Genomic DNA, 72,089 nt, shown 5'->3' on the forward strand with positions numbered 1-72,089 from the left:
GTTGATAGGCGTATTCACTCACTCATACTAGTGCCAGTGCTGGTCTGGCCCCAGGGGCCTCAGCCTGGCCAACAGCTTCCTAGCCCATATTCTTTGCCCTTCCAGCAGCCTGGCCCTCTAGAGCTGGCTAACTCCAGGCTACAGTTCTCACACCTCATCTGGCCTAGCCTCCGTCGGAGCCCTACCCAGAGTTCACCTGGGCACGGTAGAATGGCATGTCTGGGGACAGGGCATGAGTGACAGCTTCAGGACCCCTGGGCTCTTGCTTTGGTGCAGGGAGGTGCCCCTCTTCTTCTGTCCTGCCTGATGCACTTAGCACATCTGGTCCCAAAGATTTAAAGATTAGGGGCCCTAGAACCTTCCATCCTTGTTCCTGTGGTGAGAGCAGGCTTGTGGAAAAGAGAAAAGCCAGGCTTGACTTGGGCTCCAGGGAGACAAACAGCTGAACCCCACGAACAGAGTGCATGGCTGCCTCACCCCATGAAGGTTCCGTCTGTCCTCACCCCCCGGCGGTGGGGGTTTGGGCTAGAAAGAAGCAAAGTATCACTAACAATACTTGATATTTTTATGAAAAAAAAAAGGGGGCAAAAACTTTTTTGGAACCAAAATTCTCTTGTAATTGTGAGGTCTGAGTCTGTTTGACTTTGAGGCCTGCAATTTTAGTAACACTTCTCCTCATCTTAAGATCTCAGTCACCATTTTACTGGGAAGCTACATTTCAGAATGAAGACTGAACAATGAAGAAGAACTAGCTACAGCAATGGACAGATGATTCAGACGAAAACCGAAAAGCAGAGGACAGAAGTACACAGAAATACCCTGGGCTCCCCATCTCTATCCCGTTCATGTTGCTGACTGCATGCGAAGCTGGCTATATTTCTACCTTTGGATTCTATGAATCAAGTGTTATTCTAGATACCCGTAGCAGTGCTGGGCACAGAGTAGGTGCTCAATAAGTATTTACTGAATGATTAAAAGGTGTCCCTTTTCTCTTAAGCTAGCGGCTCTTGGTGTCCTCTACTCTACATTCCAAAGAATTCTAGGATTTTGTCAAAATCTCAGTCATTAACAGCTAGGGAAAGCTGGCTCGACTTTACTTCAGATCCCCAGCGTTCACCCGATGGCAACCCCAAGTAGTCAGTGTGAGAAGAACTGTCTTCTCTGGGTCCTAAACATCAGAGCTATCTCAGTTAACAACAAAACATCGCAGGTAGTAAAAAGACTTTCTGGCTTTTGTGTATGTATATGTGGATTTTTTTTTTAATTTATAGAAGAATTTTAGAAAGGCAGTGGGGAAGAGAAAAATGACACCGTTCTAATTTAAATGGATGCATCAGAGAAGAATTTTGTACCACAAATGATGGCTCAATTAGAATTGGCCTCTACTTAGGGCTCCTGGGTGGCTCAGTTGGTTGAGCGTCCAACTTCGGCTCAGGTCATGATCTCACAGCTGTGAGTTTGAGCCCTGCGACTGGCTCTGTGCTGACAGCTCGGACCCTGGAGCCTGCTTCAGATTCTGTGTTTCCCTCTCTCTGCCCCTCCCCCGCTCACGCTCTCTCTAAAATATATAAACATTACACTAAAAGAAAAAGAAAAAGAATGGCTTCTACCTATTTGGAGTACACCAGGGCAATACGGTATTTATTTGTTTCTTGACCACTGTGAAGAGTTCCATCTTCAGAGATCTCTGGAAAACCTTCTTAATGGCATGGTATGACTTAGCTGTGCAGGGCCTCTGTCGTGAAGGTCATAAAAACATCACCTAAGAAATGTGCTCAAGTAAGTGGAAAGCTAAGTTAGAGAATGGGAGTGATACATTCTCTGATACTGCAAGAGCTTCAAGCAATTGTGGAATGAGATTGCAGGAAAGTGGAGTTCAACCTGTAAAACATTAGAAGGGGGACCGATCGAACATTCCAATATTTGCTGCAAATAAAAAACACAAACGCATTTGCTGTGGCCTTTTAAAATGTTGCAAATGTATTTTGTCTTGGAGATCGGCTTACATTAATTCTTGAATCTTTGCTTCCAATTTTTGAGCATCAGCTCCACAAAATTCAAAAATCTGTTCACAAATACACAAAGGTGAGATATTTATTGGTCCAAATATCACAAAGATGTTAAAGCTTGGAGGGGTTTTTGTTTTTGTTTGTTAAGTTATCCTCATTTCCATTGTCTGAAAAATACTTAAAATATAAACACACAACAAACCCATTACATTCATGATGTTTCAATTATTTGGCACCTTTTCAAAATTGTTTATGCTAATATTTTGCCAGGTTTATATAATTCTCCATAATATTCTTCTAAACTGATATCTCAAACATAGAATATGTTAGAAATGAGAAAACTCAATCATTGAAACCTCTCAGAGCCTTTTTGCATTGGTCTTGAGAACTTGTTAATTCATAAACATGATTTTCTGAAATCAAATGACATGTGATTTCCCATTCCCTGAACTTTGCCGCAGGTAATAGTATTATAATTAATTGGCACTAAGAAGCACATTTTCTTTTCAAATTGTCACATCTCTGACTCAGGGTGTATTTCATAGTGGATGGTATATTTTGTTTGGAACACTTTTTAGTAGTATCTAATGGGGCATCTGTCAATGGGCATCTTATATTTGGTGAAATACAGAAGTTTAAGACTCTTACCATGCATTATCACTTTAGTACCAATTACATGAAGTAGTTGTAGAGAAGGCAGAGTGTGGGTAAACTGAGGCTGGGATTGGCTGAAGATTTGAGTTTCCAGTAAGGGAGGTTTCAGCAGCCAGAAATGGTGTTAGGCCTTTGGGGCAGGGGTTGGAAAATTCTAGAACAATTTCAATGCTCAGTGTATTGCAGAGAAGAAACTATATCTGCTTCTAATGATTCTGCTTCTCCAGGCAGCATCACTCTATCTGGGTGCTGCCTGGGGGTATCATGGTTTATTCTATTTCTTGAAAGTAAACCCCAGACTTGTGACTCCATCTTAATCCCATTTCACTTACCGGCTTGCTCATGAATCCATTTCCATAACAGCAAATTGCTCTTTTGAGTCTTGAGAATAGAGTCACCTAAGTGTGGGTGCAGAATTTCACGATTTATCTGGGTTGCCTGGTTTGTACCCATTTCCTCTATAAATAGTTCTCTTGGCATTGGCTGCCAGGGGAGGAAGGCGTCAGAAAGGATCTGCGAAAGTGTCTCTTTTCTAAGAGTCAGACAGCAGCTGGATGGTGGCTATAGACATGAAGGGAGTTTCAAAATCCTCTGAGACCAGAGCAGGTATCAACACAACAACTCCTGGCAAGAACACAGGCAGAGCTTGGCCACTTCAATGACCAGACTTGGCCAACAGTTTTCCAGTATATTTATTTCCAATAAAATATAAATTTTATCAATTTATATTCCACCAGCAGAGGATGAATGTTCTGGGTGTTCCATATGCTTGACCACACTTGGTGTTTATTGCCAGTTCCTTTCCATGTTAGCCATTCTGGTGGCTTTAGGGGATATTAAATTTGCCACCGAATTTCATGGATTTTACTTCATCAACTTTCCCTTGGACTTTAATAAGAGCTTATAACTTGTCTGTCTCCAGTCTTGTGCCCCTTAGTTCCCTCCTCCCCCTTGAAGCCCGAAAACACAAACCAGTCATGCTCTCCTTCTTTGTAAAATTCTTCAGTGTTTCTCCACCACCATAAAATCCAAGGTCCTTACAGGGGTTCCTTGATTTTGTCTTGTCTACCTCACTGTTATTCTCCACCTTAAGCTCTGACCTTTAGCAACACTTCACAGTTGGATTCATTTATTTATTTAATTTAACAAATATAATAAGCATCTACTATGAGCCAAACATTGTGAACATACCAGACAAAAATCACCCCCTGGAGCTCATATTCTAGTGATAATTTTATACTATTGTATTAGTATCAAAAAAATCCTGACATATTCCCATGCTATTCTGTAATTCTTGCTTCTTCCCATTTCTCACCCGTTAGTCTTAACCATTCTTCAAGATTTAACTCCACAAGTCTTTGTGATCTCACAGAACCTATGAATTCCACTGCTCAGGAGTTGATGTTATGTCTACTGCCATTGACCAAGGATGGGGCCTCTGCCTTATTTTTTTCCTCTATATTTTTAGTATTTAGCTAGGAACCTTATACAGAGTAGGTCTTCTGTTAATGGTTTTAGGCCTGAAGAGAGTTGAACTAAGCTGATTTGTGATCACTGAAGGACAGACCCAAGACTCTAGGGAGTGTTAAATTTCAGAGACTAGGTGTTATCTGTTTTATTCTTTGTCCAGTTTGCCAAAGGCAAATACTATGTGTCTGTCTAGCATGGGGCTTTGCATATAGGAGCTTCATAAATGTAGTTAATGAATGAGGAGTGGCTTAGTGATAGAGCTTATTATATAATAGCTTTCTTTTGAAGAGCTCTATATGCAAGGACACTAGCATACAATTTTTGCCCAGAATGTTTTCTCATTTTCAACTGAATGTTTGCTTCAAAGGCCTGAAGCATTAGGAAGCAACGTTTCATTCTCTCTTCTCAATGTCTTCAGTTTACATGCACCGTTGCCATCTGTAATGACCACTAATGGAAATGATGAGCTCCAGTTGGCAGAGCCCAAAGGGATATGGGGTGGCTATCCCTGCATTACACAACCACCTATGTCCACTAGTCCCTTAAAAACATCTTTCATTTTGAAATTTTTAAATAAAGATTTTATTTTTAAGTAATAATGACACCCAATGTGGGGCTAGAGCTCATAACCCCAAGGTCAAAAGTCGCAGTTCCACCAACTGAGCCAGCCAGGCACCCCTCATTTTCAAACACACACAAAAAGAGAACAATAAAGTGATTCCCCATCCCCGCATTTACCCATCACCCAGGTCTAAACAGAGGCAGGGTTTTTTGCTGTGTTTTTTTTAATGCCAAAGACATTCAATCACTTACAAAAAGTATATTACTGTTAGTGAGAAAATACAAAGTGTCCAGAGACAGGGATCCCTTCCTAACAAATGGACTTCTGAGAGTATCCATTAAGGAGTCTAATGATGCATACATAGACTAATTACAATGAAACACTCTGGCCAGTTGATAGGCAATTAAGAATACTGAAGTTAGCTTTGGAGCAGCTGAATGAAAGCTCAGCAATTTTCCAGACATCTTTACTGAGTTAAAAACAACAACAAAACCCTCAAAGCAACAGCAACAATAACAACACAAACAAAAAAGCCCAAACAACCAACCTACACAAGACACTTTTTGGCAGATGGCTCTAGAGATGTTTGTACAATCCAATTTTATAAGCTGTGTGATGTTCCTTTTCTTAACAAAGGGTTTGCTAAGGCATTATATCTTATTAATGAGATAGGAAGAATATATCTAACAAGAGAACGTTTAACAGTGAGTGCCTCCACCTACTGAGAGCTAGACAGTCTTAATTACTTTTTGATCCCATCTTGGTCTGGCTCTCTGATTCAACCAGACCCATTCCTTCCCCCAGAACCATCTGCATCACAATGCAGGTGTTTGCACACTTCCCCCTCCCGGGACTTTCACAACAGGTTGCGGGGCATGCCTTGCAAATGCAAGTAGCTCAACTGTGGTTTTTGGAGTGTGGCAAAATCAAACTAAGAAGGCAGGGCCTCTTGTAAATAGACTGTTTTGAACAGCTTGAATTTATATGCATTTGGATTCAAGAAAAAAGCGTATGAAAGTAATCTATTATCTAATTTTTTCAAATGTACACTCGCCTTCTTCTCAACTTGTTCCACTAGTGAGATTTCGGTAAAGTACGAACTTACTTTCATTTTCTTATAGCTGATTTAGAAACTCTGGCTACATATCTGTTTCTTAAAGCACTAGTGGCATAAATAATGACTAAAGTGCTTTTCTTCTTCTGTGTTAGGGGGTTGACAAATGTTTTTGTAAAGGGCCCAATAATACCTATTTTAGGCTTGGCAGGCCAGATGGTGTGTGTTGAAACTACTCAAATCTGCTATAGTAGTGTGATAGCAGCTAAAGACAGTAAGTATTTAAACAAATGGACATGTCTGTGTACCAGTAAAACTTTATCTATGAAAACTCATGGAGGGTCAGACTTGACCCTGGGGCCATACTTTGCCATCAATTGAAGGTGTTGGACGGACACATGAAGCTGTTTGAGAGTTCATTACTGAGTACAATGTGGTTTTCTGTTGAAGTGGGGAAGGAGCATGAGTCTAATGTTGTGGGAATTTATCGTAAAGCCACACTGAGAATAAGGAAAAGTGATTTTGGTCTGGCCAGAGGAGATGCCATTCGGCCCATTACTCAAAGTATAGAATGAAAATTTCTTCATGAGGATAATAATGGTTTTGGAGCCATTGCCTTCAATGACCTAATGACCTATACTTGGCATGTTTCCATTGGAAAATCTACTCAACTGTCCAATATTGGGAAATTCCTTCACTGACTTTTCCCCAAGTTGAGGTGAGCTTATCAGTTGAGCCTAGACAAAGGAATGAGTTCATGATTATCCCCTCCCTTTTTGGGGGTGTTCTGCCCAAGGGACAGGTCTGTTTTCCTTGCACTGTTCTTCTTTTTCTGGAAAGCACATCTGAAGCAGGCCTAAAGTAGGTCTGGAAGGCTACCACCCTGTGTTCTCACTTTTGGAGCTTGAGAGTTGTGAAAAGCAGCAGTATCTCCTTCACTTAGGTGGGTGAGTTTCTCCTCTGCAGCCCAAGATTCTCCCCTAGGCAGTCATCTCAAAATCTAGGCTTCAAGGAAATAGTAGGAAGTTTGTTGATATGAGTCAACACCATGTTGTGTATTTAGCACAATTTAGCGCCACTGCTACTTACAATAAAGGTAATATCTTGATTTTCCACGTGACTGTGAGAAGCGTTAACACAACAGATCTGGTTCCTTATTTCTTGCTTGTCTCCAAGGCAACCATGATTGATTCTTCACCAACCCCTCAGGGAATGTGTCCCTTCCCCCACCAAACTGTTCTTTGTATTAGTGATTGATGATTTTGTTATATATACCTGGAGTGATGGACCAAGCCCACTGGCTTGCATTGCATAAACATCAATATTGATGTTGTGCACCTGGTTTTACTATTGGGGTCCTAGTCTCCATTGTCATAGCTGGTTGTGTAGCAATGACTGCCTAGCAAGAAATGTCCGTGTGACCAGTCCCCACATAAAGTCCTCAGACCCTGAGACTCAAAAGAGCATACCTAGATGGAGACAAACCACATGTGTCCTTGAAGTTCATTGCTAGAAAGAGAGAGAGACAGAGACAGAGACAGAGCACACCTATGTGTTCCTAGCCAAGGAAGAACATCAGAAGCCTGTGCTGGACCCTTTTGGACTCTACCAATGCTTCTGCTTTGTATTTTTTGTTGTAATAAATCTCAGCTATAAGTAGAACCTATTACTGGGTCTTGCGAGTCCTTGTGGCCAATCACTGAATGAAATATTCCTATATTTCAAGGATTTAAAATTTAGAGGACAGGGCTAGGACAATGTTGTAAAATTTAAGGGGCTCTGAGAACTCAGTAATCAAGATAATTAATATTTTAATGGTTTTTTTTAAATTTATTTTTGAGACAGAGAGAGACAGAGCATGAGCAGGGGAGGGACAGAGAAAGAGGGAGACACAGAATCTGAATCAGGCTCCAGGCTCTGAGCTGTCAGCACAGAGCCCGACGCGGGGCTCGAACTCACGGACTGTGAGATCATGACCTGAGCTGAAGTCAGACACTTAACCGACTGAGCCACCCAGGCGCCCAAGATAATTAATATTTTAATAAATATTTTAAAAATCCATAATGAACAAAATATCAAAAATTCAAATAAAGACAGGATTCCACCCTATACTTGCAATTTCCTGCCTCACTTGCCTCACCCTAATCCCTGCCCTGGAGAAAAGAGGTATATAAGTAATTACTGTCTTTCAGTTGCTAACACCTAGAGCACTATCCTTAGCATTAGTGTTAAATGGTGATAAATGTTTGCTGCCCATCTCTCTCTCTCTCCCCCTCCATCTCATTTAGTTCTTGCCCCTTCCAGTCTATTAATCTGTGCCTATGTATCAGCTGCTTTATGGGGCTGAGTAACTTCTTTTTTGGATCTGTACCCTTCAGAGCCCTGAACACCATGTGAGAGTTTTGTTTTTGTTTTTTTTTTTTTAAATTTCCCCTGAGGTGGAACCCCTCTGTGTCTACCTAACACAGTCCTTAACAGGTTGAATATCCCTGGGTAGGTAACTCTCCAATGTTAAGATGACTTAGCTTAACTGGTCACTGTAGTTATTCAAAGAGTTTTAGAGGTCTCTCCTAACCAGTGTTTCCAAATTTCTATTTCGTCGTAAATTTTCAGGAAGATTGGTGCACAGATTATGGGGCTCTAGCAATAGCCGTATTTTATAGCATGTACCAAGTCCAGCGCTAAAGTGCTTTATATATCATCACAAATTTTCATGACGACAGTTCAAAGACACATGATATAGTCCCTATTTCACAGAGAAGGAAACTGAGCTCAAGGTGGTGAAGGCACATAACCAAGGTCATCCACGAATTAGAAGCAGACCTGGGATTCAACCCACAGCTGTCTGATTCCAGAGATGACAAAAACTATTCACAGACACTCTTTTGGGCTTGGTTCAAGTATTGTTTTTTATGAATTTGAACAGTGAGCATTTGGGAGGGTGATTCTCCAAGGACCACCATCCTCCTTACTTCCTATTTTCTCATGTATTGTCCTTGCCTGGCCCTTGAAGATTCCAATCCTGTCCTCCTTCAAGCATACCACGGTGCTGCCCATTGGAGATTCTTTTCATGTCTGTACCTACCTCAAGGAGGGTGTCTGTTGGAAATGACTTCTATAACCTCAGCAGGAGCCCTGCTGTTCACAAGCAAAGGAGCAGGAGTTCCTCCCACTAGATGTGAGCCTATGAGCTGAATTATTCATTTGTAAATAACTCACTTATTAGCATCCATGCATCCGTATCCCATTGTTCTTGGATTAAAGTGTTTTGAGAAGCCATTTACTCTCATATCAAAGAATGAAAGATGGAACCAATTTCGATGTTGGATAAATTTAAGCTGTTGGCCAAGAGTTGCTAAATCTTTGTTACTCTTCTTTTCTTTTGTTCCATTGACATATGTCAACTTTGGTCTGGAAGCAATGTTATAAACCTGGGGGATCTACTGATGGGCTTCAGAGGCTCAATGAATAACTAATATCATATTCACATTGCAGCTTATGTGTATATGTGTACTTTTTTTTTTTACTTAGAACAGAATACAGTGTAATATTCTGGTTAAAAAAATCAGCCAAAGTTTTGGATGTCCCATCTGAGAGCCACCACAGATTCTTTTTTTCTTAACCACAGTTAATCTTACTGGAACAGGATGTGATGTCCCAGGTGAAAACACTAAGGATTACAGCAGGAAGGAACAATCCCACTTTATTTATTACCTGGAATTTGCTTTTGCTGTCCTTTACCCTAATACTGTAAAATAATTACAGCTGCTGTTTATGGTACAACCCTGCTAGATGACCATCCAAATCTGCATAAAAACTTCCAGCATCACAGAATGCCCATTGACTGCAACCCTGGGTCATAGTTACATAGCTTTATCTGTATTAGTTTTTTAAAGTTTTATTTGTTTATAGTCTATGTATTTTGAAAATATTTGAAATGAGATAGAATCAAGGGCAAGATAAAATAACAAAACCATTAAAGCACGATTCAGTATGGAGATGGCAATTAGGGAATTCCAGGCAACTACAGATAAGGGAGGCTATTGTATTTGAGTCAAGGAAGTAATCCTGAGATTATTGGCAGCAATAGAAAAAGAGAAACCCAAGGGATTCCTTAAGCCTTCTGATCTAATGCAAGGGAGTAGATCAAGGGAGGCAAATATTCTCCAAACTCTGTCTATGAGGAAATAATCACAAGGCTTTTTACACAATGTACATTTTAAAAGGCATAATGGACAGTGGTTCTTTGCCAGGTGTTTTACCAGAAATGTGAGTACATTTCTTATAACATCCCTTAATAGAAACTGGACTCAAAGTTGTTGTTGTTTTTTTAATACTAGATAAATAGTACTTAACTGCTTCCATAAGTTAATTTTCAGGTGTGCTGTCCCAGATGAAAGAGAGATGGAAGGAAGTGGTCTCAAAGAAGTGAATTTAGTTTTTTTTTTCTACCCCCAGGAGAACAATGAATGTCATTCCTAGTCAATTCTACTGAGGAGGGAAATTCACATAGATGGGTCCTATCACATGGCCATGCCCAATTTTCTCTGGTTCCATTGATTTTTCCTGTGCAGACCATTGCAAGGTAGAACCTGGGGGTGATTTCAGAGGTCTCAGGTTTTGACTGCAGCTCTGGATACAATAGTAGAAGTGGGGACCCTGCAGAAGCCCTAGATGTATGCTCAGATGCCAAATGCTGGGGACTGAGGGAAAGAGGTAAAAAGATTTGCAATACTGTCTCTTTAGGATCTCCTGCCCCCATTTTTTTGCTGTTGTCTTTTGCACAGAAGATTGATATTCTTTGTTAAATGGAAGCCAGCATTGTAAGTATTTTCTGCAGGTTTACAAATGATTTTTAAATTTATTCAAGTATGAATCTTTCTGGAGATACATGCAAAGCTCAGAAGTAGACTTACTTGTATATTATGACATAAATGATCTCAAGGTTTTGTTTTTGTTTTTTGAAATAACTTCATAACCAGGATGCTAAGTCAGTAATATTCAATGAGACACTCAATTCTCAAGAAAATATTTTGGGACAGGGGTATTCATTTTATAATCAGAGGCTGGCTACCTGACTTTGGAGTTAGAAAATAGGGAGGTGGATCAGCTTAATGCATTGTGTCATTGATTCAGTTAATTTTATTCTCCATTAACTAAGTGGCATAAAATTTAAAATCAAGATCCTTCACGATGCCTAAAATACAGGCATTTTGTTCCATCAATTCAAAAGGGATCCATACCCTGTAGAAACCAGTTAAGAAATAATTGAATATAAGAGGTCACCCTACCCCCAACTGTGAGTTCTTCCACCTACATACAGAACTGAGACTAAGCAAGGCCAAGCCTTTTCTCAAAAGCATAGCTATGGATTTGCTCAAGAGCCTAGACACAAAGTCAATTGAGACCCCAAAGTTTTATTTCATAAAACATAGAACAAACTGTTGAATGGCAGCAGATCTTAAGCGCTATCATCAGCAGGAGAGATGAAACCAGACAGCTGTTCTGAGCTGGAGAGAAACTCTCCCTGAGTCAGACTGACATGAGGACAGAATCAGAAGGGGAGGCAGAGCAGACAGGGATGTAGGGCAAAGACATCAGCCTTCATTTATTCATTCACTTGCTTACTCACTCATGAATCAAACACAAAATGAATATTTTCCACCTAGGGTGGATTCTTCTAGACACTGACATGAACTCTTCTAGGTACTGGAGATAGTAGGACACAAATACATGACATTAAGGTCTGGGTCAAACATAAATGGGCTTGGAAAGGTAGACTGGGCCAAAATTATGGAGAAATTTAAATGGAAGACTTGATTAGGAGGGTTTAGTCTTGATTCTGCAGACAACAGAGGGGAAGGGGTATCTAAATTTAAATAAGGGAATGACATACATAGAACTATGCCAAGCTCTATTTGGAAAAGAGAACAGAGCTATGGTGTGAACTTGGAGGTGAGAGGGGCTATTGTACTTGTTCATGTCAAAGGTCATTACAGCTGGAACTATAGGTAAGGATGAAATTACTAAAGGAGAAGAGGTAGAATGGGAAAAAGAACCTTAGGAAACACTTATATTTTGGGACAGCAGGAGCCAAAGGAGCCAAAGGAGAGCTTGGGGAAACATCAGGGATGGAAGCCAAAAGACAAGGAAATTTCCAGAATTAGAAGCTGATTAGTTATGGTGCTTTTGTATAACCAAGGAATACAAGGATTGAGAAATGGCTATTTGAATTAGGTGCTGAAAGAGCCTTGGAGACATTTAAAACAGCAGATGAAGGAATAAGTGGAAACTTCGAATTGAAAGCAGGAAGTATATTCTACTTCTTCAAGAATTAGATCATGAAACAAAGGAGAGAAGTCTGAAAGAACATTAATTTTGTCCTTAGAAGTTTTTGGTTGCAAGTAACAGAAAAAACAACCCCAGGTCTACGTAACTCATGGAATCTATGGGAGTAGTTCAGGCTTCAGGCATGGATAGACTCAGGGTTCAATCAGTGCCATTGGTATTTCCTGGTTTGACTCTGCTTTTCATTGTATGGTGGCTTCATTTTCAGGTTCTCTCTGTAGAACCTTCAGCTTCATACAGCTAGCTGTAGTACCTTCAGCTTCATATCTTCCCAAGTTCAAACAAATCCAATGAAATCGAAAGAGAAGGCTTTTACCTAGCTGCTTAAGCCACATCCTAGGATTAGCTCTGGTTGGGTTTAGATTGGCTTGACTGGAGTCAAGGGCCCATTCCTGATGGGGACGAAGTTCACTCACAGGTCTAGCCATGGAGATGGAGCCCTAAGGAAGCACATGGACCAAGGATGGGCAAGGGAATGGTTCCCTGGAAGAAAATCAAAGAACTGCTGATAGAGACTGAAGAATGGCTGACGGTGGCAAAAGGGACTGTCCCAACACCAGGTTTGAAAAGAGAAAACTGATGGATAGAGGCCTGGGGCACAAGGGAGGGAATTCGATCAAGGTACAATGGATGAAATCCATTTCAAAAGGAGGATGCTTTCTCATTTCCGAGATGGAAGAGAAGGAGAGGATAACAAAAAATGACACAAAAACAATTTGATGTGCGGTGGTGGGGAGGGGAGCTGAGGTGCATGTGCTCAGTAGCTTCACTTTCAAGTAAACACTCAAGAGGAGTGGTAGGTAGTGTTAATTCTTTTTGAAAAATTATTTAAATCTATCGCGCCAATTCTATTATGGTAAATACGCACAAATAGAAGCTGAGAATCAAATCCTACACTTAGCGTATCAGCTACTTTCATTCTTTATATAGTAGACACAATCTTCACAAGGTTTAAGCATGAATGTTTTTGCTTTACATATGTTCTTCCTAATGCTTTAAATTGCATACTATTTCAAGTAGATGTATCACAAATCAAATCACTGAGCAGTTCCACGAGAAAAGACATGTAGTTTACTTTCGTATTTTATTAGAAGTAATGCTACCATTACTATGTACTTAGCTGCTTATTTCTCCTGCTGGTATTTCTGTAGCAAAAGTTCCCCCAAATGGGATGATTATGTGAACGGGAATATACAGTTTGTTCCTCTTAAGCGTGTTGCAAAGTCACCTTTCATAAGGTACGTACACTTGTCAGTGTTCCCAGCCATATGTGGAATTACTAGTTTAATCACCCACGAAGCATTTTAGACATTTTACTTCATTAACATCTTTGTGATAACAACTACCCTAACGTGCGAGCACTGACGCACATCAGGATGGGTCTACGAACTTGAGTCACGTAAATTCATTTCTTTTCACAACACCCTGTGAGAGGAAAAACTTAGGATCTTTGTTTTTACAGATAAGGAACCTAAGATCCAAAGAGGTTCTTAAGGAAAACGCTAGGTAGTGATAGAATGGATATCTGAACCACAGAAACCTGCAACGAGAGCCTGCACGCTCAACCACTAGCTACACGGACTCAGGATTGTTTTTGATTAACATTTTCCCAAGTGTTGCTAACAATCCGTATACATTTGTGTGAGAATTTCATCGTGTCCTTTTCTGTAAGATTCTTTTTTGATGGGTCTGCCCCATCAAAAGGGATATTACAGGGATAGTAGTGGATATTTCTTACGGATTTGGAAACCTCAGATGGTCTGAATGGGGAGATTTTTTTATAATTCATGCATTTTTTTGTATGCCTTGCCAATATGAAAAGTTCAGAAACGAAGCATCACGTTGCTAAATATTAAAAATAAATGCAGTTGTTTCATCCACCCAGGATACCCCAGGCCTTTTAAAAAGATTCTGATGATTCTATAATTCAACTCTGCCAGTTACCATGGAAACATACCTTCTGGGTTTGCTTGAACATCTGAAATGTGGGTACTGATCTGATGTGATAAGTTTGGGCCAACTCCTGGGAAAGGAAAGAAATGGCATGAGGTCACAATTTTGGTATCCTCTCTCTATACAGAGCCCAGAACTTGGTGACTTCTCAGGAGGCACGTCTGAAAACCCAGGGACAGTTAACACTTTATTGATTCTCCTGCCAAGCCTTTTTCTAACATGTCTTCAAAGCCTCCAGGAATGTTACAATAGAAAATGGCTGCTCCTCACATTCCTGAGGCTTCTCATCCCAGAGCCCTAGGAGAGGGCTGGGAGATGGATGCCAAAATAGAACAGATGCTGAAGGATGAAACGAGCTCTATTTAAAAGAAATTGTGAGGGGTGCCTGGGTGGCTCAGTCGGTTAAGTGTCTGACTTTGGCTCAAGTCATGATCTCAGGGTTTGTGGGTTCAAGTCCCACGTCCGGCTCTGTGCTGACAGCTCAGAGCCTGGAGCCTGCTTTGGCTTATGTGTTTCCCCTCTCCTTCTGCCCCTTCCCCCCTCGTGCTCTGTCTCTCATTCTCTCTCTCAAAAATAAGTAAACATTAAAAAAAATTAAAAAAAAATAAAAGAAATTGTGAAAGATTACAGAGGAACCTCAGTAGAACCCAATATGGAGACAGCATATTGCAAAAATAAGGAAGAGTAAAGGTATCCTTATAATGCACACTTGAGACATGGGGTGATATACTGGTCTTACATTTTAAGTAAGGTTTACAGGTCTCTTTCTTGTAAGCCCTACTCCCCACTTCACTGCCCATCTTTGTGAAAGATGAACAAAAAAAAAGCAAATATATCAGAATTCCAATTATTTTAATCCATTACAATCTGCTCTTAAATACCCGTTTTTATCTTGTTTAGAGTCCAAGGAAAATTAGCCACCCACAGGATCAACAGAATTGGACTTTTCTCTCTAATATACCTATCATTTTATGGGGTGAATCTCTCCCCTGCTGCCTGTAACACACACACACACACACACACACACACACACACTAAATTATAATTTTCATGATCACAGCAATGATAATAAATAAATTACTGTTAAAAAAATTGTGTATTTTGTTTCTCCTTAAAAGGGAAAGAGTTATCATCAAAAAGGCAGACAATAACATGTTTTTGTGAGGATGTGGGGAAATCAGAGGCCTCATGACACATTGCTGGTGGAAATGTATGGTGCAACTGCTTTAGGAAACTCAACAATTTCATCCCTAGATACATACCAAGAGAAATGAAAATACATACATAAATGCTTATACCAGTATTACTCCTAAAAGTCAAAAGGTGGAAACAACCCAAATGTCCATCAACAGTTGAATGGCTAAATAAATAAAAGGTGGTATATCCATACAATGGAATATTATTCAGCAATGAGAAGGAATGAAGTATTGATACATGGAGGAACCTTGGAAACTTATGCTAAATGAAAGAAGTTAGTCACAAATGACCACCTATTTGATGATTCAATTTGCATGAAATGCTCAGAATAAGCAACTCTATAGACAGAACGTAGAATTACGGTTGCCCAGAGTTGGGACAGAAGGAACTGGGGGTAACCAGGAGAACTCCAAAAGTGTTTGCTTTTTTTTTTTTTGAAGTGGTGAAAATGTTCTAAAATTAATTGTAGTGATGGTTGCACAACTCTGTTAATATAAAAAAAGGACAAAGAGATAATGATCCTAGATGTGTTCTGAATGCATAGTATATGATTCAGTTTAAAGGGCACTTAAAATCTGTTGCACTTTGATAAAGCTTGAAAGAAATGGGCAAAATGGAACTTCTAGTATGTTCTGGATGCTATGTCATATATTTTATGTATTTTATCTCATTTTATATTCCGTGAAGTATTATTTGCCCTGTTTTACAGTGAAAAAAACTGAAGTTTGTAGAGTTAACTGATAAGAGGTCACAAAACTATTAAAGAAAAGAGTGGGTAAATAACAGATTTTTTTTGTTATTCTAAAGCTCAAATTCAATCCAATATGTGCAAAGATCACTTGTTACTGTTTTTTCCTAGTTGTAAATGAGCAAATGTTAGGAAGAATAATTTTTGGGGTACCTTGTATATATTAATGAGGCACATTTAAAAAAATATATTTTTTAAATGAGAGAGAGAATGAGTGGGGGAGGGGCCAACAGAGAGGGAGAGAGAATCCCAAGCAGGCCCCGTGCTTGGCATGGAGCCCAACCTGGGGTTTAATCCCATGTCTGTGAGATCATGACCTGAGCCAACTTTAAGAACTGGATGCTTCACCGACTGAGCCACCCAGACACCCCATTAATGAAGCACATTTTGACTAAGGGCATGAGGTTGATTATTTTGGGGGAAGGAGAGGAAAGGAGGCTCTAGGGAGGGACAGGAGGGAAGGATTTCTTGGAATTCCTTGTGATGTTTTAAAAAACCCACAAAAACCATAACCATAGCAAGAGGAAAGCAAGATATAAATGCATTGAGCTGGGTTTCAGACTTTGATTAATAATCTACTACAAGGGTGAAAAACACTTTTCACCTTGAGCCCAACACCACCCAACTGGTATTGTCTGTGTAGAGCCAATTCTGCTGAGCAGGGTAAATGGAGAAAAATGTTGGGATTGAGGAGTGGAGTCTGCCATAGTAAGGGAGGGGAGGGAGCAGTGGGAGAGTCACATACTTGCTGGGTTTTGTTTTTAAAATTGATACAAAACACAAGAACATTACGAGGAAGTTTACTACCATTTATCATGAAAACATCATGAAATTGTCCTCAACTTAAAATTGATTATATAATCACTGAGGTGCTATCAACGATGCAGCATTTGGATTTTATGTATCCCCACAGAAGGACTTAAGATTCTTACCTTAGAATCATCCACATCCACATTAGCAAACATTACATTTTGGTATTGCAGAGACATTGCCTTCAAATTAAAAGAATAAAAATTCCCTATTAGCTTAGCGTTAATACTAAATTACATACTAGGATTACACAGTTGTCTTTTGGCAAAAAACAAACAATGAGCAAAAAGGTTGTTCGTGAGAGCTAAGCATCACTCTGGCATTTCACTACAGGCTAGAACTGGAAGCACCAAAGTCAAATATGGGATGATACAGGTCAAGCAAAGATCAGAGGCAGAACCAGAGTCTGAAGAACCAAACTGAAGATCAGAGTTTCAAAGTTAGGAAAGGGCACAAAGTGAAGAAATGATGACATGTATGTGGTGTGTCCAGATGTACCCTGCAGGGTGAAGGGACGGATAGTAGCTTTTTCCTGGGGTGGCAAGAGGTGGAAGGCTGCTTTCAGTGGTCTTCAAAATACAGGTCCCTGAGGGGCGCCTTGGCGCCTCAGTCAGTTAAGCATCTGACTCTTGATTTCAGCTCAGGGCATGATCTCCCAGTTGGTGGATTGGAGCCCCACATCAGGCTCTACAGTGACAGTGCAGAGCCTGCTTGGAATTCTCTCTCTCTCTCTCTCTCTCTCTCTGCCCCTCCCCTACTCATGCTCTTTCTCTCTCTCAAAAAAAGAAATTAAAAATTACAAAAAAAAAAAAATTACAGATCCCTGAACCAGATACCCAAACTCTGCTTTGACCTTCACCTCTTGCCAGGCTTTTTGGGAGGCTCTTATGACTGAGATGATACAAAAAGATGTGTGTCGACCCTTGGCCTAATTGCTTTGTGCTTTTATTGACATCTTCCATGCTCTACTATGTACTGAAACTGTACTTCCCAGGATCCTTTGCCAGCAGTCTTCTATGTAGGTTTTGCCAATGGGATGCATCTGGAGGAAAACAGAAGGTGTGAAGAGGGAAGAAACAACTCTCTTCTGCTTCTGTTTTGTTCTGAAAGCATCTCTGGCAGCAGTGGTGACAAAGGTGTTGGTAATGGGTCTGGGGGTAGTAGATGCAGCAGCAGCAGCCTGTAAATATCAGCTCTTGGGTTGTTTTTTTTTTTTTTTTTTCTTTCAGACAACTGTGTTCATACTTTAAGGGCACTTAATAGCATCTTGGTTTGTTTGCTTTAACACCGTATCTCAAGCATTTCCAGTGACCTATTTCTGATGGGACCTCTCTCTGACGGGACCTCTCTCTGATCATATGGGGTGTCCAGAGACAGTGGAGACAGGAAGAAATGCAGCTGTCACTGGGAGCTGCTCCCACTGAGAAGCAGGAAGCAGCATGACATGGATTAGGTGGATATGTGCTGAGGTCTACTGCAGGCAGATTCTCTCCAGTTGTTTGTTCATGGATTGTGACTGAAGTGGGAGCTCTTTCTTCAGTGGCCCATCAAGATTGTGAAAACGGAGAAAAACTCTTAGATAACAGACACAAAAGCCTTGGGGATTTCAGAGTATTTTTTTAGATAAAAAAGCTGATTTTGGTCAGCAGTGGCTCAATGCCTGGCAGGAAAATGGTGTCACCCACAAACTCTAGGGCAATTGTCTTGCACTTTTCGAGTTTGAAGATATATGGATGCTCCCCAACAGGGGTCATGGGAATAGGTTTGAACTATGTGGACATCTAATTCTACTTATGAAGGTTTCAGAGCCTTGCAAGTCTATCAGGAAATAGGGAATATGGCAGCTGTCATTTTGCATCAAGTAGCACCCAGAAGTCATGGCATAGATATGGGTCTTTGCTAGGTCGGGGTTCCCCTATGGACATTGTCTTTCCTTATTATCTCACTCCATCCACCTAGGACCTCTTCTCTGCCCTCAACAACTCTTCCTTCTGCTCTGTTCTTTCTCGTATGTAGTCTTCTACCATTTGGTCACCTGTTCTATTGGTCTCAACTCTAAAGTATCTCCTAAATTGGATCTTTTCTTCTTTCTCCAAAACCACTGCCTGTCACTGAGATTGTCATCACTTTGGGTTACCCGCTTTCGGTCTTTCTAAACCATTCTTATACAGCACTGCTAAAAATATTCTCTAAAATCGCTATTTGACCATGGCAAAACCCTTTTAAGAACTTCTGTTTTGACTATCTACAACAACTCATTAAGTTATAACACAAGATCTTTCTTGATTTGGCCTCAACTTTCTTTTCAAAGCTCCTTTGTCTCCACTTCTGCTACATACACTGTAAGTTAGCCCCACAGACCACTTGCCTTCTCATGATCACATCATGTAATTTCTAAAGAAATTTATAACCTCTCCTTTCCCAGAAATGCTCTTATCAGGGTTCTAGGTCTGGTGATCCTCTTAACTGCATGTGGTAGAAGAAATCCAGGTCTCCACATGGCCTTGTAAATTTTATTGGAATACAGTTTGCCTGTTCATTTGTGCCTTGCCATTGGATGCTTCTACACTACAACAGCAAAGCTGAGTGGTTATTACAGAGACCATATGGCCTGCAAACCTGAAAAGATTGACTGTCTTTCCTTTACAGAAGTTTAGCTGGCTAACTTCCATTCCACCTTCCCGCAGAGCCTGGAAAGGAAAAGAGGTAGAGATTCCTCGGACTCCCTTGAAGCTGGAGTTCTGGATGCAAATTGCTCTTATCAACAAGATAAATGTAGGAGAGACTCGGAAGTCAGAAGTGAGAAAGCAGCTACTTTCTCCTTGTTTTCTTTGTCTTCTTGTCTTTGGAAAGCAAGACTGTGGGTATTGGGAGTGGTTGTGCTGGAAGCAGCAGCAGAAGCCAAACTCAGGATCTGGTGCCCGGACATCAGCTTTCTGGACGTCCAGAGGCACCTGTGGCCACAGTAGCCTCCTGATCCTGGTTCTGATTCCCAACTGCTGCTCTGTTGCCAGTTTGTTTTTTCCTCCAGCGGTGGCCTCCCATCTATACTCACTTCTGATTGTGGCGAACTTAGGATCCCCAAAAGTGGGTCTATGGTGTTCTGAGTCATTCCTATTCATCGAATCTTTCAATAATTTTATAAGCAATTTATTCCTTGTATTAACATTCTTTTCTGTTTAGGGACTCCTGGGTGGCTCAGTCGGTTAAGTGTCTGACTCTTGATCTTGGCTCAGGTCATGATCTCATGGTTCACGGGTTTGAGCCCCATGTTGGGCTCTGTGCTGACAGCACAGAGCCCGCTTGGGATTCTCTCTCTGCCCTCTCACCGCCGCCCCCATGCTCTCTCTCTCAAAAATAAATAAACATCAAAAAAAATTCTTTTCTGTTTAATTTGGTTTCTGTTGCCTGCTTTGATCTTTGACTAATAAAGTGACCTAGAAGAAGGGAAGTCTTTTCTCCATGCCTATTATACGCACCAGTTTGAAAAAATTACACACATGGTAAATGACTACATTATCATGCAAAAGTTCAAACATCATAAGAAAAATAAAGCAATCCAAATTTAACACCCTTTCACTGAAAAAAAAAAAACCGTTCTCTGATATGCATCCTTCTGTTCCCCTTTTCTCTACATATATGTGGGTTTATATATATGCACATACATATATGTGTCTATTTGACATACATGAGACCATACTATATAAATTTTTCCACACTGCACTCTTTTTACTTAATGCTATGTTGTCTTGGAGATGATGCCACCATTCCATATGGGTCTACTTGATTCTTTTTAACATCTGGATAGTATTTCAGTATGGACATGCCAAAATTTATTTTAAAACTATATTTGCATTAGTCTGGATTCCAACAGGAAACAGATGGCACATCATTTGGGGAGGTTTATCTCCAAAGGGATAGCTATAACTATGAAGGTAGAAATGATGTAGGAAGAGCTGCAGGAGCCTGGACAGAACAGTGGCACAGCTGTTAATGCCCTTATGGCAAAGGTATGACAGGGAAGTTACAAAGCCTTAGATTTCATTGCACTTTCCGAAAATGCCCCATGTTGGCTGTCGGAATTTGATCAGCTTTGACTTTGTGGCATGTGAGTATATTTATACTCTGGAAGCTGAACATTGAAGGCTTTCTTTAAGTTTTGAGTATCAGGATAAAGGGGACTGTGAAATAATAAAATGCTTCTTCTGGATATTCCAAGAATTTTAGGTAGAAAATGGATGTTGAGGTATCATGTAATCAATTTCTCTATTTGAATATAGGTTTATTTTATTTTATTTTTTAAAGTTTATTTATTTATTTATTTTTAAGAGAGAGAGAGAGAGAGAGAGAGAGAGAGAGAGAGAGTGGGGAAGGGGCAGAGAGAGAAAATGTCAAGCAGACTCTGCACGTCAGTGCAGAGCCCAATGTGGGGCTTGAACTCATGAACCATGAGATCATGCGCTGAGCCGAAACCAAGAGTCGATGCTTAACTGACTGAGCCACCCAGGTGCCCCTGAATATAGGTTTATTTTTAATTAAATGTCAAAAGACTGTGATTAGAATGAATTCAGGTGGATTTAAGAGTTCAAGCTGAAATGGTAGAAACTTTGCTGAAAATAAACCAGAGTGTTTTCAGTTGTGTAGAGAAATCAAAACTTCTTTAAATTTGAAGAAATAGTTTTCCCAAAACTGACCATAAGTGAAACTTCTGCATGATGAGGAGAAATGAAAATGCCAAGTTCTTTCTGTGGCATGTGAAACCAAAAGTAAATAAAAGTTAAAACTTTTAAATGGGGCAACAAGGAAATTAACTAGATGAAACATTGTATAGACATTAAAATGTTAATTTACAGACCCTACAAAAAACATGAATGAATGTGTACATGGAAAATAGACCTGAATATAAATATATGATTACAACTAAGAATATTTTACTAAAACATTTTATAAAGTAGATCAGACATGAAAGGAACATATAAGACATAAGTTTTGATAATAGGGTTGAAGGATGGGGGAAGTTTATCCTTTCATATTATAGTTAAAAATAAGTATCATGTTTTTCTATAATCTATTCCAATATTTGGAAGTTATGAACCCTGGAACTTTGGTAAAATGCCATTATTACGAATAATCCATTCATTTGTACAACTGTACTCTTTTGTACATCTAGATTTTCCTTGCAGAATTATCCATAGACAAGTTGTATTAATCTTCTGGTGTGTGTACTATGATCTAAATAGAGATTGGTATATTAGCTTCAGGATAATCAGGATGCTTCGAGAAGTGATTCCATATGGGTCATAAATGTAAACTTTTAAGATTTACTGAAAAAATTATTAGGGGATTTAAAATTCCTTCTAAAATTGTGAAATATACATAGATGATACTTACATGAACAAGAGGATAAATCCTTTTGCAAGGACCACACCATTTTGCTGAAAATTCAACCACCACAAGTTTGCATCCAGCAGCTTTCAAAAATCTGCTAAATTCATCCTGAGACCAGAACATAAAAGAAAAAATATGCATAATCACTAAATCTCAAAAAGCCTTGCAGAGAATAAATGTTCCTCATTTATTGAAATGAAGAACTTCAGTTCCTGAAAACCTTAGCGAGGTACCCCACCCTATCGTTCTCAAGGGGACACACCTTTCCTAAATGTCCCTGAGGTCACATATATTGATCTTTGCAAGTATACATAGGTGGGAGTAAATCTGCAAAAAGTGATTAGGAGTGTATTTACCAAATGGTGGTTGGTAATGGTTGGCTGCCTCTGGGAGAAAGTGATATTGGCCAATGAGAGATAAAGCGTGGAGGATAGTGGTGGATGGTTGTTCAAGCTGGACATCTAGATTTGATTTTTTTAAATAAGGGCCTAAACATGCAGTAGTGGTAAAATTTAAAAGGAGAGGAAGTAATCTAACACCTTGAATCATTTCTTGTTTTGCTTTTGTTTTGAAGGGAAATCATTACCAAAGCTGTTGTCAAAAACCGTATATTTAAGGATTTGACATGCTTCTTGTTGAATGTCTTAAGCGAATTTCCCATCAGCTGTCCAGATCACCTAAGTAAATGTTTCCTTTCCTGGAACCTCAGATCATTTTATCTGAACTTCCTTGCTTTACGAACACTGACTGTCCACACGTTATTTCATGCATGGCTTCTCTCCCCCAACAAATCCCTACAGAATTCAATCCTGATTCACTCCTGAACCTCCATGGCCTCTGACTGGGCACATTACAGTATGTGCTCATGGGGTGTTTAGTTGATGAATGACTTGCTAATATATAGTGTTCTGCTCAAGATTTATTTTTCCTTTTCTCATTGGAATTACAATGATAGTAACTAATTTACTCTGTGCCTGGTGTTCTCTCCCTTAATCTTTACAACCACCCTATTGAGTGGGTATTATCTCCATTTTACAGATGAAAAAACGAAAGTTTATTACTTTCTCTCAGTCAACCAGTTGGCAAATGGTGTAGTTGGGATTGCTAACCTAGGCAGCCTAATTCCAGAGTCCATTTCCCTCACCACTACACAAACCTACACAAAATCATCTCCTGAGTTCTTTCTAGTTGTGGGGCTCCCTTGCCCTCTCACTGGCCCTAATTCCATCATGGGCTCATCCCCTCGACCAATCATTAAGATGGGATCACTAATTAGATCAAGTCAAGCAGTGCCTATCACTGGAATTAGGGATGGGGTTAATTGCATACAGATGGCACACCATTCTGCAGTAAGAGAATCTTAACAATTACGTTGCCATTTGATTTAGTTTCAAGCAGGTGAAACGGATGACTTAAGGAAGATACACTTTCTTCCTTTACCCATATTCCTCTAGGGGAGGGGGTACTTAACTCCTCAGAGAGCCATGCCAAGCCGCAATTTCTCACTTGCTTCTGAAATCATGCAGTAGATGCCATCCTCACAAGCCCTCAACACCCTCACGTCTGAGTAGTTGCTAGGATGTAAACTGGCCTCGCCAGATCTATGAATTTGACTTGGCTAAGTTCTCTGAAGGGAATACCCCCATAGGGTACATATCGACTTGACATGTACCTATCGAGACCCATGCTGTGCCAAGTAATGGATACACTGCTAGTATACAGCTGTGGACAAAAAACCAGACAAACTTTTCCCTGCCTTCGTGGAGCTTATGTTTAGAGGGGGAAGCCGTGGTAAAATCAAGAAGTAAAATATGTAGTGTGTTAGTGATCGTTGCTGATAAAAGAGGAGAAAGATAAAGCAGGAAAGAAGGAAATGAGCTGGATTAGGGTTGTAGTTTGGGTGGCCATGGTCCGCCTGGAATAGAAGGTGACATTTAAATACAGACATGAAGGAGACAACAGGCCCTCAGGAGAGGTCTCCAAGGAGGAGATGGGAGAGGGCTTCTCAGGGGGCTAGTGAGACCCTGGGTTATTCTGTGAGATTCCCAGAAAATCAAAAAAAGAAGTACCAAAGGCATCGGCCAATGTGTGCTATTTTACAACATTTTCTCATAGCAAACTACACAGCGATGCCTTCTTTCAATCTGGCCAGCCTCATTTTCGTGACCTTATATATAGCTGCATTTGGGGAAAATGTCAAAAGTCTAAGTCTGAGGGTGTTGACGGATGGCAAGCCCAGGCCCTATGCCTTCCCTCTTCCCTCCAGGTTCAGGTCCTCGCGTAACAGGGCCTGACGTCAGAATGTCTGGGTTCTAACGCCCACTTCACTCCTAAACGGAGTAGGACCATCACCACTCTTAAAGGCAATTTTCTTCTTTGTAAATAAACAACTCTCCCTGGCCTATATATGCATTTAGGTTCTTGTGGCAGTAACATTGGACAATGGATAGAAAGTGATCTTATAAAACACCACCTAAAGGATTGCTGATACTATTGGCTGTCATTTTCCTACCCTAATCCCTAGGCAGGTCTGAGGTTTCTGCTCTCTCTTAGAATAAGAGAAATATGTGGACTTTTACTTTCATAGAATGTTCCAGGTACAACAAAGGTGGAATCAGTGGGATCAGGCACAGGATGGGATGTGTTAGGAGTTGGTCTGGATCCAGCTAGAGTCAGAGCAGGAAGTGAGAATCAGAGAGGGACAAAACCCTTCTGATCAATTTATCCCTTGGCTACACTCCAGATAGTGCCATCCCTCGAGCACAGAAAGGAGAGACATAAAAAAATCTCCCCTTGCTACGGAGCAGTGAAAGAATACGATTAGGGGAAATCATTCTTAGAGTTTATCAAGTCTGTTCTCAAGGTGGTTTCTTTTGAAATATCAATGAAGCCAAAATAAATACTTGCCATGTCTTTGATAATCTGAACCATGATTTACTGGGAATTGCTTACGAAACCTTCCTTTTGGTTCAGCTGGCTCACCGCAGCAGTCTCTTATTAATTAAAGGATCCTAGCTGGAATAGAAGGGTAACTTCTCTATGACATCATTAAACGTGACTGTCTCAGAACCTAGAACTTGGGCAGACTTGAAGCTAATTTGACTTTTAGGTCAACATATGGTCAGCCAAGAGCCAGCCAACTGGTTGTATGCAGACTCAATAATGCGTCTACTTTTGATCTTCTACAATCTATTTCCATGACCCCTCTCTTCCTTCTCCATTCCTTGCAACCACCAAATGAGAAAGAAGCAAGCTAGTATTAAGTAGATGAAGGTTATTTCATTTAGGATTTTGAAGGGATTATCTTGCAGTAGAAAAAAAAGACTAAAGCCTTCATCCTATAAGTTTTCTACATATTAGGTGTTATGAGTCATGGATTCCTTAAACTTTGTTGTTTTGCTCTAATTTTAGGAGGTAATGAAATGTCACTTTTATGGACTGGATCACAGGTTGGCAAACTTTTTTCTGTGAAGAACCAGATAATTTGGGCCTTATGGACCACATGCATGTGGTCTTTGTTGCATACTCTTTGTTATTATTATTATTATTATTATTATTATTATTATTTTAAGTAGGCTCCATGCCCAATGTGGATCTCAACACGGGGCTTGAACTCATGACTCTCAGATCAAGACTTGAGCTGAGATCAAGTGTTGGACACTTAACTGACTGAACCACACAGGTACCCCTATAATCTTTTAAAAATGTAAAAACCATTCTTAGCTGGTGGACCTTATAAAAACAGCATTTTGCTAAACCCACACATGGTGACTTGTTAATTTTTCAGAATTTAACATCAGAGAAAAACCCCAAAATGGCCATGACCAATGTTCCCCAAATCTTCTGTAGAGGAATAGCAACAAAAATGAAAGAAGTTGCAGAATTCTATAATAACACAAAATCAGCAAAATGCTCCTTTCTGGTTTTTCCAGACATCCAGTCATGTCTCTCAGGAATGAGTTGCCTGTCTTTCCTTTTCCTTTTTGATGAAGTACAAATTATGAATATTTCCTGTATAGCCATCGTAGCAGATAGCTGACAGTCACCTCCCAGTATGCATTTCCTTTACTTTCCACCAAAAATACACTGATTTTCCTTTGGGCAAATTTATCCCTCCTCCATTTTATAGCAGCTATGCAGTTTGTGTGGGATTAATCTAACCCTAAATCCAGGGTTAGACCCTAATTATCTTAATCCAGCCAACAATCCTATCTTTAGGTCAAGGGTTAATGAAGAGAGAACAAGAAAGCAAGTGAATGGCATTTCTAGCACTTGTGATACAGTTACTAAAACTTTTTCTTTCCTCATTTAGATATAAACAAGATGCTGACTGACAGCTTTTAAAAAACACACAGGAACCCAATCTTTGTTTAAGGCCTAGATTCCACAAAGATGTGAGGAGACATAAAAGACACCTGGGTGATACATTGATCCACTGGATTAAGCGTGGCCAGAAGCTCAAGCTAAGTCTGGAATTTACATTTCCATAGACAATAAATCCCTTTATAGTTTAAATTGGATTCATTGGGGTTTCTGACACTTAAACCTGGAAAATATTCAAATGCAATATGATAGAAATTTCTCCACTTGGGTCAAACTGCAAGAATGACTCACACTGCCATTGGTGTTTTAAAATTTCTCATGTAAGTGGCACCCGGGTGGTGCAGTCGGGTAAGCATCTGACTCAGTTCTGGTTCAGGTCGTGATCTCACGGTTCATGAGATGGAGCCCCGTGTAGGGCTCTGTGCTGACAGTGCAGAGCCTGCTTGGGGTTCTCTCTCTTTCCTCTCTCTCTCTGCCCCTCCCTCACTCGCGCTCACTCTCTCTCTCTAAATATAAATAAATAAACATTTAAATAAAATAAAATTTCTCACATAAGGAATGCACTAATAGGGGAAAAATCTAATTTTACGATCAAGGAATTTCATTTCCAGTTTGTAGTATGTTCAGGCTCAAAATATTTGTTAATGCTCTGAAATACCCAGGGAGAATGTGGAAGGAACATGAGCTTTGGACTCAGAGAAATGCTATTTTTCCACTTCATGGTATAGGACAGATGCCAAACTTGGATAAAATAACTTGGTTTCAAATATGAGTGCTGCTATTCTGTGACCTTGAGCAAATTATTGCTCATTTCCTCATCTGTGAAAGGGGGTAAGTTCCACTGCATAGGAATATGGTGAAAATGAACAGATATTTAAAAAGTCTGCTCAAGTGTATATAATTTCTAGCCCAAGCAGCAAAAACATGCATTCCATTCTGGATTCCCAAAGGGGTTTCTTTTCTTTTTAATGTTTATTTATTTTTGAGAGAGATGGAGACAGAATGCGAGTGGGTTAGGGGCAGAGAGAGAGGGAGACGCAGAATCCCAAGCAGGTTCCAGGCTCTGAGCTGTCAGCACAGAGCCCGACGCGGGCCTTGAACTCACAAGCTGTGAGATCATGACCTGAGCTGAAGTCGGATGCTCAACCGCTCAACTGACTGAGCCACCCAGGCGCCCCGAGTTCTAACCTCTTAGAGAATAAAAAGCAAGTAGCAATTCAGTGTGCTTCACTCTGAGCGGGCAGAACTCAAAAAAGGAAAACAAAAGTATAGTTGTTGCCTACATGTCCACAAGACTTCAATGGCATGCTATGTTGGCCATACCGTAGTGTTGGCCAACATTTATTAACGAAATGTTTTAGGAATAAACAGAGCCTCTTATTCATCTTGCCAAGAGTCATGCGACGTGGCAGCACTGAGCCTTTAGTCTTGTATTGCATAACTGTCAGGTGGAGAGTGGTGACTGTCCCTCTGGAGGCAGCATACTCTTTCCTGTTAACTACAATCCCCACCTTCTTTTCCCGCTTCAAGAACTCAAGGTAGAGTGGCAAGGTGCCTTTCTGTTGTGAGTGTGCAGCTATTTGACGTTTACTACAATAGGTATTTGAAGTATTTCTAATACTTTGTCCACTGTCTGTTCCATTCCTTCTTCGTTGCCTCTAGGGTGTTTTACTTACTTATACTACTTGCCTGGCATCTCAAACTCACTTGAGTTTGAGACTCGTGATTTTGATTTTTCTACCATCACAGCCAGGAATTTTCTTCGTGGCTCTATATTGAGGATCATATCTCTTTTTCTCCCTTTTTCATCCAAGAAGGAGAGATGAATGTTGACACGTATTGAACATCCTCCAAGCCCTCAGTTAAGAACCACTGCATTGAAGTGTGGGCATCACTTTCATTTAAGTTATCTTTTAAGTACCCAGTTAGTTAAGGTGACTGTGTCCACTTTACAGGTGAGATGATGGAAGTACAACAAGTTTAGATAACTTATCTTTGCCGGGATTAATTTAGAATCCAAGTGTGGGTCACCTGTCACATAAGGAGGAACACGGAGTCAGCTAAAATATGCAGGTCTCTTAGAAAGCCATTTAACAATGGATGAACCGAACTCGGAAAGTGAATTCCTTTTTTCTCGGCACCAAGATGACATCTACAATTTCTACCCTCCTTTTCCTCACAGAATGAGCTCTTCTTAAACTTTTATCCACTGCATTTGTAAAGAAAATAGTACAGAATTAACTCTCAGGCTTCTGTACTGACAAACTCCTGCCCCATCCTGGGTTTCTTGAAAGTTGAGGAAGGCAAGGCCACTAATTCTGCCCTTCAGCACATATAAACTTTTCCACAGAATTTGCTAAACTGCCTGCCCAGCCCAAAGGCAGGGAAACTACAAACTGACAGCTCACAGAAGTCTGTTTATTCTTAACCAGAATTAAACACTATTAAAACCCAGAAAATAGCCAGGTTCATAGAAGCGGCCATCTTCTTTTATTGTTTGCAGAGAAAGTGCTTAGTGGGTTAAGCAGGACAAATTTTAAGTTCTGGAAAAAAGCTGCTGGTCAAGTCTTCTCTAGAAAAGAGCAATCCAGCCTTCCCCTTTGCACTTGACTGCCTTCTTTGTTTCCCTGACATGCACTCACAGGTACTTTCCTAGACTAATTTGTGACCTCACTGTTGGAATCAGGAAGCTTCAATGTAGTCTGGGTGGAGTCTGTTTGAGAAGTCAGGTGTGTGTGTGTATGTATGTGTGTGTCTGTGTGTTTTAGTTTATCCAGAGTGGAATCCGGAGAGTGGGCTGTGGATTTTAAACCTTGAAAAAATTGGGAAAGACAGAAACAACAGAGAGTGGGCAGAAGAGAAGTAGAGAAAAGAAGAAACCATAGCTGAGGAGGGGAAAAAAGGAGAAAGGACAAAGCGAAAAACAATTTTTTTAAGAAGAAAAAATAGATAAGTCATTCATATGCATTACTTGTAATCCCTCTCACAATGCATGGAGTCACATCAGAATGTTAGGAACTACAGAAATAGGTAGATAACTATCTAATATAAAACTCAGATCGTTATTAGCCTTATCCTAAGGAAAAAAAGTCAGTTTGTGCTCTCTTACCAAACGTCCTGGTGAAATCTACCTCTTGGCGGAGGTTTAGGCTTTGGGTGAGTGGTGAGAGGGAGTAAAGCTCTAGATCCTCAGGGAATGACGGGAGCGGCTTCTCTAAAGTACTTTGCAGGAAGAGCGGAGAACTAGACTCACTAGTAGACTCTCACCATTCAGTATGCTCCACAGGCCAACAGTATCAGCATCGCCTGGGAATTTGTTAGGGCAAATAAAGGGGAAAAAAGAGGTTAGAGAGGGAAGGAGCCAACACATAAGAGACTCTTAAAAACTGAGAACAAACTGAGGGTGGATGGGGGGGTGGGAGGGAGGGGAGGGTGGGTGATGGGCACTGAGGAGGGCACCTGTTGGGATGAGCACTGGGTGTTGCATGGAAACTGATTTGACAATAAATTTCATATTTAAAAGAAAGAAAGAAAGAAAGAAAGAAAGAAAGAAAGAAAGAAAGAGCCCAGAAGCTACAGGAACAACAAAAAGAATAATAAATGCACAAAGGAGGATGAACAGGTAATTGTATACAGAAAGGATCAAGGATGTACAAGTAGGACGTTCCTTCTGTGGAGAAGAGTGAATTCACTTTAGTGCCCTAAGACTTCGCCATTCAAGGTCATGTAGACACCGGCATCACCTGGATCACCTGCGAGCGTGATAGACATGTAGAACTTCAGACTCCAACCCAGAGCCACTGAATAAGAGGCTGTGTTATAAGATTCCCCCCGGGGGATTCTTGTGCACACTGATTTTGAGAAGCGGTGCTCTAGAGGGAGCTTTCGATCAGGGAGCTGTCGGTGAGGACCGGGAGCACTTGCATTAGCGTTGCCTGAGAATCTTGAGGAATGCCAATTCTCAGACCCCACCCTGGACCTACTGAATCAGAAGCTCTGAGGGTAGGGCCCAGATGGGTAGGTTTTAGCAAGCCTTCCAGGTGATTCTGCTGCATGCTCAAGTTTGAGAACTACTGGGCCAGAAGTTTTTTTAAGCAACGGAATGATTTAGGTTGGTCTGGTGTTATCACGTCTTCAACACCATCATGATGCAAAAGTCTCATTCGAAATATTTAACACCCTGAGTGACCTGGAGGCTGATCATTCAGAAGGGACAACAGCTGTGCATCTGCTCAGTGGTGGGGATGAGGGCTACACTGCCAGGTATCCAACACCTTCAGTTGTTGGATTTGGATCCAGGATGTCCTAGGGGAGTGAATGGGTCAGTCTCAATGAGGGGGGGGCATAGGGGTGGGGCTGGGGGCAGAGGCTACTCATCTGCCATTATATATCCCATTAATTCAACAATTCCATTATAGCATTATATATTCCAACAATGCAACAACCGGTTAAACTGGCCATTCCTACCTGTATTGACTGAAGATCAGCCTGTGATATTGACAGGAAATGGCAATAACAGCTCTTCCCAGATGTCAGGCGGGCAACTGCAACATTCAGATGTGAGTTCTTTACTAGGCAAAAAAAAATCTGTTCAAAATAAACAACCATATTTGCTTGGAGTTTCAGTGCTAAAATGGGAATTTATAAACCTTCTATGATCCCTTGACTACCAGGAAGCAAAACCGTGCTAGGGCCCTAGGCCAAGGGCTAGTCTCAGGAACAGAACAGGAAGGAGCTCCATTATGTGAAAGGCACTTGGCAATGGCTCAGGGTGATGGGGCAGGAGTCACAATGGTGGACAGCATGAATCATATACATCTTGGATTACACGGGGAAGAAAGACCCAGATGGAAAAGGACCACTCTCCCTCTCCACTCAACCCCTGCAGCGTGCCTTCAGGGAAACGAATGAAATTATAAGTGTTGAAAACTGGGCCAAGGGCAAAGCGTTCACAAAAGTGAGTTACTTAGTATTAGGGCAGTAATTATGCCGGAGCTAATCCTGCCGACATGGGGCAAACGCATGCCTCTGGCTTTTGTGGGCTTTCTGAGGTGCTCCGCTGTGAGATGTGGCAACCGTGGTAAACACTTCATTTTCTTCATATGGCCCAACTCCAGACTCTTTATTTACTTTCCTTGTCACCCCCATTTCCACAGGAAGCTTACAATCTCTCCAACAGACGTGATGCTCCTCGTAGAAATCTATAGTTAGCTATATATTTCTGATTACTTTTATTTATTTATTTATTTATTTATTTATTTATTTTTAAAATTTTTTTTTTTCAACGTTTATTTATTTTTGGGACAGAGAGAGACAGAGCATGAACGGGGGAGGGACAGAGAGAGAGGGAGACACAGAATCGGAAACAGGCTCCAGGCTCCGAGCCATCAGCCCAGAGCCCGACGCGGGACTCGAACTCACGGACCGCGAGATCGTGACCTGGCTGAAGTCGGACGCTTAACCGACTGCGCCACCCAGGCGCCCCAGATTACTTTTATTTTAAAAGCATTTGGAAATACTGAAAACTAGAAAGTGGAAAAGTAACTGGGATACTATCTCTAAGATTGTATTACCACTACTATTTGTATTTCGATGTCACACACACGTTTATACGCATTATGTGTGTGTTTGGGTGGGGGTCCCCACACCAACAAGCAATTCTGGGGACACTAGCTGAGTGTCCTACGATTCAACTCAATTCTGACACCGTGTACCCAAAGAGAGCATTCCACGGGTTAAGAGTTCGGTCCCAAAGGACACCCCACCCCAGCCCCCAGCCCTCCTTCAGACACCAGTCACAAGCTCACCTGTGCTTCTGAATGGCTGGCTATAAATAAGAGGCTCCAAGACCCTCTCCTCTCGTTCGATTAATCTGCTAAAGCGGCTCACAGACCAGAGAAACATTTTACTTACTAGATCACCAGTTTATTATAGAAGGAGATAACTCAGAAACAGCCAGACAGCCGGGATGCAAAGGCAAAGGATGCGGAAAGGGCTTGGAGTGCCCACGCGGTCTCCCGATGAGCCATTCTCCCTAAATCTCCATTTGGTCACCAACCTGGGTCTCCGAACGCTATCCTCTTTGATGTCTATGGAGGCTCCTTACCTAGCTATAGTTGATTAAATCACTGGCCACAGAAGAGTCAACCTCCAAACCCATCCCTGAAGTTTGGGAGGGAGGTGGTGCAGAAAATTCCAGCCCTCCTATCACGTGGTTGGTTTCCCTGGCAACCAGCCCCAACCTCAGGTTAGCTCAGGGCTTTCTGAAAGTCACCTCATCCACACAACAAAAGCACCTTTTCTGCTCTTATCACAGGTATTTATAGGGTTTGGGGAACTCTGCCAGGAACCGGGTGGAAGAGCAAATATTTTTTTATTGTATACCACAATATCACAATATGTGTAATTCATTTTCACTGAATTGCCATGACACTATTATATGATTTTGTATTTGTTCTATTCCTTAATGCTTAATGTTGTGCCAGGGGCATTTTCCATTATCTAATACAGTCCATGATTTTTAATTGTTGCATATGACTTTTTCATTTGGGTGCATTATGTTTTAATTAACTTTTTCCTTACTAAGTTTTTTAACAACCTTACAATCGTAAAACAACCCTGTGATGAGTGTCTAATAAATCACTGCTGACACTCTTATTTCTCTTAGAGTGATTTCTTAGAAATACAACTATTTTTAGTGACTTTAATGTGCAATGTCAAACTTTAGTCTGGTGTGCTTACACCACTTTGCACACACCAGCCGTCCATGAACTTGTTATTATACTTTTAATTTGCATTTCCTTACTAATGTGGTTGAACACATTATTTTTTTTTTTTCAACGTTTATTTATTTTGGGGACAGAGAGAGACAGAGCATGAACGGGGGAGGGGCAGAGAGAGAAGGAGACACAGAATCGGAAACAGGCTCCAGGCTCTGAGCCATCAGCCCAGAGCCTGACGCGGGGCTTGAACTCACGGACCGCGAGATCGTGACCTGGCTGAAGTCGGACGCTTAACCGACTGCGCCACCCAGGCGCCCCAACACTTATTTTTTTATACAAACTATTTAGTATTTGCCAATTTGTTTTTACTAGGTCTGTTTGATTTTTAATTTGTAAGAGGATCTTTGTATTTTAAGTGTTTTAGTAATTAATGTTTTTTTTTCAGGTACAGGAATTAAATTTTTTTAGTCAAATCTATTGATTGTGTCTTTTGACATGTTTTGCCTTGGTTATAAGATTGAAAAGATACTCTCATTTTGTGATTCCTTATGTGTATAATCTTTTTCCTAATAACAAAAAGTAATGCTAGTTTTTACATTAAATTTTTTAAATTAAAACACTTATAAAAGCCTAGGAAAATCAAAATACACTGTAAAAAAAACAAAATTCAACCAAGTAAATGTTAAGATCTACTAGGTAGAGGGGAAATCCAAAGGGCTACAGAAAGTGAGAGGTTTTTAAAGGCAGACCCAGGAAGTCATAAATTGAAAGAAGGATTATTACTGGTGAAGTAATGTTCACCTGGGGACAAAAGGGCTTTAGTAGGTGGATTACCTTATCCTCCTTTGGGGAAAAAAGAGGGCCTTCGTGATAGATTACTTTATTGGTACTGACCAGGAAATTCCTGACTGGTGAAAGGTTACATTTCTGGGGGTTTGAAATTGCAGTTAGGTTAAGTATTAAGTCTTGGTTTACTGATGTGGGACCTTAATCTAAGTGATGCCATTTTGGGCCTATGGTTTTCTTTTTAACAACATAAAGGATAAAAGATGTACCCATCTCTCAGCAAATAAAATATTATGTATACACTCTGTTGTGTCCATGTACATTTTAATCTTTCTTTCACTATTTGTTGTTATGGAAAGAGATGAGGATATACACACATTTCTCTAGAGTCAATTTACTGAATGTCTATCAATTTTTCTCCATTGTCTTGTGATGTTTCCTATACAACCTACTGAAGTCATATCTAATAAAGCATGTTAAGTATTTTTCCCTGCAGTGGTTCGTGTGTTTACTCTTGCCTCAGACTCACATCTATTTATTACACATTTAATGAAAGTATAGAAGCTAATATGATTATTTGCTCATTGAAAACTTTTCTTAGCTCTGAAAAAAAATATAAATGCTGGTAAAGATATAATAAAAAATAGTTTTGCAGGGCGCCTGGGTAGCTCAGTCAGTTGAGCCTCTGACTCTTAATTTCAATTTGCGTCATAATCCCAGGGTCGTGGGATCAAGCCCCACATCAAGATTCTGTCTCAGGGTACCTGGGTGGCTCAGTTGGTTAAGCCTCTGACTCTTGATTTTGGCTCAGGTCATGATCTCATGGTTTGTGAATTTGAGCCCCATTACAGTCTCAGTGCTGACAGCTGGAGGTCTGCTTGGGATTCTCTCTCTGCCCCTCCCCCACCCAAATAAATAAATAAATAAAATAAACTATTAAAAAATCTTTTAAAAAAAGGGATTCTCGCTCTCTGCTTCTGCCCCCTTTCCCACTAGCGCGCTCTCTCTTTAAAATAAATTTTAAAAAACGTTTGGCACATGAAAGACAACAGAGTATTAGTTTATGACATATGGAGATACCAGCTGTATGAAAGTTAAATATTTGAACATTAAATCCCCCTGTGCAGTGCAGATTTGAGATGATGTATAAGAAAACTAAGGTTGGATAAGTAAACTGGGGTCAGAATATGGAGGGCCTTCAAAGAGAGAACTTTGAGTTTAATAAGCAACCAAGAAGGGGTCTTGAGGGTTCTTGAGCAGGGACAATGATGAGGAAAAGCCATTAGTATGATAATGCTCTATGGGCTAGAGGCAGAGACACTGGATTCAGAGATGCATGCTGGGAATTCTAGAAATTCATCAGTGATAGAATGAGGAATTTTCTTTTTCTTTTTTTTTTAATGCTTTTATTTATTTTTGAAGGAGAGAGAGAGACAGAGCATGAACGGGGGAGGAGCAGAGAGAGAGGGAGACACAGCATCCGAAGCAGGCTCCAGGCTCCAAGCTGTCAACACAGAGCCCGACGCGGGGCTCGAACCCACAAACTGTGAGATCATGATCTGAGCCAAAGCCAGACGCTCAACCAGCTGAGCCACCCAGGCACCCCAACATGAGGAATTTTCAAGAGTGGCAGTGTAGCAGAAGGCAATGATTTCTTCACATGTAAGACAGAAACCATGGTGCCCACTCAACAAATATCTGTCAAGTTTCCATATACTCTAGGTATATAAAGGACAGGAAAGAGAGAATGCCACCGTTCTGAGCCTTATACCTTGAAGAAATAGTAATACCACTGATGAAAATAGGAACATTTCTGTCCTACTGTGTGGACTGCTGCAAACCCTTTTCTCACTTAATTCATGATAAGTAACCCCCAAGAGCCTCTGTCCATTTTTCTGTACAATAACTTCTAAGGGGAATCCAAACATTCCTGTGGCTTTTTTCTGGTCCACCAATCCTTAAGGAGAAGTCCAATTGTGGTTACTGTTCATGTGCTCTGACCTACTGGTGGTCTTAACGTCCCTCCCCTCTCCCCAAGTCCCATGCAGGATGAGTTCTTCTGTGGGCCCTTTGCACCAGAGATCTCTATCATCAATTTATGTAAAAGCAGGAAAAGGGTCAAACTGATTTTATGCTACACCTAGGTCTTAGAGAAAAGTCCTCAAGGATGGTCCAGACCATCTCATCAGGGTAAAAGATCACTGACACTGACCGAACTTCAGCATTTTGGTTCCAAATTTTTGGCTAATTTCAGTTCCTTACTTGATGATCATGAAATCAGCAGGAACTCACGGACCCCAGCCCTGTTTGTGGTCCAACTATCCGACCTTCTCACACTTTCTCTGTATCATCATAATTTCTGTTAATCTGAGCCTCTTGCTTTGCCTAGTTTAGTCTACTTATCTTGCTCCTTGAATTTGATCCCTTTTTTAAAAGCCTTCAGATCACCTCTGTAGAGCTTTTTCCTCAGGCTCCACTCTGCTTCTACCCTCACCTAACCATGTCCTGGCTCTAATCACCTCCTCTCCCAAAGCCCACACATAGCTTCTACCTGACCTATAGTTGGACATTGCCTTCCCCAGAATATATAATTAGTTGCCATGTAATTTAAAATGTCAGTAGTTCACAATGTTCTTCAAAGGGTACCATGATCATGATCTCTGATTGCTCCAAACCTAAGCAGTTTGAGAACTGCTGATCTATAAAATGGGGCTCAGATGACCCGGCCTGCCTACCTCACGGAGTTGTTGTGAGGATTAAATGAGATTATATATGGAAACTGGCTTTGAAAGCTTTGAAGTGCCCCACAAATCCATGGGATTGCTACTGCCATTCTTCTGAGACCAAGCAAACAGTCACTGGGCACCTATACTGAGGCATACAGATGAATGAACAGTAAGGCCATTTAGATATTAAGTAGAACCTAGGTCTTAAATTTATGACATGGAGCTTCTCGTTGGTCTGTTTAGGCCAAATCCTCTTTTGGGTTTTGATAATTCGATTTTGTTATAGAAGCAAAACAACTCACGTAGAGGATTTGGAGTATATAGCTCTTTCATTGGACCACCTTCTCTTTCTCTTCCCTCCCTCCCTTCCTTTCTTCCTCCCTTCCCCGTTACAAAAAAATTCTCAAACCATGCTTTTCTACACATAATATGGCAAACACAAGGAGTGTTTTGGGACAGAGAAGAGGTAGATTTCATCATATGTGAGTCAATTTTTCTAGAAGCTGTTGGATGGTCAGGTAAGTAGCTCAATCACCTGTAACTCCCTAGACTTTTCCCACTGTCATTCTTTTCAATAATGCTCATTGGGACACATGCCAGGATCTAATTTGAGAACTCTACTACAATATGCTCTATGTGTTGCATGATGTAGAAAAGGCACACAGTCTGCAATTCCCACCTTGCCTAAATGAACAATTCTGGGACAAAAACACCTTGTCATCGCCTTCCCTTGGCACTGGAATTGGTATTTAATCAGCCAGCATTGACATGCGAAAACAGTTTGGTGCTTGAGTAAAACACTGTGCACTCCTCTCCCCTCATCCCCTCCCTAGTTGCCTTCCTCTTTCTCTCCCCCAAGAGATAAAGACAAAACATGAGCACAACAGATGCAGACATGCCTAGGAGATTATATTATCACTTTCAAAAATGTAAAACCACATAAATGGAAGGTTTCACAATAAAACACAAGGCTTTACTTAATTGGCTAATTGGGGAGGGCATAGAAGCAGGTTAGGAGTAACTGGAAGTAGAGAGAGGAAGATTTGGGAGCAGAGTCTCAGAGAAGGGTCCATTGGCCAATCCTGGGGAACTTGGTCTCAAAACTGGAGTTCACAGACAATCTTCATAGGATGTTGGGAATGTGAGCAGTGCTATTTGCAACCACTATGCTAGACTGTTACTACAATGGGTGTGTGGGGAAAGAGACTTTTCCTCATTAGTAGAGTATCACAAGTCAGTGTGATAAACACAGGTCAACTTTAGGGGCATGAATACTCAGTGGTGGGGAGGGAAATGGTGACAAGTTCTGGAAAGAACTTCACAATGTACATTCCAGAGATGTCTCAGAGCCAAAGAGAAAAAGAATGGCAGATGTTACTTATTTGGGAAAACTGTAAGACAGCCTCAGGCCCTCCAGAAATGGTTGAGAATGCAGGTGAAGAGAGCTGGAGGTTCTACTACAGCAACAGGTGCTTAGTAGGAAACACATCTAGAATATACAGGTGCCACAGTCAAGTCCAGATTTCATGTGCTTCCAAAAATAGAGAAGGTGGACCCAGTGCACCTTCAGAGGAGGCGTCAGTGCTTAATGCCACACATTAGATTCCTTCTTTTATGTTGGCTGGATAGAGCAAGACCAGATTTACCATCTTTTTTCTGAGTCAGTGCTACTGGTAGGGAGTTAACTCTTGCAGGTAGTCAGGGGCAACCCAAAGAGAGAAACAAAGCAAAAGAAATCGTGTCCTTAATCAACATTCCTCCCTTTCTACTTGGAAACTAAAAAGCCTACCCTTCTGTTATATCCAGCAGCTCTAAAAGATGGAGGAGAAAACAGCTAAGCTGGAGACTGGACATGAACAATACATATGAAGAGTCTTGAGACTGGCCAACTTCTGGGGAGGGGGTAGTATCTGGTAAAGAGGACAGGAGGTGGGACTTCTGGAGGAAAAAAAAATTAAAGGAGAGTGAGGAGATGAAAGAAGGGAAGGTTTAGATTGTATCTCCCTCCACTGATTTAGGAAACATCTAAGAGAGGACATCATGAAAGTCTGGAGCTAGAGGCCTCACACTGTCACAGAGAGCAAAGAACCAGATAGCTAGAGGCCATCTAGAGGCACCCTCACCTCTCATTACTACGTCTGTTAAGTTTTATCACTTTTATTTGAGACAAAATTTTTTACTGAATCTGTTTCAGATTGTGTGTGTATGCTTGTGCTTAAGAGGGAGGATAGCCAAAATGTTCAACGGCATGAAGAAGAGAATACATCCTCACGTCAATGTCATATAATTTCACGGTAAAAGATGTTTGATAAATGAATCCAGCCAGGGAAGAGCCCCCAATGGAGAAGGCATTAAAGGGTCAAAGACAGAACCTATCACCTGGTTGAGTGAAGATGTCAAGGATATAGCTTGGGATATGCTTTGACCCTTTCCATACATCCTCCACTCTTTGATGCGGACAACTGATTTTCTCTTGATCTTAAATAAAGTCATTTGCAGGTGTGCCTTCAAGCTCCATTTCCCAACCACACTGCTACACCTATAAAGCCACCACTCTCTGGGTTTTGACAGTGATGTCCAATACCTTCTCATACCCTTTTATTATAATCCGGAAAGATTTCAAAGAGGATGAGAGCTGCTTAGTGTTACCATTTATCTGCTCTCCTTGAGGCTGCAGTGGAGATAATCTAAACTGAGGGAAGAGGTACACATTCCCTGGGGGAAGGGCTAGTGGTCATGGCCAAGGTTCTGTTCCTCACGGTTATTCCTAATGGTGTCACTCTGGGTGAGTCCTTCACCCTTGAGCTCCATTTTTTAAATCTGAAAATCAAGAGAGTCCTTGGCCCCTGAGGACCTTAACTTTCCCAAGGCCCTTTCCCCTTCTGGTTATAACAACGATTCAGAAAACTGTGCCATCAAGGGGAATGACCAGTTGTGATTGTTACTGAAGAAGCTGATTTGGGAAAAAGCATACTTCCTAGGAGAGAGGACTATGAAGCAAAAGATCAGCACACCAGGAGAAAAGGGAAAGGGGATCATATCAGCGATCAGAAGACAAAGTCAGGGTGTGGGGGTGTAGTTCAGATACCACTGCCAAAGAGACAGGCCCTTCAATGTGTGTTTATGTGACTCACCAGGGAACTTGATGACAAGGCTGATGGTGGGTGGAGAAGGTAGTTTACGTGTGTGAAAGGGAATGATTCTGTTATGAGGCATTTTAGGGGGAAAGAAGTTGGATTTAGCCAACTCCTTTTTTTCCATTTTCTTCACTCACTTATTAGGAAAAACCAACAGAATTGAGGGGGATGGTCAGGATCTGGAGAGGCATTCCACAATGACTCATACAAACAAAAACAATGGAGCTTAGGAAAGAGCCTTTTTCAAATCGAAGTTCAGGGTTTCAAAGAACTCATTTGTTTTTCCTTTATCTTGCTGTTTATTTTTTATTAACAACAGCAGGGTTGGGAGGACAAAGAGACTCAGAAGGCTTTTCACAGACCCAGAAAGCACCTCCAGAGACTTGGGCCAGCAATTCACCTAAGACTCTAAGTTTCCTTATGTTAAATATATTCATACAGGGCCAGGCACTGAAGATGTCATTTGATTGCTTCTTATTAAATCTAAGATACCACAATGGTAAGATACACGATTAAACTGCCAGTTATATTACACCATGCCATTTCTAAGATGCATTTTCATCTTAGAGATGTTAAAAATATATTTTTGGTAGGGGCACTTGGGTGGCACAGTTGGTTAAGCGTCCGACTCTTGGTCTTGAGTTTGAGCCCCGCATCAGGCTCAGTGCTGACGGTGCAGAGCCTGCTTGGAATTACGTCTTTCCTTTTCTCTGCCCCTCCATGCTTGTGCTCTCTCTCTCTAAATAAATAAATAAACTTAAAATAATTTATAAAAATATATTTTGGATGAATAAAATGTATTAAATATCCTAACTCTTTGAATATTGTGGTTTGTGTTAAAGTCTAACTTCAACTGCTCCCTAGACACCATCATAGCTAGGGATGTGGTCAGGTGACTCCAGCCAAGACTTTATTAATCCTCAAGGCCTTTTTCTTTTTCTTTTTTTTTTTTTAATTTTTTTTAACGTTTATTTATTTTTGAGACAGAGCATGAACAGGGGAGGGGCAGAGAGAGAGGGAGACACAGAATCTGAAACAGGCTCCAGGCTCTGAACTGTCAGCACAGAGCCCGACGCGGGGCTCGAATTCACGGACCGTGAGATCATGACCTGAGCCGAAGTTGGACGCTTAACCGACCGAGCCACCCAGGTGCCCCTCAAGGCCTTTTTCTAATACCTGGGTCAGAAGGCTGAACACCAAGCCAGTAGACCTAAGTGGAGGAGACTTTGTGCTGTGTTGGTAGCAGAGGCACTGGGTGGTAGGGTATAGGATTGATTGTCTTAGCAACTTGAGAGCAAGCCATAACAATGGGCCAAGGATAAGAGTGCTCTTCAATTCCAGTTCTAGAGCTTGACCGTATAGTTATCTCAATGTTGTTCCTTCTTCAATGGAAGAGATTTGGGGCCATCAAGGCATCAAATCCATAAGATCCACAGAATGTTTCATTTACCTGTCTAGAGTATCGGCAATGTTGCACTGTAGCTAATGTTGCCTGTATTTCCTGTGAAGGAATCGTTTGTTGGTATTGTAACATTTCCTGCAGTCTAGTCCAGTTGCCTAGAGAGAATATGGGCTTAGAAAAGAAAACAGCCTGGGCTACAATCCCACGGATGGCTAGTGTAGTAATGGGACTCACAAGGAAATGTACTCAACTGAGAAAAACTGACTGGTTCCGTAAACTGTGCGAGTGCCTACTTCTTTGTGTTTGTCATCCTCACGACAACAGCGATCAAAGTAGGTCCTGTTATTGCTTCCATAATGCAGATGAGGAAAGGGAGGCTCTTGGACAAGCACCTTGTCCAGATGATGTGGCCCGTAAGGCAAGGGGCCAGGATTTGAATGTGGGTGGTTGAATTCCAGAGCCTGTGCTTTTCATGACTATATCCATAAATAAGAAAGAAATGTTGCCATTACGGAGATTCAGACACATAAACTAGCCATGACATAAAGAGGAAACTGCCTTAAAAGATATGTGAACAAAGTGTCCTGGAGCCCAGAGGAGGAAGCTATTAAGTTCAGGGATCTTTCATAATACAAAAAGTGACTATGAGAGCAAGTCAGCTACATTTTCTTTTTTTTTTTTTTTTAAGTTTTATTTATTTTTCAAAGAGAGAGAGAGAGAAACCGAGAGAGAGACCGAGAGAGAGATCATGGGTATGCACGTGCATAAGTCAGGGAAGGGCAGAGAGAGAGGGAGAGACAGAATTCCAAGCAAGGCTCCACACTCAGTGTAGAGACAGATGCAGGACCCAATCCACAATCACAAGATCACAACCCGAGCCAGTATCAAGAGTCAGACACTTAACTGACTGAGCCACCAAGGCACCCCTACACTTTCTTTTTAAAAAATTTTTTTTTCAACGTTTATTTATTTTTGGGACAGAGAGAGACAGAGCATGAACGGGCGAGGGGCAGAGAGAGAGGGAGACACAGAATCGGAAACAGGCTCCAGGCTCCGAGCCATCAGCCCAGAGCCTGACGCGGGGCTCGAACTCACGGACCGCGAGATCGTGACCTGGCTGAAGTCGGACGCTTAACCGACTGCGCCACCCAGGCGCCCCTACACTTTCTTTTTAAGAAGGGACTTCCCTTATTGTTCTATAACCTCAGACCACGGGTTTCCCAGATACCATGCATTTGCCTATTTGTGGATTGAATGGCAATAGCTTTTCTCTAAGGCTCATGGATGTATATCAAACACAAGGGTTTTCAGTGAATAGCCAGCAAGTGTGATGTAAACATATTGTTTGGTTGTGGAAAATTTCACCCACACCCCAAGGTAGAGGACAGTATAATGAACCCTGAGTATCCCCTGCCCAGCTTCAGCTGCTATCAACATTCTGCTGCTGTTCTTGCTTTAGCTGCACCTGTCTGACCCGCACTTTTTTTTTTTCCTGGAGCATTTAAAAGCATATACAAGCATCCATTTAGTTTCACTAGTAAATACTTCAGTCTGAATATCTATTATACCACGACTTAAAATATTAATGACAATACCATTATCCCAACCAATGAAATCAACAATAATTCCACATATTCATCTGATATTCAGTCTGTGTCTAATTTTTCCTTATTAATAAGCACGCTTTTAACAGAAGAACTTTTACTCCTTTTGTGCGGAATAGACGCGCACAGTTTTCCCTCTCAGTTCTATTCTGGCATATTTGCAAAGACACAACCTTTCCGAGGAGCGATTTAGGTTGTTAAGAAGTAAAATAAAATGAGTTTTCATAGATCACACATAGAACGTAACTGTATTTGTAAGGTTAAAGCCACTAAGTAAATTAAAAAAAATTTTTTAACGTTTATTCATTTTTGAGAGACAGAGAGAGAGAGAGAGAGATCATTGAGCAGGGGAGGGGCAGAGAGAGAGGGAGACACAGAATCCGAAGCAGGCTCCAGGCTCTGAGCTGTCAGCACAGAGCCCGATGTAGGGCTTGAACCCACGAACTATGAGATCATGACCTGAGCTGAAGTTGGACGCTTAACTGACCGAGCCACCCAGGTGCCCCAAAGCCACTAAGAAAATTGAAAAACAAATGCCTGGTAATGATGGAAGTGAAATAGCATGTGCCAAGGTGAGGAACTAGGCTGCAAAAATCCTATTAAAGTATAAGCCTATTCTTGAGACACTAAGGTTACAGGCTTCTGGTTCCATTTCTGCATTTTGGGGTTTACCCAAGATTTGAGTGTAGCAAGCTGGGCAGTGGCTTAAGACCAACGTCATGGACTATTTTAATAGGAATGAAAAGGCTTATGGTGTGTGTGTGTGTGTGTGTGTGTGTGTATTTAAGAGAGCTTCTGAATATATCTGACCTGTTGCTTCTCCTCTGAATCTTAGTATTTTGCGTGCGCATGCACACACACATGCACACACTCTCACACACACACACTCACACAGAGTATATTCATTCTATATTGGATATCCACGTTGGTTTGTCTGTTCTACTCATTGGCATTGTTGACTGGGAGGAATACTGAAACGAGAAAGGGCATAACTCACTCTCCCTGTTCCTATGAACTTGACCTTGGGAGAGAGGCAGGGGGTTTACAACGAAGTCACCAGCATCTCAGAACTCAAGAACAAATGGTAGAAAAAACAGTGTGGGGGATGGTGACTACCACGGTGGGGTTAGGTGAGAACTGGGAGTAGAGAACAGTGACACAGGTAAAGGGAAGGACTTGGGCAAAGGCCTCGAGATGACAACATGGCATTCTGAAAACTGAAAGCCATTCATCATGAGGTCTTCTCAATGTGGCAATTATGACTTATGGAACATTTTGGGCTGCCCTTTAAACATAGCCTAGAGTTATTTGGTGGGACTCTCACAAAAACCAAGGCTGCTTTGTGATTAGGAACATTTTCTTTTCCAAACGCCAGAAACATAGGCTGTAATAATAAACTACCATGGTTACAAAGCTTATTTGGGGTTGAAAATGCCAGCCATATTCTAGCTAAGGTTTGTTGTCTAGAAAGTGCTGTGGCTGAGTACTCAAGCCTAGCCTTGGACTTCAGGAGTTGGCTGGTAGTTCCTAGATCTTGTAGGCATTGTTTCTCGGTAACTCAGTTTTCTTGGGTTCAAGAGAGACCTTTGCAGAATTAGCTGAGAAGGGTTGGGGAGGGGCTGAGAAGAGGGAGGGACACAAACATTTATTCAGCCATTGGTTAACATAAGGCATCCACATAACTTCTTTTGAGACAATGCAGGACAAAATACATGTTAAATTACAAAGCAGCATACAAACTGTAAGGTGTGCAGAAAAGAGTTTGGAAATATTTCCCCTTTGATTATATACTTCATAGAGTCTCAACAACAGCTCTTTTGAAGAATGTGGTAGAATTGAGAAACACGTATGTAGTTTTTGCTTCTTTTTTGTGGTCTTCACTCGAATCCATTCTTTCAGGTTTTTCTAGTTTGTCAGTTCACCCTCTTTATTACCTTTGCTGATCGGACACACTTTAACTTACAGAAGCATAAACTAGCTTGAGCACTCTGCTGGGGAAGTCAAAGATCCAGTGGACATAATGAAAGAAGGAATCTCAATGATTCAGAAGGGCGAGGATCAGGTGTGTAATTAGACAGGTCGGGACTTATGAGGGTGGAGGGAACGCACCAGAAAATGTTTTCTGTGAGCGGTGGGTGTGATCCGCATCTCTCGGTAGTTAGTACTGTAACTCTTACAGACACCCAGCCGAGCTCTGTGTGGGTTTCTTTAAAGTAGCATGGCTTTGTTCACAAAACGTAACAGCCCAGAATCGTTCCACCTGAAGAGCGCATATTTTAAGTGGCTTTGCCTGCTGCTTTCCGTGGCTAGGAGCATGTGGACGTGCAGCCCTTACAACACGTTTGCAGCTTTTCATTATTTTCAAAACGGCCCATTTCACTCAGGTTCCATCCAAGTCTACATGTTGGGCCCAGGTTACCTGGGATGGCTGGTTTGTAAGATAATGAGGGGGAAAAATGAAGGTCTGAAGTTGCTGTCACTGCCTTAAGGTCAGAATTAGGAGGGAATCATGAGTAATTAGATGTAATCCCTTAAAAAAAAAAAAGAGTATTGTTGTCGCTATGTTGGTTGTTAAGGAAGCATAAGAAGGTAATTCTGATGTAACCTGGCAGGCAACTTTGCAATATTGTGTCAGTCTCTTAGGTTTCCTCTAGAGCATAAAGCACAAGAGTATTCTGTAAAAATACACTGATAGTCTCAATAATTAATCTGTTAAATCCTTTAATCTGATCCTCAGCAAATATTTTTCTCCTGTGTACAAAGGTAGCTCAACATTTATTGGTATTTCCTCTTGGTAACAGTTTCCATTTTTCTATTAACCTAAGGATCACCTTGATGTGAATTCTTCTCTAAAGATTCCTAAAGAAGTGTTTAAACAAAACCATATGGAGGCAAGATCTTTCAACTTACACATGCCGATGCATACCCCAGGCTAATTAGGGCAAATGGAAAGATGACACATGCATTAATGGGGGGGCTTTAAATCAATTACCTTTCATGAATTTAAGATTACTTCTGATGAATATGAAAGTACACTTGTCAATATAAAAGTAATATATTCTCATTGAAAGTAAGTCAGAAACTCTAGCCATTGTCCTGGGACAATATGTTCCATTGCCGTTGATCCTTGAACCCTACTAATACCTGGACTGCACGTCTATCTGTGACTGTGTTCTGCAAGTAAACAAAAGTATATGTGACAAATAAAAATTCTCTGCGTGTTTCAGTAGAAAAAAAAAAAAGTCAGAAATAAAGGGGAAATTTGGACAAGAGATAAAAATCTCCCAGTATTCCATGTCTTAGGGAAAATCATTATTAACAAAGATTGGCATACTATTTCTTTCTATGCATACTGCATATGCATATTAGGCAATGGAGAGCATACTATAAGCACTTTGTTGGTGCTATTTTTTGATTTTTGATTTTTAAGTAATCTCTACACCCAGCGTGGGGCTCAAACTCACAATCCTGAGATCAAGAGTCCTGCGCTCCACTGAGCGAGGGGGCAAGCCAGGTGCCCCCTGTAAGCACATTTCCTATACTGTTTCCACTGAACATTATGCCATAATGATTTTTCATGTTATTAAAATTCTTTGTAAATATAATATTTAATGGCTTCATGGTATTTAATACTATAAATATACCATGAATTCCATAACCAATTCCAGGATTTTTAGTCATGTAAGTTGTTGCTAATTTTTAATATTAAAATGCCATGATATTTTTGTGCATAAATATTTGCCTCTAAGTCATATATATATATATATATATATATATATATACAGAATTCTCAGACTGGGAATTACTGAAGTAAAAAATATGCATGCCTATTTTTCAAGTTTTTAATACATGTTGCCAATTTTTTGGACAAAGGTTGTACCAGGGTACATTCCCTATAGAAGTTCAAGGAAATGACTGTATTTAATAGCCAACTCCATTTATCACTAAAATAAATACCACCACCGCCACCAATTTAGTAGGCAAAAATTTACATCATTTTAATTTGCATTTCTTTCATAATTCATGAGGCTGCTCCTTTTCTATCTGTATTTCTTCTTTAATGAATTGCTCGTGCCTATCTCGGCCCCAAACAAAATGTCTTCTAAGGGCTATTTATTAAGTCTTAATACTTTAGAGTATTATTATTTCGTCATGTATGTTTTTGCTTTGTTGGAAACTCTGTTTATGGTCATTTTTGACTTGTGAGAGAAGTTTTCACATTTTTTGAAGTTTATTTATTTTGGGAGAGAAAGCAAGAGCGTGTGCATGAACTGGGGAGGGGCAGAGAGAGAGAGGGAGAGAGAGAGAATCTCAAGCAGGCTCCATGCTGCCAGTGTGGAGCCCAACGCGGGGCTCTAACTCACGAACCGTGAAATCACGACCTGAGCCAAAATCAAGAGTCGGACGCGTAACTGACAGAGCCACCCAGGCGCTCCAGAAGTTTTCATATTTTGTAGTCAAATACATATTTCTTTTGTGAGTTCCTTAAAATTTTATTTTCAAATTATTTTTAAAGTGTCCAAATCAGTGGTTTTTAGTCTATTCACAAAGTTGTGCAACGATCACCACTATCTAATTGCAGAACATTTCATCACTCCCCAAAGCAATCTTGTACTCATCACCAGTTACTCCTCATTCTCTCCTTGTGCATCTTCTGTCCCTGTAGATCTGCCTATTCTGGGCATTTTACATAAATGGAATCAAACAATATACGGCCTTTTGCATCTGGTTTCTTTCATTGTGCATAATAATTTCAAGTTCCCAAGGTTAATGTCAGTCTTTGTTTTTTGTCTCCTCCTGACCACATTTGGTTTTGCTACATCCTTTGTCCTTTTTGAGAAGCCATAGGAACTTAAGATTTATTTGGTTATAGCACACCCTAACCCACTGGCTTCAGTTAATTTGCTAGTCAGCTTCTACTAAACATGATTGATATTAGTTTGAAAAAGAAAATATTTACTTTTCTTTTTATTTTTTTAGATTTATTTTTGAGAGAGGCAGAGACAGAACATGAGAAGGGGAAGGGCAGAGAGAGGGAGACACAGAATCTGAAGCAGGCTCCAGGCTCTGAGCTGTCAGCACAGAGCCTGACACAGGGCTTGAGCCCACAAACCCTGAGATCATGACCTGAGCCAAAGTTGGATGCTTAACCGACTGAGCCACCCGGGCACCCCAAAAAAGGAAAAGCTTTACTATAGTAGAGAAGTATCTTTCTAGTCTGAGTTTTAGAGATTCTTATTGAGAATGGATATTAAACTTTGCTGAAAGCTTTTCCTACATCTGTTGAAGTGACCACATGACTTTTAGTACTTGATGTTCCCATGACACAGGGTAGGAATCACTTTACTGTGGTTGAACGATTTTTTCACTCTTGTGGCAAAACCATATTCCATTTGACTGTCATATATTGTTGAATTTGTTTTTATCTATTGCTGTTAATTATTTTATGTTTGCCATATAGATATTCTAAAGTTAAGAAGTAGTATTTGAAGACAGTGAAAAGAGCACAGACATTTGGGGCCAGACATAGCTGAGGGTTTTTTTTTTTTTTTTAATATTTATCTATTTTTAAGGGAGAGAGAGAGACAGAGCACGAGCAGCAGAAGGGCAGAGAGAGAGGGAGACACAGAATCCGAAGCAGGCTCCAGGCTCCGAGCTGTCAGCACAGAGCCAGACACGGGGCTCAAACTCACGGACCACAAGGTCATGACCTGAGCCAAAGTTGGCTCTTAACCGACTAGACGCCACTATGAGTTTTAATTCAAGTTCTAATAGTTATAATTCTGTGACCTTGGCATTTTCCTTAGAATTTTTATTATGCATTACTTTTGTAGATTTGTAACCAAATGAGCATGGAAAATTTTATATCTTGTTTTTTTCCCCCTAATTTAACCTTGTACCACAAGCATTTTCCATGTTACTGCGTAGCTTTGAAAGCGATGTAATATGTGATTCAAAATGAGCTTCAGGTAGCAGAGTTTAGAATTCCTTACTGTTGAACCTTTCATCCACGTCCATATTTTAGCCAATAATAATAATGCTATGATCAACTCAATTATGCCTAAAATGTGCTTTATATTAGCTCAAAGTGTATAGAAACACTTATTTGTAAGTTTATTTACTTATTTTGAGAGAACGAGTGAGTGAGAGCAAGGGAGGGGCAGAGAGAAGGAGAGTCAGAATCCTAAGCAGGCTCCATGCTGTCAGTGAGGAGGAGCCCCACAGGGGGCTCGAACTCTTGAACTGGAAGATCATGACCTGAGCCAAGATCAAGAGTTGGATACTTAATGCACTGAAGTCACAGCAGGTGCCCCTGTACAAATACTTTTAAGGATACATATGGTCAAAATGCTTTCTAAAATTATTATACTGATTTACATTTTCACTGACAATGTATAAAATTTCCTACATTTGCCCACGTTGTTTATTAACATTCAAAATAAGTCACTGCTAATCCAATAAAAAAAAATGGCTTCTCACTATTGTTTGAATGTACATGCCACATTTGTGAGGCCCAACATTTTCTCACATGTATATGAATTTACTACATTTCTTTGGTGGGTTGTCTGAGTTCTTGAATTCATAAATCTTCTTCAATTTATATAATAAAGATATAATAAAGACACTGTTCCTTGGTCTGTTGTAAAAATCTGATTATGATTTTTTAAATGACACCAGAACTTTCCAGATGCTATCAAATCTGCCCATTGTTCCTACCATGATTATTCTGACTTCTAGGCTTGGGAGAGGTTATTAAGCCTTCAAATTGTTAAGAAAAATTAATTCCCAAAGCCATTTTTATGGTTTTAATATTGTGTTTCACTTCCCTATCCACCCTGAATTTAGTTTTGTTTGTGGTGACAATACAAATTAAAAGATTCTCTAAATTTTACCAATTGTCTAAGGGCAGTCACTCCTTCTAATACTTGGCAACAAAAATTCCACTGGTCACTTAAGAGTTTTTAAGTAGAATATTTGAAATTATGTATATAAACTATCACATTGATGCTTTTGTATTTTTTTTTTAAATTTTAAGTGGGCTTGATGCCTAGCACAGAGCCCAGTGTGGGCCTAAACTTCGGACCCTGATCAAGACCAGAGCTGGCATCGAGTCAGGTGCTTAACCAACTGAGCCACCCAGGTACCCCAGATGCTTTTGTGACTCTTGATCCAGCATGCACTATTCGAATTACTGTAGCTTTTTAAAAAATTTATTTTGAGAGAGAGTGCGAGTAGGGGAGGGGCATAGAAAGAGAGCGAGAGCGAGAATGAGAGAGAGAGTGAGAATCCCAAGCAGGATCCACACTGTCAGCGCAGAGCCTGATGTGGGGCTCAAACTCACAGATCGTGAGATCATGACCTGAGCTGAAGTCAAGAGTTGGATGCTTAACCGACTGAGCCACCCAGGGGCCCCATACTTACTGTAGCTTTTCAGTGTTTTGAATTTTAGTAAACATGGGCCTTTTCATCATTTTTCTTTAAAGTATTTTAATTTCCGGAACACCTGGGTGGCTCAGTCAGTTCAACGTCCAACTCTTGATTTTGGCTCAGGTCATGATTATATAATCTTATATAATTATGTAATTATAATATATTTATATTTTATATAAATATGCTGATATTGTGAATAGGATCTTTTTCACTATATTTTTTACTTTATAAATATTCAGGAAAGCTCTTTTTGTATATTTATCTGTAACAATTCAGCTTACTGGACTCTGTTTTTAATGGATTTTCAGGCCTTTGGGTTTTCATTTTATAAGGTATATCACCTTCTGCCAAAATAAAACTTGTGACTATTAATTTTCTCATCTTTATACCTTTTATTTGTTTGATAAATTTATGTATTACTGTTTTGGCTAGAACTCAGAATAATGTCCAAGATAAGTGGGGACAGCTTTTTTGCTTTGTTGCTGATTTTAAAGGGAAGCATTTAATACCTCACTACAGGACTGGTTATAGTTAGTCTGGAACAGATAGGTTTTGGCATGCTGGACAAACACTCTCACTTCCTTTTTAGAAATTTAAGAATTCATTGTGAATATATGCAGTATAGAAAATTTAAAAAAGAACATTCTTCAACTACTTTTAGTGTTGTTACTCTGTGACTCACATTTCTAGTTAGGAAATATGATTTGCAAACCTCATATGTATGATGGTTTATTTCATATTACTGTCTGCATAACACAGATAATTTGACTTATTGTGAAATATGGATTTTTTAACCTATTCAAAGTAACCCAATACGAGTTCTACTCAGTAGGCACACTTTCAGAAGTGAGTTTTGTTTTCAATTGCAGAAGCTTTCCCTATTGTATTTTCTGGTGCTCTCTTTCTTTTTGTTACTTGGCTTTCATTTTGTAGTTTTCTGATTATGATGAAGATCAACATAGTTTGGAAGCTGACGGGACAGTGATAAGCTAAATAAGAGGTATGCTTGTAAGCACATAAAATTGGCCGAGAGCAAATGTCAGGAGAAATAAGGAGAAGTCAACAGCCGGTACGTGCAGGGCAGTAAAGAGAACCACTAGGACAATGAAGATCTTTTTCATCATTCCTGCATTTCTTCATAGTGTTACAATGCACCCCACGGCCTATTTGGGAACATTTCTCCCAGAGGATGAAAGTGAGGTGATCGTGATTGTTCCTATTTTAAACAAAACCTAGCGTTTGGCGTCTTTTCCCCCCAGAAGTTTGGGGAAGTCTTTATCCCGGCAGAAGCACGGTGATGGAGTTAGCGGGGACTGAGAGCAGGTCCGCTCTGCCTTGGGCAGCATCAATTCTTTTTTGCAAGTGAGACCAGGAGCACAGTTTTGGGGACCTTCTCCCATTTGCATTTTTCCTTCCCTTTCTCTGTCCTGCTATTCCTGTCTCCTTTCTCCCAAAGCAGTGAGTTGTGGAATTCTGACCCACAAGTGGGCTCTCTGTTAATCTTCCGGTTCGTGCACTTCTTATTCCAGCTGCGAGAAGAAAGGGGAGCACTTTGTTTTGTGAACCATGACCATTATACTTTCTTCCTCTGTCCACTAAGTTGATCGCCTACGGCTTTACAAGTGCTGGGAAAGGAATTAGCCAGGCTGCCCTCTGAGCCGGGACAGCATTCTGTATGGAGGGTAGTATGTCCAATGCTTACCTGCTGATTAAATAAAAGGAAACCTTTACTGTTACACATACTGTAAAGAAGAAAGAGCTAGAAGGAAGGGGTCTCCTTCATTGGGATTTCTTGGTACACTGCTTGTGATCCTGTACTGTGCCAGTAGCATAGATGAAAGATCATGACCCTCTTCATTATTTCCTGGACAGCTCACAAAACGGCACTATCAAGCAAACTATTATTTCATAGCAAAATATATTTTAATTGGAAAATCACTTGAAGTAACGGAATAAAAATGTGTGGCAGGAACTTTCCCAACAGACAGCAGAGTATGTACAGTTTGTGAGCGGAGCAGCATGTATTTAATATATTTTTATATAGAAAATACAAGCATATTTAAAAATGGAAACACGTAACAAAGTATGTCACAACGAATAACAAAATATAACACAAAATAAAAAGGTAAACCCAAAATAACAAGTTTACTAAACAGAACAAGACCCAGCACCGTGTTGGAATTTCTTTGCGTAAGTTCCAGGATCCCCAGGACTCCCAGGAAGAGATGATCCTGCTTTTAGGAGAGCTGGTTGGTTGTGCGGTGGTTAAAACCCAGTCCTCCTTTTCCTGGAACAAAAAAACAAAGAGATTCAACAGAAAAACTGAAGACGTAAGAGCTTAGGGGCTGATGACAACAGCATTGAAAGTCTCAGATGCCTGGGCATTATCTGTGACATGGTTTGTAGGGATGGGGGTCGTTCCTTGAGAACAGGTGCTACCTTATGAAAAGATCGGAGAATCAAAAGAACCCGGGTTTTCATCCCATCCCTCTCACCAATTCCCTGTCTGATAATCCTCTTATCTCTAAAATGATGAGCTTGGACTTTGTGAACCTGGAAGTCTCTTAAGCATTAACAGTTGATGGTTTTTGTTTACGGCATTTACTTAGGGTCAATTTTCTGAAGATGCACACAGAGATCAGAGGAAACCCGGTCTCTTTCTTAAGGACGGAACGAACTGGAAATGATACGGGGTCTGCCTTTTTCATCAGCAGAGGAGGTTAGAGGCTGAGGGATTTAATGGTTGCCATGGGGTGCTTCTCCCCCAGCCGTCACTGATGGCAGGAAGGCGCTCCATCCGTGAAGAAGCGTCTACTGAGCACCAGTTTTTGTGCCCGTACCAAGTCCGAGGGATACAATCTTCAAGGCACTCAGTCTTGTGGGAGAGAAGGAAATAAAAAATTGCTTGGAAACATTTACTGTTTTGATTTCTCAGAAAAGCTGTCTCTTCTCCCCATTTCAGGGAATCATACTCCACCTTTCTTTCTTCCGGGAACTGCCAGCCGCCTCTCCCCTTCACCCATAAGTAAGGTAGAGATTTTGACAAAATGACCCTTCAAGTTAGTACAACAGAACTCAACCTAGGGCCGCAGTTTCACTGACCCCTCGTGGGCCCTTCAATCGATCTGGAGTAGTCAGTTCTTCTGGATTGTTAAACGGGGTCAGTGCCTTATTTGTGTGGATACCGTGGGATGACATGTAAAATGTGGAGGCTATAAGCAGGGCTGTCCCTCCACCTGAACTGAGCAGCAGAGAAAACCCCATTGCAGCAAAAGACAGGATGGAACGGACGCTGGAGAGAGGAGGGGAGACGAGAGGCGGACAGGCTTTAGGTGGCTTTCAAGTCCTCAGTCTGGTCCTCCTGATGCTCAGCCACCTCATGTCTTTGGGTGCAAGGTCCTTCTAGCCTGAGGACATGTTCCATTCTTTAGTGAAGCTAGCTAGAGTTGCAATAAGAGAGTCCCGACTGTCACACATCTCCTAGCATAACGGATCACAGTACAAGGAGGCAGGGACTTGCCCCATCTTCTGGGTTGAAGATGAACCTCTCCTCGTATATGGGATATGCCTCTTAACTCATTTCGCTGAATATATACATCTGGATTCCTTCGTTAAACTTTTGCTTTAAAAAATTGAGATTTTGTTCTCTTTATTAATCATTTTCTTCACATAAGCTAATAATTATCCTTCCCCTAGTTGAGAAAGAGATCCTCTGGAGTATTTTGATGTTAGGGAACCACACAAACTCTGGGTTTCCTTTTCTTATCTACAAGATGAAGGAGTTGAAATAGAAAGTATAAAATTATAAGAATTTTAGAAATACTTCCTGTTCCTTTTTGAGTCACTGTCATTCTTAGTCCTTTTATCTTTTCTCTCTCTCTCTCTCTCTCTCTCTCTCTTCTTTTCCTTTTTCCCCCCAGAAATCCATTGCAGTTTGACTCTCATTTTTTTAAAATTCTTTCAACTCTGCTCTCATGTAAAACCATCATTTTTATCTTGGAAGTTTCTACATATCCATATATAATCCAAATTTGCTCTTTGGAGTTTATGTTTTCTCTCTGCAGAGATGGCATACACTTGATAGGAAGAAATTCATTGGCCCAGGGCTGATTTTTTTTTTTTTTGTTCTTGTTGTTAATAAAGTGTGTACTTAAATAGGTTTTTGCCTTTGCAAGCTGAATTGTATTCTAATCACAACGAAATTTTAAAAAATGGGAAAATTAGAGATGATTTCAGTTAGCTGAATTTCCCACTTTTTAAAGAGAATATGAAACTATCCATTTATTTTTAATGATTACTTTAAGACAGAAGTAAATGTACATAATACAAATCTAAGTGATGTAATACAATGACACGTACTGAAAACCTTAAAATAGAGCTGTTAATATTCCAACATTGCAACATTTGTGAGGACAATGTTACAATATTGAAAATATTTTATCCGTGGTATGAAGTAGTACGTCTGACATTTCCTGACGTTTAAAAAAGTTTAAACCTTGAGGAAGAAGAACAAAGCTAGAGGCATCATGCTCTTGCATTTCAAACTATATTACAAAGTTTAGTAATCAAAACAATATGGTATTGCCATAAAATCAGACATGGAGATCAGAAAGACAGGAAAAAGAGTCCAGAAATAAACCTTTGCATGTATGGTCAATTAATTTATGACAAAGGAGCCAAGGATATACAACAAACTCTTCAACAAATGGTGCTGGGAAAACTGGACAGCCACATGCCAAAGAATGAAATTGGACCACTTTCTTATACCAAACATAAAAATTAACTCAAAATGGATTAAAGATTTGAAAATAAGAGCTGAAACCATAAGACTCCTAGTAGAAAACATAGAACTTGGTGATGATTTTTTGGGAGGATTTGACAGCAAAAGCAAAGTCAAGAAAAGCAAAAGTCAGCAAGTGGGACTACATCAAACTAAAAATTTCTTCACAGCAAATGAAACCATCAACAAACAAAATGAAAAGGCCACCTACTGAATGGGATTATATATCTGATAAGACGTCACCATCCAAAATATATAAAGAGCTTATACAACCCAATAACAAAACAAACAAACAAACAAAACAAAATAAAAACAAACCCCAAACAATTGGATTAAAAAATAGGCAGAGGATATGAATACACATTTTCCCAAAGAAGACATATAGCAGGCCAATAGATACATGAAAAGTGCTCAACATCATCAGTCATCAGGGAAATGCTAATCAAAACCACAGTGAGATATCACCTCACACCAGGGAGAATGGCTATTATCAGAAAGACAAGAAATAACAAGTTTCGGCAAGAATGTGGAGAAAAGAGAACGTTTGTGCATTGTCGGTAGGAACGCAAATTGCATACTATGCAAACAGCACGGAGGCGCCTCAAAGAAGAAAAAAAAATTAAAAACAAAACTGCCATCCAATCCAGCAATTCTACTTGTACTTCTGGGTATTTCTCTGAAGAAAATGAAAATACGAACTTGAAAAGATGTATGTACCATGTTCACTGCAGCATTATTTATAATAGCCAAGATATGAAAACAACGTAAGTGTCCATTAATTGATAAATGGATAAAGAAAATGTGACACACACACACACACACACACACACACACACACACACACACACTGAAATACTATTCAGCTACGAGAGAATGAAATCTTGCCATTTACAACAACATGGATGGCCCCTGAGGACTTTATGCTAAGTGAGATAAGTTGGACAGAGAAAGACAAATACCATATGGTCTCACTAATATGTGGAATCTAAAAGAACCAGAAAAATCCCTTACAGATACAGAAAACGGATTGGTGGTTGCCAGAGGCAGGGGGTGGGGGTGAAATGGATGAACGGAGTCAAAAGGTACAAACTTCTAGTTATAAAATAAATAAGCCATGGGGATGTAACATACAGCATGGTGACTACAGTTAAAACACTGTGTTGCATATTTGAAAATTCCTAAGACAGCAAATCTTAAAAGTTCTTACCATGAGAAAAAAATTTTGTAATTATATATGGTGATGGATGCTAACTAGATCTACTGTGGTAATCATTTTACAATATATATACAAATATCAAATCATTATATCGTATACCTGAAACTAATATAATGTATGTCAATTATTCTTCAATAAAAAAGTTTACATTATTTTAAACATATTTTTTTCCTTAGACTTAATTTTGTGATAATCTTTTCTCACCTAACACACTTACTGGTTAGAAATGAGAAACCAATTGACAGATGTATTTTTACACTAAAATTTTTTAGTCAATTAAATACTGAATATATATATATACATATATATATATGTATATATATACACACACACACATATATATATGTATATATATACACACACACACTAAAAATATGAAACAAGAGTTTTGATTTTAAAAATAAACATTTCTTATCAATTTCAATAGTATTTTTTTTGTAATCAGGAATGCAAATGAACATCATTAAAATGTACTGTTTATTATTTATTTTACAACCTTACATATGAAGGATGCAATCTTCTGTTCATGAAGGCAGTTAATTTATTTGTTTAATGAAACCTTTTTTCTTTTGTTTGGAAAACTATGGAATGTTGCATGAATTTGCATGCAATCCTTTTAGAGGAGGCCGTGCTAACTTTCTCTGTAGTGTTCCAATTTTGACTTTATGCGCTGCCAAAGGTGAGCACAAGATTATTTATTTGTGAGATACCCTTTTGTCAATCCTTAACTAACATTTCTTTGTGTGGCTTTAGTTCAAATTTAAAGAGTACCGGAAAGCAGATATTTTTGGAAAATAAAAGCTTCTACTTAAACTGGAGATACGTTCTGGCCTTTGGGACACACTCAACTTGAATTTTGATCTCTTTGTGTTATAGTTAAACATTTGTTTCTTCTAATGGTCTTACCTGGAGCAGTCATGTCCTGTCCAAGCTGAGAGACAATGACATCGGTTTGGTCTTATGCATTTTCCACCATTTAAGCAGGGAGACTGGCAAACAGCTGGGATGAAAAATTCATGCATTTATTTAATTAATATTTAGCAGGTTGGAAAACATCCATGAAGAGGTGTAGAATAAGATCTGATGCTGCTTTCCACTCCAGCCACTCCCATTCCTCACTGACCATTTGTATTACACATTCCTGCCACTCTGTTTGACCTTGGGTCTCATGTGAACTACCCACCATCCCTCCCTTTCCCTTCCAAGCTAGTCAAGTTGCAAATGTAAGTCCCAGGTTACGTCCTGCCTGCGTATTGAAACCTCTGCTGATGACATTAAATCCACTGATTTTTCTCAGCAATTCTTTTTATTTATGCAACCGATGTGATGTATACCGTTTTGAACTGCGAATTTTTCAAGCGCTCAGTGAGACTATGTATCACTTGAGAGAGCTGGCAGTGAATTCTATGACTGACTGCGTTGTTGCACCAGACATTGACACGTATGATAATCAGACACAAAGATTATCCAAATAACAACAAAAAAACCAAATAAATAAAAATAGCAGATGATTCAAAAGCTCCTTGTATTTGCTAGAAAACACAATTTTCAGGGCTTTTACCAGCTTTACTTGGAATTGCAGAACCTGGAATAGAACTAAAAGTTAGCCACAGGTAAAACCCTGAGTGAACATCCAAAGATTTACTATACGGACATCTTTTCTCACAAGGCCATCTTGGCATAACCACACTCTGCTTGCTACAAAATTTACAGATGCTAAAAACTGATGAAGACCTACCACCAGCAAGTTTAATATATCACAGAGAACGAAAAACTTTCTCGAGGAAGAAGAAAATAAAATTCTTGTTGAAAGGAGGTTGGAAATGAGAAAGTTTCAGCCTCATGATTTTACCCTCATTATTGCTTGGACAAGTAGCCTTCCCCAGATGAAAAACTCATCTTTGGTAAGATATACATGAATGTCACTTCTTTTTTTTATTTTTATTTTTTAAGTTTATTTATTTTTGAGGGAGAGACAGAGCGTGAGTTGGGGAGGGGCAGAGAGGGAGGGAGACACAGAATCTGAAGCAGGGGGCAGGCTCTGAGCTGTCAGCACAGAGCCCGATGTGGGGCTCGAACTCACAGACTGTGAGATCAGGACCTGAGCCGAAGTTGGACGCTTAACTGACGGAACCACCTGGGCACCCCACAAATGCCACTTCTTTTATCACTTATTTATAAAACATGGGGAAAACTCCAGAAAGTACCAAGCACTTGATATGCAAGCACCAGGTAGGAAGAGCGAGGACAAAGGTAAAACCATCTTTGCCCGTGGGGAGCTCTCTTGGGGAGTTAAGAGTAGGTATGGGCCAAGAGAAGGCATGTATTTGCCACATAACAAAGAGGAAATTATGAGACAAAGCAGAATTAAAAATAACAAAAATAAAACCCAATCATTGAAAACTAACTCTCCATAGATTCCACTTGCTAATAAAAAATTTACTCCTTTTCATTTTTTAAAAATGTTAATTTATTTTGAGATAAATAAATCTCTGCACTATCAGTGCAGACCTTGATGGCAGCTTGATCTTGTGAACCGTGAGATCATGACCTGAGCTGAGCCACCCAAGCACCCCAAATTACTCCTTTTCAATAGCATGATGATTCAGTGGTTCCTGACAGTACTAACAAATTCATTTCACTTCCTTGTCTAATAGCTTAACACCTTCCTCCTTCCCTATAATATGGGTGCCCCCAATATTCCATTTTAGGCTACCTTCTCATGCTATGTGCCTTCTGCACCGTCTTACATTTTTCTTCGTGTATGTTTTCCAGTGATGACTCACATACCACCCTCTTCAATCTAGATGTATCTTCTGGGAACTCAAACCGTCATTCAACTCCTTATCAGACCTCTCCCTTGCAGGTTTCATGGGCTCCTCAAACTCAACATGTACATACTTAACTCCTTAACCATACATTCACACCTGCTCCTCTTGGGTTCTCTATCTCAGTAAATGGCACCGCCTTTCCCTCAGGGGCCCCAAAGCTGTATCAGTCTTGACTCTTCTCAGACCTCTCCCGCTGCAGTGTATCTATAACAAAACAGTAACTTCTCTCAAATACATCTTTTTTGGTTATCATTTTTTCAGAATTCATTACATCTTGCCAATTCTGCTTTGATAACTTCCTAAGTGGTCTCCCTATTGCAAGTATTACTTTCTGCCATTTTCCATACTGCTGCCAAAATCACTTTTCTAAAAGAAAATCCGATCGTATGATTTTCCTGCTTAAAACCCTTCAGTGGCTTCTGTTGCTCGTAAGACCTAATCCAGCACCTTGAACTTGGCACCCATTGCATTTTTCTACTCTGGCTCTGTCCATCTTTACAGCTTCATTTCCAGCCACACCCCTACATTCCCTCTATGGCTTCAGTCCTGCTATGGTGAACACACCTGTGTTACGCTTCCACACTTTTGACTAGAATGATCTTTTGGTGACTACTCTCGCTTTTCTGATTCTATGCTTGTGAAGACTTCTGAATGTCTTTACTTGGTTAGTGTACTTATCTTCACTGTTGGCAGAGCCCCTTTTAGAGAATTCAATTAGCTAGAATTATCTACTTAGAGGCCATTCTGCATCTTTTCTCCTGTTTCATACACTGCTGTCTGCTTAATATGTAGGGGGTGTAAGCAGGTGCCAAGATAGCTGCTGCGAGGTTAACAAGAAAGGAACACTATATGATGCAGCATCATTAGGGAGCTTATTCTAGTTAGGGAGCCAAGGAGCTAAAAGAAATACAAATAAAGCAGATCAATGGAGCTTTAAACTTCATGGTTCTAACTAACTGTGTAGTATCTACAGAAATGGAATGTTAGAAAATAGATTATTGTGGTATAAAGCAAGTTTGGGGATAAGAGGAAGAGGTAGGGGAAAGAGGTGGGGAAAGAGGGAGACTGTGAGTTTGTGCTGAGAGATGCGGGGAGAAGGGACTGACTATTTGGGGGTAATGAAGAAGCCATCACTGCGGGGGATGGTATGGGATTGGTAGGATGGGAACTGAGTTTTATCAGGTGTGCTGAAGCCAATTTAGGCAGAACCTTGGAGGTTAGAAGAATTTGGGCTGAAAAATTTGGGCTGGATATGGAGACAATAGGGAACCATGTTAGGTTCCTAAATAGGGCAAAAAGATAAGCCCAAAGTGGTACATAGTGATGTCTAGCTGGGAAATGGAGACAGAAAGATTCATCAATAGACTCTGACAGTGATTCCAACAAGAGATCTTTTACTAGCTGGTGACAGCGAGGACAGAGGAGGATGTAGGAGATACCGTGCAGGAAGAAACAGAAAGGGGCTGATACTGGTGATCGCAGAGGAAGGAGCAGGAGACTCAAGGATGCCTCCATCTCGAAAAGCGGTGCCCCCGCTGCAGAGTAAGATGCCTGGAAAAGGGCCAGACTCGTCTGCATGTGACTTCAATTTGAGAAAGGCAGATAAAACATCACAGCTGACTTGTTAGAAACAAACACTATATAGATTGCGTTTAGAGTTTCAAACAAAAGCTTCACATTTGGCTTCCTCTGGTAGGTTTTTCCTTTCCTACATTCATGGGTGGCTGTTTGGCTTGAGGGAGGGTGACTACACGTGTGATTTTGCCTGTGACAGTATGTTTCACTCCCATTCCCTTGGTTTACTTATTAATAGTACCCCTTTCACTCAAAAAATGCCCTAGTGTGAAAGCTAAATTACATGGTCACCGAGCCTTAGAGTTCATGCCAAACCCTGGTGCCAATATGCCTGTTCTACTTGATGTTTTACCCACCAGAGAGGTGGTATAAATACTGCTTTCACGAGGGATGGTAGAGTGTTAGACATAATACAAATAAATACAGCAAGTTCTGTTCTTTAAACAGTTGTCTAAAGATTTCAGACTTTAAAAACCTGTCATTCATTTTTTTTTAAAAAAAACTTAACGTTTAATGAGAGACAGAGAGAGACAGAGCATGAGCAAGGGAGGGGCAGAGACAGAGAGACACACACACGGAATCCAAAGCAGTCTCCAGGCTCTGAGCTGTCAGCACAGAGCCCGACTCGGGGCTTGAACCCACAGACCGTGAGATCATGACCTGAGCTGAAGCTGGATGCTTCACGGACTGAGCCACCCAGGCGCCCCAAAACCTGTCATTTCAAGCAGATTCATTTATTCGATATGAGAAACTGATCATATGCAGGCACTATGCTAGGTAGCAGACATACAAAGATCATGAAGAAGCATCCCTGCCCTCAAGTGGCATATAATCTAGTAGGAGCAAGGACAGATCGATAATCAGTTAAGACCTCAAAGTACAGAAGAGTAAATATTCGAGACAGGCAAAGGTTAAGGGGACAACATTTGTCACCAATCAATGAACAACAGTTTGTTACTGTTGTCCACGAAGGAACCATCTCTTTGAGGAGATTTCCACTTTAACTTAAATGGTTTTTATTCAGGGTTGCGTTCTTTCTAGTCACCACAAATACAGTAACTTAGTTTCACAGAGCTTAAAATAAATATTCTTCTGAACCTCTGCATGCTTTCTCGATATTCTGCAAACAGAGCAGATGACGTGAAGAAGGCAGGCGGTTGAGCTGACTTAGAAGCTCTTCTTTGGTTCACGACCCTGACAGGTGCCTACGAAGCAGCCGTAGAGTTCAGCATTGAGACTATCATTCAAGACACCATCTTGGGGGATTTGTGAAAAACCTTGGCATCCTTTTGTTTCACTGCCACCTCTGAATCTGAGTCATACTCATCAATGTTCTCCAGGGCCTCATGGAGCCAAGTCACCAAGAAAACAAACCCAGAGAGAAGACCTACCTGTATGACAGCGGGACCCCGTCCAGCCAGGTGGGCAATCGCACTGATAAGGGGCCACACAGCGACCACCGTTCAGACAGGGGAGGATGCATATTGCTAGAAAGGAGATCGACAGGGATTAAATCAAAACACACACACTCAGACATACGTTCAAGTGTTCACAAACCGTTTTCCGGGAGGAGTAAAACCTTGAATGACCCACTAGATAGTCTCCCCGGATGTGTTCTGTTTATTAATCAGTATCACTGGAAAAACACAATCAGGAAAGTAAGTCTGGACCTTTAGTCTAATGAAATGACTCTAGTTCCAAATGCACTCTTTTAGAGAGGATACACCGTGATCGATGTCCGCTAAGTGCTGTGCTTTCTCTTCACAGGATAAGCAGAATGTTCTCCCGTTATTATTGTTTCAAATTTCCTTTTCAAATTACATAAAGTGCTCAAGAAGTTTGGCCGTCTCGAGGCTCTCTTATTGTCTCGAATTAAATCTAAGAACGGGTCAGATGGGCTCTCTGTAGGCCGGTGTTGGCAACACATTAGTAGTGATGGAACAGCTCATCCTTTATTTCCTTGAAGCAAAGGCCTGATGGGGACTGAGTGAGGCCTCTCCTACACTGTCCCCAGTGATCATTTTTCCTAGAAATTACTGAGCTCCTTAAAAGGGAATAGTCTGTTTAGAAGGAGTGAGACTGTCTATTGGCTTGCTACTCAAAGCACAGTTCTCCAGCCAATAGCATTACCTAGGAGTTGGCTACAAAATGCAGAATCGCAGGTCCCAACCCAGAACTACTGAATCAGAATCTGCATTTCACATCTCCTAGGTGGCGCGTATGCACCTTAAAGCTTGGGGAACCCTGGTCTAATGCAGTAGCACAGGCACGTGCTCTGTGAACCAAGCGAGGCCTGCTGTCAGGGTCCCCCAGGGTAAATGTTTCCCCGGTCTTTGGATGCTTAGCATTAAAGCAGGTCAAGTTTGGGAGCTCTAAATGGGAAAGAATGATAGCAGAGCAGAGGGAGGAAAAACATAATTCTTCTTCTTTCTTACTCAGTGTGAGAACACTTGCTTTGGTGAGTTGTTGGCCTAAATTTATTTCCATTGTATATTTTTTTTCTTTCTAGATTAGTTGAAATAGTTACACTCAAAACAGTTTTAGAATCTCTTATGACATGTCTGGCCTTCAAAAAAATGATAAAACTGATAGAGGCCAAGAGCCATCACATGAATGACCCTGGATGTGATTTCCATATGCCACTCCCAATGAAACAGGCAATAATTTTTCCCCACATATATTTTTTTAAGATATTAAAATAAAGAATAGTTTAGACATTAAAATTTTTTTCAAAATCACTTATTCACTTTCTCCCGCAAGTTCAAATTCAAACTTACAAGGATCAAAATTCTGTATTAATTTACTAAGCGTTGTGTAGATACAGGAGTGACCGCTTCCCCTATTTTTTTTTTTTTTTAAGTTGGGAAGAACCACCCCTAGTGCAAAAGAGTGAATGGTGGGTTGCAAATACGACACACAAAGTACAATGTTATGCAATGCTGTGAATTTATCCCAACTGCAGCAATGAGAGACACAGTATATAAATTGACTTGAGGTAGGAGAAGATGGGGGCTGGGAAACCCTCTATTATAAACTCCTTCCCAAGAAGATTCTTGGGAATTTGTGACAGGAGGTATGTGTGGAGACGGCTCTTGATAACTGTGTTTTCAAGGTCACTTATATTCCAATTCTTCTGCAACCAATTGACATATTCAGATAGACTCCAGATGCTTTTGTCTGGTCTACCACAGGACCAAATGAGCTCCTTCCACCAGTAAAGCCCACCAAAAGCAAATGAGTTCCTTCCACCAGTAAAACCAGTTCCTAGTAACTCCCCTGATTTGGCAGCTTCCAGGCAAGGTATCAGGACTCAAAGTAAGATTTAAGGACATCGTATGTAAGGTCTGAGGAGACTCACGTTCTTCACAGAGGCGCCCCATCCAGCCATCTGGACAGGAACAGGCATTTGGTCGTTGGCAGATACCTCCATTCTGACATGGGAATCGACAGACAGCTGGAAAAGAAGCAGGATGGGTCACAGATCTAGGGAATTATAGAAGAGTGTCTGTCAGAAGATAGGATTCCTTATTTATATTTCCTTGAGTCAAGTTTTACAGAAGAGAAACAAAACCGAATCTCAAGATTCAGCGAGGGGTTAACGTGAGGGTTTTGAGAAAAATGCATATACAAGCTTGGGTAGTTCTGGGAATATGGCTTCCAAAATTTAATAACCTGGGGGTTCAGAGCAGAAGGGGACAAGGTGGTTTAGACCAAAGATAATCTCTTTTGGTCTGCCCCAGGGGAAATGCCTCTTCCAGAAGATGTGGAAATGCCCTTCCGAAGGTGCCCTTTGATGGCCAATAGCTCTTTGGTGCTGCCTCTGTCACTCAGTGTCTTAAAATAAACAAGTGAAGACACAAACAAGCAAGCAAAGCAAACACACAACTCTCATTTGCCTTCTGGTTTTGAGGGAAACTTGGGCTATTCTTTGAGGATGTCACCTCCTCAGCTGCCCTCTCACGAGGAAGAGGTTGTACCTTCTCTTACATCTCGCCTGTAAGTGATCTCAGTTCTCACTGCTGCTGTCAGACAATCTCCTTCCAGCTCTTGCAATTGCCCTTGCCTCTTTTGAGGCCATTCATTCATGGATTTCCTCAATTCTCCCAACCCCACAGGTCATTAAAGACTTTGGCCTTTTCACCCCAAATCCAAATCCAACCATTGTTCACGCGGCTGTGTGAACAACCCATTCAACAATTAGATTATTCTTTTAGTTCCTGGGTTAATGTTTGTCATGTTCACTAGCATAGCTCCTGACTTTCAGTAGAATGGAACAATCACTGTGATTTGTAAAACAAAACAAAACAAAACAAAACAAAACAAATCTGTTTTATAGAAAAGTATAAGTTTTAGGACATACCAGGATGCCTCATTGTCTACTTCTTTCAATTTTGCAGAATTTTAAGCACAGAACCTTCTTCCCCCAAGGAAGATTTTATTGAGTGCACATACACAATTCATCCTTGGGTTTGCCAATTCAGTGCACCAAATGAAGAGACAGCCGTGCTCACATGAACTCAGAGTGCTTGTCACCAGCCCCCAGCGTGGCCAGGGAGACCTGGGGCTCCGCTTCCCTGGTGCTGACTGGTACCTCTTCCCTCTGAATCTGCCCACTGGGCGGGCTATCCCGTCCCCAGCGGGGCTAGGGGTCTGCCCAGGATGCGAGTGTGGAACTGGAATCTGCTGAAACACCTGAGCATCCGAGAGGTGTCCTCGTGGCTCAGACATGACACAGCTCCCCCTAGCAGCTGGAGAACACGCCAAGAGAGCACAAGCACTTCCCTGAGGAGCCATGATTGACTCAGGAAGGGGCAGTGTGCTGGGCCAGAGTTTTGTGTGAAAGCTTTTAAAACTCAAACCCAGAATGTTAAGGAAAATGACACAAACGTCAAGGGAAATGTATTTATTTTTAAAAATTTTTTCTTAATGTTTATTTTTGAGAGAGAAAGAGGGAGACAGAGTGCGAGTGGGGTAGGGGCAGAGAGAGAGGGAGACACAGAATCCAAAACAGCTCCGGGCTCTGAGCTGTCAGCACAGAGCCTGACGCGGGGCTCGAACCCACAAACCGTGATATCATGACCTGAGCTGAAGTCAGACGCTCAACCAACTGAGCCACCCAGGGGCCCCAAGAGAAAATTTAAAGCCAAGGAAAAAGAACAGAGCAGGCATCCTAGCTGTTGGCCTCCCCAGACTTCCATATACATTTCTCTACAGTTTCAATGAGAAATAACCATTCAAATATTTCCTTACCTCTGCAAACAGGAGGTGATGTCCAGGTTCCATTCTCCAGGCAAACACTCCTTAGGGGACCTTCCAACATGTATCCACTGTAGCAGGAGTAGGTGATCATGTCCCCATACTGATAACGCACGCCTCGAGTGATGGCATTTTCTACAAAAGTTGGTGGACCGCAAGATATTTCTACAGGAAAACAAAAGCACAATTGAGCCTGTGCTACTAACCCAGCCAGCGGATGAGAGAGAACACAGTCTCATCTCAAAGACTGAATTAATTTCAAGAGCAAAGATCAAATAGCACCAGAGAGGTGGCTTCCAAGAGAACTTCAATGCAGGATGTTTATCAAATTACAAGAGGAGAAGCATGGGGACTATTTGTAGTCTATTGTGTTAGAGTAAAGATCATTAATTGCAGTATTGCAGATTCCATCAAGGCTGTTTTATTAGTGCCTAGAGTAGCAACTGACATGCAGTGGGCTCTTGATAACAAATTTGAAAAATGAGTAAATGGATGAATATTGTCTCTAGCCTTTAGAGACTCAATTTACACACTTTGATGAGGTTTACAACATTCAAGGTTTCACATCAGTTTCCTTCTTTTCAAGACTGTAAAGCAGTGACTTGTCACTTATGAAACGTGTGAGAATGAATGATAATTTTAAAAGTGATGCATACTGTATATTTTTAATTTTTATTATTTTAAGAGAGAGAGAGAGAGAGAGAGAATCCCAAGCAAGCCCCACGTTTGGTGAGCAGCCTGATGTGGGGCTCGATCTCACGACCCTGGGATCATGACCTGGGCCAAAATCAAGAGTTGGACGTTCAACTGACTGAGCCGCTCAGGCACCCCCGTACTGTATGTAAATTTCAATAAAAAATCTTGTAACTAATTTTGCTTTAAGAAGCGTTGAGATAACTGGGGAGTCGTTCTGGGGAGGCTCACAAGACAAGGGTTGAATTAGAGTTGGTGCTCCAATCGATATCCAGTTTGTAGAAGTCTAACTTTTTGGATGACTCTCCCTGAATTGGCTTTTAAAAGGTGACTGTGGACATAATACCATTAAGAACTTGTCGGTGGAAATTAACAATGTGTACGATTTTTCTAAATTTTCTTTTCTCTCTAAGGTGGTTACAGACATTAATTAAACGAATCGGATATCAAATATGTATTAATGTAAATACTTAAATCAAATATTTATTGGAAACTGGAAAAGAAATTGATGAAGAAAATGCTGCCCCTTTACTCAGAGTAGTGGGAAGAAGATGGGCAATTTAAGAGACAGCTGTCATAGAGGCTTGGAGACTATTCTATGGGAAAATCAAGGTGAACGTCACTAATTATGCCTAGGACTGTCAAGATACAAATCGCAGTGAGAGTAGCATTTGGACTAGGCTACAAAGCTTGAGTGGAGGCTATGAAGCTTCCAGGTTGGGGTGAATAGCATGTAGAAAGATCATGGCTGGTTCACCGAAGTGATCAAAGCATGGATTTCAAACCACCTATATGGGAATCACCTTGGGTTCACATTAAAAGTGCAAATTTTGGGGGGGCGCCTGGGTGGCTCGGTCAGTTAAGCATCTGACTCTGGCTCAGCTCATGATCTTGCAGTCCGTGAGTTCGAGCCCCGCGTCGGGCTCTGGGCTGATGGCTCAGAGCCTGGAGCCTGCTTCCGATTCTGTGTCTCCCTCTCTCTCTGCCCCTCCCCTGCTCGTGCTCCGTCTCTCTGTCTCTCTCAAAAATAAATAAACATTACCATTTTTTTTTAAAGTGCAAATTCTGGGAGTTTCTAGCTTATGAGTCTACATCTTACTACCCTTGGTGATTCCTAGACACACTGAATTTGAGTCGCTGACTCGTAAGGACAGATATCAGGATGAGGTGACAAAAAAATGAGGGAAGTTGTTGCTCATGTCTCTCAGGGAAGATACTTTCTTCTAAGCCAGAGGCTTTGCTTTAATAGAAAATACAGAAGAGGGATTGAGGATAACAAACAATGGTAGAAACTGTCTCCTTCTCTCCAAGGCAACCCCTGATCCTCTCAAGAATATTGAGGAATAATTAAGCATGCACCAGAGTGCATGTCTCTCCTTGCTTTTTCTTCCAGTACTCGGAGTGGTATTTGTCAGGGAGCCAAGACCGATGTGAGGATATGCGTGCAGAAATCAGGCCACTTGGCCTGCTTTAGTCCAGGCTGGTGGTCAAGGTTTATACACACGTAATGCTTCCTATTTCACTTGGAGTAGATTTTATAAGACTAAAAGCATAGTATATGTTCCCTGGAGTCAAATCAAAATTTTTTTTTTTTTTTTAATCTTTTAAATGTGTATTTATTTTTGAGAGAGAGACGGAGTGTGAGTGAGGGAGGGGCAGAGAGAGAGAGAGAGGGAGACACAGAATCTGAAGCAGGTTCCAGGCTCCAGGCGGTCAGCCCAGAGCCCGGTGCGGGGCTCAAACTCAGGAACTGTGAGTTCATGACCTGAGCCAAAGTTGGACACTTGACCGACGGAGCCACCCAGGTGCCCTAAAATCAAAATTCTAATGCTGTAGTAGGCTGCTAGTTGAAACTCCAGGCACTTGGGCCATTGGTGCATCTCCTCCTACCAGGGGACACTGCTAAAATACACCAGTTCATTTACTCTTCAAAGCAAACTTACAAGATAACTATTATTGGTGTCACTAACACAGGAGAGCCCGAAGGTTCGGAGAAGTTAGGGCACTGGAATAAGTTCTGACTTAGAAAGTTTTGAGGATAGAATTCAAACCCAGGTCTTCTCTGACTCTACAATCCCCATGGCCTTCGCACTTCACAACTGGGGTGCAAGTGTTCTAAAGATAGACGCTATTGTAGGCATGATATAGTTGTTGACTATATAGCCCAGTGTCTTGCATCTGGTTAGACTTGATGAGAATTTGTTCACTGACTGCTGCAGAGGGAGTAGCTTGGAGTACAAGGGAGCCGGAGGGCAGAACGTTGGGCAGGGGAGATGTTTTCAGTGCAGGAAGTGTATGTGAAGAGATGTCAAGAGTTATCACAAGGCAATAAGAGATGCCGCCAGATGACATGTGATGTATCACATGGTGCTAGCCAGGAGGGTCTCAAATCGTTTGGTTCCGGGACCCGCAGCAACACCTGGGAGCTTGTTCAAAAGGCAGATTCTTGGGCCTCGCTGAATCAGACATTCTAGGGTGGGGTCCAGAAACCTGTTTTATTTTTTTTTTTTAATTTTTTTTTTCAACGTTTATTTATTTTTGGGACAGAGAGAGACAGAGCATGAACGGGGGAGGGGCAGAGAGAGAGGGAGACACAGAATCGGAAACAGGCTCCAGGCTCTGAGCCATCAGCCCAGAGCCCGATGCGGGGCTCGAACTCACGGACCGCGAGATCGTGACCTGGCTGAAGTCGGACGCTTAACCGACTGCGCCACCCAGGCGCCCCCAGAAACCTGTTTTAAACAAGCCCTCTAGGTGGTTCAAGTTTGAGAACCAATGTGGAATCATTTTCGTATTGTAAAGCATCCACAGCCTATAGTCTGGGGACTCTCAGAATATGGGGAAAATATGTATTTTATTTATTTACTTATTTACTTATTTTTAGGTAGGCTTCATGGCCAGCATGGAACCCACCATGAGGCCTCAACTTACAGTCCTGAGATCAAGACCTGAGCCAAGATCAAGAGTCAGACACTTAACCGACTGAGCCACCCAGGCGTGCCTTATTTTATTTTTTTTAAGTAATCTCCATGCGCGGTGTGGGGCTTGACGTTAGGACCCTGAGATCAGGAGCTGCATGCTCTACCCGCTGAGCCAGACAGGTACCTCAAAAAAAATACGTATTTTAGATTCAATATTTTGCTCATTCCTAGAAGAGCATGTTTTGAAAATCTCTTCAGTGAATTCTGGTCAGGTAGGTTTTAGCCTACTTCTGGGAAGATTTTTCCCTTTTTATGTTTGGAATGCAAAGATCTTTTTTTTTTTTTTAATTTTAAAAATTGTCAACACAGAAGCCGATAACCACGATAAGACAGAGACCTAAATATCTACATTTAAGTTACTTGATTGAAAATAATCTCACAAGGATGAGAAAACATTCTGCACTCATGAGATGAAATGGCTTCCATCTCCATTTACTTACTTTCACATTTGGCACTTGTCAGTGTCCACGTCTCGTCGGGGTTACAGGTAATGACGCCCCGGCCTTGGAGCAGGAAGCCTTCCCTACACTTGATGGACACGTTCTGATCAACGTAAAACTCCTTTTCAGAAAGCAGAGCATTCTCAGGAATCACAAAAGGAACAGGGCATGGATTTGCTGTTAAACAGAAAAAACAATGCTTACTGATATTCTCTTTTCTGATTTCTTCAAATGCAGAGTGGGGTGAGCCCTGTAGGAGCTGGGTTCACAGTTATGATAATGAGGCTTAAAAATATGGAACTTCAAACATTAAGAAAAAAACAAAAAACCTCGGTTTGGGGGCAGGTGGGTGGCTCAGTCTGTAAGCACCTGACTTTAGATTTTGGCTCAGGTTGTGATCTCAGGGTTGTGAGACTGAGCCCCACGTCGGGCTCCATGCTGAGCAGGGAGCCTGCTTAAGATTCTCTTTCTCTGTCCCTCTCTCTCTCTGCCCCCGCTCTCTAAAATAAAAAAAGGAGGGTGCCTGGGTGGCTCGGGTGGCTCATGTCTTGATCTCACAGTTTGTGAGTTCGAGCCCCACGTGGGACTCTGGTGGCAGCGTGGAGTCTGCTTGGGATTCTCTCTCCCTCTCTCTCTGCCCTTCCCTGCTCGCAGTTCTCCCCGCACCCCCTCAAAATAAATGAATAAATATTTTTAAAAGTAGTGTTAAAAAAATAAAACAAAAAATATTTGTTTTGTATCCACATGACATTATTTTTAAGGATAAGATCAGTTAAAGTCTGAAAACCCCAAGTTAGTCACCACTCACACATTGCCCCAAAATTCTAAGATGGGAAATTAAATAGTTGTTTGAAATGATGGCTCAACACTAGGGAAACAAGAGGTGTGCTAGAAATCACGGAGTGCATCAACATTCCCCCCTTTTTTTCATTTATATATATGAAGAAAAAAATATTAAAAATGCAGAGTAAATGCTTCTCGTTGTCACTTTACTCTCTTTAACTGAACATCCTACAGAAGGACGACCCAGAGAATTGGCAGACATTTCTAAGTAAGCTGATATTAACTTTAGACTTACACTACCATGAACAGGATATTAGAACTTCAATTGTAGTGTTTTCAAGTCTTATTTCTAAGAGTGGATTCATTTTGTAGGTCTGAAGGAAAAACAGCAATGATGATAGCACAAAGACTTCTCACTGCAAGTGTGTGACACACATATTAACATATATTTCAGCAGTTTTGGTTTTCCTGATTTTCAGTGCGCACAAGAGGTGTTTGTGAGTGAGGAAGGCATCAGCTAAGTCTTGAAGGCTCAGTTACTGCATTATAACACTTGAAACAATAACCAGAACTCCCTCAGTTCAGATCTTACATGTGAATATTGTTTTCATTCTAATGCTTCTAAATTATCTTCATTCATTATATATATGTATATACTTTATTATATTAAAATTAGACATTAATATATTCTTTCTTCACCCTTTTCACAGCCCCAGTCAGATTCATTACACACTTGTGTGAAAATTTTTTCATTAACTTGCATTTTTTATCAGTGCCTTGGACTACCTGTAATCATCCAAGGAATTTGACGAAAGCCAATTCTTAGGATATTTCAGATAATATAAGTAGGTTTTAAAAATAGCCCACAGTATTTGGTTTGGATATACACTGATTGCTTTCTCTGGGTCAGTCTCACTCAGTGGAGTTTCCTCTGTTTCAGACACTGGGGAAATTAATCATGAAACTGAATCTGATTAAAACCTCTCTTAGAGTCAACACACACGTTTGCAGAAAGGAACTGGGTGGCTCCAAGCTCCGTTTTCAGTGCAGTATGCCTCAGGTGCCCCTTCAAGGCTGTACCCTCTGTTACAGGAATATGCCACACTGGGTCCAGCAGCAGTGTTTTCGACTTTGGCTTTCCCGTTCAGAAACCCAAGAGGAGCTTCACACCTGGTCTCTGGAAAGAAAAATAAAAGCCTCATATTACATG

At 40.8% G+C, this 72,089-nt stretch overlaps 2 protein-coding genes and 1 non-coding gene across 3 annotated transcripts in view; all 3 read right to left on the reverse strand.

Moving 5' to 3' along the window:
• Positions 1-2,002: 2,002 nt before the first annotated feature.
• On the reverse strand, positions 2,003-25,124 carry TXNDC8 (thioredoxin domain containing 8). The gene is made up of 5 exons (XM_030294423.1): positions 25,101-25,124; positions 22,197-22,301; positions 16,928-16,987; positions 14,055-14,120; positions 2,003-2,065 (listed from the first exon to the last, which is right to left on the reverse strand). Exons 1-5 carry the CDS (start codon positions 25,122-25,124, stop codon positions 2,003-2,005), a joined length of 318 nt encoding a protein of 105 aa, XP_030150283.1.
• Positions 25,125-52,450: 27,326 nt separating this feature from the next.
• SVEP1 (sushi, von Willebrand factor type A, EGF and pentraxin domain containing 1) overlaps positions 52,451-72,089 on the reverse strand; it is a 196,835-nt gene continuing 177,196 nt past the window's right edge. The window contains 7 exon segments of the mRNA XM_030293777.1: positions 52,451-52,611; positions 57,227-57,320; positions 62,118-62,213; positions 64,085-64,180; positions 65,977-66,147; positions 70,097-70,273; positions 71,883-72,056. Coding sequence (XP_030149637.1) covers positions 52,590-52,611; positions 57,227-57,320; positions 62,118-62,213; positions 64,085-64,180; positions 65,977-66,147; positions 70,097-70,273; positions 71,883-72,056 — 830 coding nt within the window. The 3' untranslated portion in view covers positions 52,451-52,589.
• Positions 56,898-57,007, reverse strand: LOC115500187. Its single transcript, XR_003964434.1, has one exon. It is a non-coding gene; the product is annotated as a U6 spliceosomal RNA (small nuclear RNA).

Source organism: Lynx canadensis, chromosome D4 (assembly GCF_007474595.2).
Source record: "Lynx canadensis isolate LIC74 chromosome D4, mLynCan4.pri.v2, whole genome shotgun sequence".
NCBI lineage: Eukaryota > Metazoa > Chordata > Mammalia > Carnivora > Felidae > Lynx > Lynx canadensis.

Coding starts and splice junctions, on each gene's coding strand:
- TXNDC8 (XM_030294423.1), bottom strand. CDS start 25,124: ATGGTTCAGATTATCAAAGACATG. Junction 22,302..25,100: donor TTCAGATTATCAAAGACATG/GCAAGTATTTAT, acceptor TTCTGGTCTCAG/GATGAATTTAGCAGATTTTT. Junction 14,121..16,927: donor TGGATGTGGATGATTCTAAG/GTAAGAATCTTA, acceptor TTCCTTTCCCAG/GAGTTGGCCCAAACTTATCA.